Raw genomic sequence first — 62,366 nt, 5'->3', positions numbered from 1 at the left:
TCATTCCTCTTTTGTTTTTTACAGGCAATTTTGTTTTTTCTTTTTCCTTTTTTTTAAATCGTAACATGTGGGAACATGATGGATTTTCTTTAAAGATGATCATACGTCAAATGTTAAAAAGTTTAAGAGAAAATTTAGTGAAAAGAAAAGAAATTTTGAAACATATATTAGTGATTGTATTTTATGTCGCGTCGTGAAAAAAATCAACAAAGATTTGCAAGACTTCACATTAGAGCAAGCATGGCAATCAAATGTGTTCCCACGTTATAAATGAGTGACGTAGTATGCACAACTGAAGGATCCATTGATTTTGATGGTCTTCTAGTATAAGCAATTACTATAGAAAATTCGAGAGATTGAGAACTACGGGAGTTGTGACTGGAAATAAAGATTCAGATTTGTGACGATACCGGAATTGAATATAATCAAACTATAAAAACATTGTGCAACCGAAGCCCTAAGCACCATCTTATTATTTATTTTAATAGTCAAACCACATCTTCTTACAAGTTTACCTATCTTCGTATATTTACTAATTGAAAAATGTTACATTGAAAATATATTTACATATTTACAATTTCAAATGAGTTTGTGCTTTGGGTTGTTGTAATTTGGGCTTCGGAAGTATTTTCTGCATTGTTAGTTGTATATTGTCCGTCAGCTGTTGTGCTTTTTTTTACTGGACCACAAAAATTCCACCTTCACGGCTTCACACCAGGGTCATCTTCATCACTATCTACTCATCTCCAAAAATCTACATTCATTTATATACAAATATGACATAATTTGTAACTCATACCTTGAATTATACATGACACTAGCATCTTACATATCAACACAAACTTGAAGTTAAATGTCTAATCAAAGTCATATTTGGTACCAACGTGTTAACGAGTAGCGATGGACTTTGTGGATCACCGTTATGATGGATGATATAGCAGACTGAGACTGATGTGAACATCGTCCTCCATTGGTATCGTGAAAATTTCGTCCCACCAGGAAATCTTCCCCATCATTTTGTGTTGAATTTGTTCACATGCGTGTTTATTTCCTCTTTACACCGCATGTATCCATTTCTTTTATCATTTATTCAATTTATCGTTACATGGTAATTCAGTAATTTCACAACTCTACAATCAATGTATCCTTAGTTTAAACATAGTCAAACGGAGTCAACTTTAGAACGTCAAAGTATCAATCTTTTCTACAAGATATTGGAGTACAATGCTTAAAATTTCATACTGAAATGCCCTTTTATGAGCAAATTCATGCTATATATTTTCTTTCATACTACTATTTTAAAAAAAAAATTGAAGTCAAATTACAGTCAGTTTGACTTGAAAAAGTTACATAGGGAGACAAAATTCTTAAGATCTAATAGCATTATCTTTTTTTCTTTGCGAATATGAGCGACGCATAGTTAAATCTCAGTGAATCGTGAAAGCAAGTTACTTTGCTACTTACAATACATAGTCACGTATTTAACTTTAATAATTCAGTAAATGTTTTGCAAGATTAATCATGGATTCCATAAGAATACTTTGATTTGTATCACCACACTCCTGTCACGTATTCACAAACAACAAAACTACCCCAATCACGACAAACAAACTCACCCCCAACTCCAGCACCAGCTCAGCTACAGACTACGTCAACCTCCTCTCGTCGCCGGCCCATTCTCCACATTCCTTAAACTCCTCGAACAAACTAAAGTCATCCAAACACTACAAAACCAAGCCAACAAGACTGAAGAAGGCATCACTCTTTCAGTACCCAAAAACAAAGCCTTCACTTTCTTTAAAAAACCATCCCTCTCAAACCTCACCACCGACGCGCTCAAACAATTGTGTCTGTTCCACGCACTGTACATTACTACTCACTATCAGATGATCTTGATACACCAAGTAGCCCAAGACATGTATGAGCTAGGATATGGTGTGTGCAAGAGTAACACTTAACAAATTGCAAGTTAGTGAAAAGTTGAAAACACTCAAGCTTGATATAAATAATGGCAAACCTTCACATAATAGTAATCAAGTTTTAAAAAATAATAATAAAAAAAAACAAACTAGCAAAAACAAAATCATAAATCCTTTTAAATAGAGAACATAATAATAAATATATAACAAAAATACCTCAAATGCTCATACAGAGTTCAATATCAATCAATGAAATACATAAATAGGATATCAAAAGAATGGCTGTTCTTCATCTTACAACACCACCACAAGACCACCGGAAACAACCGCCACCATCAAACACCTCCAAACACTCCAACTAATCCGATTAGAAGCCGAAGGAGCTGACGCCTTCGCAGCCGGGCCTTTACCACCATCAGCATCCGGTGCATCCGCTACAGGAGCCACATCTGGCACCGGTGCAGGCGCTGGCGCCGGCACTGGAGCCGGAATATCAGTCCCGAAAATTGCTTCAGGAAGCAACACTTTATTCACCTGGTAAATCGCTACTGGGTCGGTCGAATGCACGCTGCTGCTGACCACCGTGTTCGTCCAACCGGACCCAATGTGCACGGTGCCGGAGTCGTCAGTGAAGTTCAAAGTGTAGGTACCTCCAGCGAGTGTGTTCACCGGTCCGGCGCTGCTGAGGTTTTTGAAGTCTGAGAGTGAGTAGTAATGTGGGAGCGCGTGGAAGAGACACAATTGTTTGAGTTCGTCGGCGGTGAGGTTTGAAAGAGATGGCTTCTTTAAGGAAGTGAAGGCTTTGTCTTTGGGTACAAAAAGTGTGATGCCTTCTTCAGTGTTGTTGGCTTGGTTTTGTAGTGTTTCGATGACTTTGGTTTGTTCGAGGAGTTTAAGGAAGCTTGAGAATGGGCCGGCGACGGAGAGGAGTTCGGTGAGGTTGACGTAGTCCGGTGCGGGGGCCGGTGCCGGAGTTGGGGGTAAGATGGTTGGTGGTGATTTGGGTGGTGTTGCTGATTGCGAGTATGTGAAGAAGAGTGTGGTGAAACATATGAAAATAATCTTGGTGGAATCCATGGTTAATCCTGCAACAGAATTGTTAAAATTAATTACAAGACGGGGTATTGTAAGTGACAGAGTGGCCTTGCTGTCACAATCCAATGAGATCCAGCTCTGTGCCGCTCAAGTTCGTAAAGTAAAAAAGATAGCACTATTAGATCTCTAAGTCTAACACCCTGTTTGACTTTTTAAAGTCAATTTGACTATTTTGTGACTTCGAAATTGTTCGAAACTAGTTTGAGTTTGAAAGATTAATAAATAGCATGAACTTGTTCATAATAGGAGCATTATAATGTGAGTTTTTTTAGGCAGTAAACTACAAGATCTTGTGGAAAAGATTCATGGTTTGACTTTCTAAAGTTGACTCCGTTTGAGTATGTTTAAACAGGGGATAGATTGTTTGAGAGGTGTGAAATTACTGAATTACCCTGTAACAAAAACAGATTTTACCAAGAAACAAGGAGATAAACCTAGAGATAATGTTATATATATATATATATATATATATAGCACATTAATTAATATAAAGTCAAAGATCTAAGAAAAGAGATCTAAAACACTATCTTGATACAACATATTAATCTTAACTTGAATCCATCATTATTTTAAAGATCAGAGAGTAGGTAAAGTATGCAATGTGTTTCACAAAGGTTAACTAACATACATATACATATACAGATCTAGATCTGTTGTTGAAGAAAAAGCAATAAGTAGTAACAAGAAACAAAACCCATATCAATTATGCAAACAAGAAGGTAATGTAATCATCAAGATTGATATTATTATTGAAATGCAGAGATAAAAGACTAACCTTTGCAGTGAGAGAGAGAAAGAGAGAAGCTTACAATGGAGAGTGGAATGTATGAGAGAGTATATACAAGAGTGTTTAAGTGATAATAATATTTTTAAGAGTGGTGAATGGTGGTATAGAGGGGTGAGATTCAAGTGTTGGTACCAAGTCAAATAGCAACCAACAATAATATTGTGGCTGGCTTGGGTTGAATGTGATATATATAATTTTAATTACAATATATATTAAAAAATCTAATATATGTTACTCAGAATTTAAACTTGATTTGAAAAGATAACGAGTTTTAATATGTCATTCGACGTCGAACAAATATATAAAATCTGATTGTAGTAAGAAACCGAGCTTTGTTACATTTAAAAAAGAACAATTTTTAAAAAATATGATTAAGTAATGATCAAGTTCTGTTACATCTGAATATAAGAAAAAAAAATTTATTATTTTTTTATGTAAAATATAACAGACCCTCAAGTATCATAAATAACATTATTTTATTATATTTAAAAACTTAACTTGTATAATTGTTAAAATAAATTTACAGAGCTGGGCTTTTATTAAGAGACCAAATTCAGTCACCTCTGCTCGTTAAAACTTAAAGCTTATAGTGTGATTTTTTAAAGTGAAAAATAGAGTTCTAGTAAATTAAAATGATGCCAGATGAAATTTTCGAAACTTATAATTAATGTATTTCAACTTAATATATTATTCTTTCTTCATTTTTTTTTCTATAGATACATGTTCATATTTGCAAAAGTTAAGCTATAATTTCTAATATTATCTAATGCCGTTAATGTAAATAATCAACATTAGACACATATATAATTGCTAAAAGTTGAAAAAGAATAACAAACTATCAAGTAAAGGAATCTGATGTTGCACCTCAACGACTCAACGAGTGTGACATTTTTTGTTTTATTTCTCAAAATACTTTGAATCCAGACAAATCAATTCTAACCACCACATGCTAAATCGTCTTAGACCCCATTACGCGAAAGCAAAACCAAGCTTAATCTTGAACATAAGTGATCACTTCCTGTTCAAGCCACATAACCGCCGCCGTGCTTGATTTTGTCTACGTGTGTTTTACGATCCCTTACAACATTGTCGTAACTCTTTTAAGTTTTAAATGAGTAAAACACAAAGAGTAAAACACACATCCTACATGTCATGGTCCAAATTATCGTTCTGTTTGGTACATACAAATAATTAATTTGTACTCGTGATATTTGTGGACATTAAATAGAATTTAATTTTTTATTGTGTTAAAATATTAATGAGGATGTAACATGTATGTATCTTGGATGCTTTCCTCAAGGTGGGCTTTCTCAATCAAACGAAACTACTTATTAAAATGGAAATAAAACAAAGAGTCTTAATTTCAAGTGTCCGATCTTGCACTCTACCCTACCACCGTCACAAACCATATACTAATATTATTGAATATTTTCAAACGTATACAAGTTGAAATAAAACGAACCTAAGATAACTCAAGTTTGCTTTCTAAGATACAACATCTATAGTTTGTGAACGTTATTTTCCATATGGGACATACTTCACTGTATTTTACTATATATGAGTCGCATAGATGACAAAACGTATTAGGAGACGTTGACCAGTAAAACATACGCCTTGTATAGGCTTATACGAGTACACGCTCCTCATACAAATTAATGCACCTATACAAGTGATATAAATCTCTATACGAGTGATATATAGGCCCGAGGCTCTATACGAGACATTGAGGCCGATATGCCTCATATAGTGATAGGTAAAAGAGTGGGTCTGGCACCTAAGTACCTATACACATCATATAAGCTTATAAGAGTCGTATTGGCCCTACAGACTAGTGTCTGAAATATACGACTGGTGTTTGAATCTAACATGCCCGCCATATATATTTTTTTATTCCGTTCCTGAAATTTGCTTTCGAACTTTAAACAAAGCCACATGACTCTGTGTACTATAGTATCTTTTTTCCGGTAAAAAGTTCCGCTACTTGCTTATGACTTTTGAGGTTCAAGTTTAAATCTTATTTGAATAGTTCATATAGATTACGGAGAATATTAATAAAAAATGACAGATAAAATATATTTTTACAAATATTTAAAGGGAATGCATGTTTGACTTCATGTTAATAAAAATTTAAAAGTGTATATGAGGAAAAGAAATCGAGATCTGAGAAGGTAACCATGTGCAAATCATTAAAACCTTGGGGGGTCAAATATTAGTAAAACATAAGTACGATTCAGAATTCGAATTTAATAAAAACATGTGAGTACTTTTATATCTCAACTCTCAAGAACCAAACATGTTGGCGGCAGGGCAGGACTGATGAACCCATTTCCTCGTGAATGATTAAACAACCTTTTTTTCCTTCAATAATAAAAAAGCATCCTAAAATACATATTTTAATAACAATCTATATAAAGAGTTCATAAGTGAAAAATAGTAAGTTTTTAGTAATAAAGGATTGGTGGGAGTTTGGAAAGGTGCAAAACACCCTTTCATGAGCATTGTGATTGTGGTTGATGTGATATTTTTTATGGCGTACTTAGCATTTTGCGCATTGAAAAGATGTCTTATGGACTATAAATAAATACCCCCTATCCACTTCATTTTTTTGCCATCCACTTCATTTCTATGATACATCAAGTCTCTAAATTTGTTAGCAACATGCCAACATTGAACGTTAATTCCTCATCCGTGTCACTAAGATTGACCTCAATGCTTGTATGCGCGTCAGAAGCTGATGCGGTTTAGTCATTCGAAGTTGAAGTCTCCATCCTCTTTAATTGAACCGGTTCTGCCCATTTTGGCTCCTGTCAAACAACATTCGATAAATCTCGTACTTAAAAATGGATACCATCTTTCGTGGCACTCTTTTTTATCCTGGATCATGGCTTAATCGTCAAATAGAAATGAGTATAACATTATTACAAGTTAGAACATTATTATAAGTTAGCAGGTGTGAAGCACACATTTGTACAAATTAAACTATGCTCATCTCTAGCACTTCTAAATTGGTGGCTCAAGGGGGCGAACCCACTTAGCGACCAAGAGAATCGAAAGAGGCAAAATTTTAATGGCTGTACAAGTACGACCTTTGTCTAATTTCCGATATGTTTTTCAGAACATAACTTTCATGCTTGTTCTTGGTTTGTTTTGAGTTACTTTAATTTGAAAGGTATTAATCCACGATTCAAAAGACTTATATAGATAATCCAAATCTACAACACATATAGACTGTTATTGTTATGTAAGGATAAAAAAAAGTGTATAATGGTCAACAGCCTTAAGTCAAATACACAAGTATAGATGCTCAATTACCTAAAGGGCTTTCTTTCTGAGATAAATGATTGTACTTTAAAGTTACTTTAGTTGCATGTTGTTTTCCTTTAGTGATAATAACATTCACTGGTTCTTTCTTTAGTTCTACCAAATAGGAGATACTAAATTATATAGACACAAGTATATATGATAACTATTAGTTTTAACTTTGTTTTGACATAAGCATCTACAACCACTGAGATAAAGCAGTTTTAAGCTTAAACAGGTAGTTAGTTATCTGTCTAATCAAACATCACAATATAAGCTAATCACTTTTTAACCTTTTACTATGCCACTCTTAAGATGTCGATTACCGCAACTCGTGTTTGTCGTTTCGTTTGATTTTTAGTAATTGTTTCTAGAAAGCATTCACTTTAAACATTTGCATCTAAGAAGAAGCATTGGTTTGTCAACTACTCATAACTGCTATGTGTGAACCATGTATATGATTTCTGCTATACATACACATTTGTTATAATAAATGCAAATAAATAAGTGGCTTTATTTCATTTTCAATTTACCTTTAACTTTGAGTGTATTACTTTCACTTTTTAATGAATGTCTACGCTGACAGATTGTACTATCATTTGGTATGCTTTACTAAGATGCAGAATACAACTTCTTACAGTCATGTACTAGGTCTGAATCTAGATCTAATATAGTAATATACTTGATTGAGTTGCATAATACTAACACCATCCCAAAATATATATCCCCCTTTAGACTTTCAAGAGTCAAAAGAAACATGTTTAAATTCAAAACTAGCAACAACCATTTTGGTTTTATACAAACTATAGCAAGATATATATTGTAACACAATATAAATTGATCAAAAAGCTAATAATACATATATATATACATGCTATCATTGATTGATATATGGCTCAACACCAAATTTTTATGTATTGATCACTGTATATTTATCTACTACATGAGATGATGGATAGAAATACAAGAATATACCGACGTAAATATATCTCATAATACCGGTACTAAAGTGATCGATCATCACTACTTAAAACTTCACATCAAGATAGCATAACGCATGCTGTCACTAACCATAAGATGATTCACCTCTGATACGCGTGTGTGATCACCCAAGACCCATACGCCATCAGTGGCACCATTTATATGTGGATGAGAAGATATGTATGACACAAGTGAGAGTGGAGCTTTAACTATACTATGTATAACAGAAAAACCGTTTCGCCCTTGCCTTGTATGGTGAGCAATAATTGGAAACTCAGTTCCATTTTCTTCTCCTAGCATGTTTTCATCAGCCACTTTATGACTTTTCCACATGTTCTCAATGTTCTGCCGCACGGCTGCCAGTATCCGCCTCATCTCCGCCAGCGTAAGGAGTGTTTTTCTTTTTCTTTGACTTTAAAGAAATTACACACTGCCTCTTTTGGTTATGTAGGAATGATTGTAAGAGAAAAGGCTTAAAAAGGAGTCCTTTCTATAATGGCATGTTGATAGTGGTGGAGTTAGTGGCAGTACTTATCACACAAATGTTTATGGTATTTTGTGGGGTCACTTATAAGCTTAGTTAACTAAAACTTTACAACAATATTATCAAAAAAACTAAAATTTCTTGGTTTAAGCAAAAATTCCATAATATTTTATGTTATTATAAAAATTTATGCTTTATTGATCAACAAATTAGATCAGAGGAATATCTACATAAAGAATCAATACTTTTGATAGAATTGTGGCAGACCCATGTTGCTAGTACCACAGGAATTGCAGCACTTTGTTCATATTTTGATTCTTGCTTGCATTAAAGGTATGCACTTTAAAAGGAATTGAAAAATTCCTTACATATTTTTTCCCAGATCTCATGTGACTTTTATGGGCACCTTATCTTGCTACTGATCATATTGTCTTGTGAAAGCATATCAGTCAGTCTTGGTTCATGTGGCCTTCAATTTATTTTACGTAAATCATTTGTTAGTTTATGTGTGCATGTAGTACTTACTAAATAATGATAATTATTTATTTGGCCATCTTTCCTGTTGTAGTAAGTGATATTGGTATCACTAATAGTCCAAATGTATTCAAGACAAAAGTGAAAGAAAACAAAATTAAGTGAAATCTGAACCATTCAGAACTAATTGGCATATATAATTTGTATGCTTTAGGCCAGCTCATCAAAACTCATCTTTATCCTGTTAGAAAGCTTAATTCCTTTTTAGAATTCCATTTATTTATTTGCAACATTTTGCTGCCTTTGAAACTATATATGCAAGGTCTACTAGTGTCACACTTAAAATGTTCATATACGACACATAACACGATAAAAGAACGAATATGTTAAAGAATTTGGTAAATATTTGTGACCGCGGCTTGATGATTCATTGATTTTGGTCTGCAAAATCATGATGGTTTGTGATTACTAAAAAGGTAGTCAAGCACTTATTAACATGGAAAACCATTCATTTCGGGACATGAATCTTGATTGCACTTACTGGGACAGCATCATTATCTTATCGCTTCGTTAATGAATAATATATTTTGTAAAGAAAAAGAGATTAGTGATTAGTGTCAACACCAGGAGAAGTCAAAAAGTCAAATGCAAGTGGTATAATGTTGTCCAAATGGGAGCCAAACAAGTACCAACTTGTACTAAATACTATTTATGATTGTAATATACTTAAACCTTAAGTTTAAATAATTGCTTCCTCCACTAATATTCTTCTTGTGACTCCTCATTTCCATGACTAGATGCCATTATCAGTCTCTTTTTATTGCTATTGGTAGATATTTGATGGTACCGTATGTGCCAAGTAATTATATCTTGTAATCAATGATTCTACTATACTTAAACCTTAGCTAAATTGTCTGTACAATAGAATCATATTCATAACAACTTGTGGTGTTCATATCATCATATGATATTCAATGATTGATATTCGACGAAAGTGATCATAAATAATGATTCATGAGGGTACGTAACTTGGATGTTTATTTCTTGCGCTATCAAGAAAAGAAAGCGTAAGGAACTACAAGGACTGTTTTCACTCAATTTAATACTACAAGGACTAAAGTTTCCCGTAAACTTTTCCAAGAACTGTGGCGTCGCCATCCTAACAACTTGACGTTTTCGATTTAAAGAGAAAAAAAATGCACTAATAGGATGGACAATGACGGATTGAACCAAAGTTGTAACGAGCGTTAGTTAGGTACTACAATAAAGTTTGGTGGATTAAAAGAGAAAAAGAAAAGTAAAGTGATCAAGTTATGAGATTAATGAAATTACATTGGTCAAGGTGGTCCATTCTTCAATCTCCACCACCTCATATCCCATAGTAGATGTAAAAAGAACACACAAGAAGTTGATACTCCAAAGTTCTTTCCATACACAATAAGGTTCATTGAGCTATTTTCATAATATCACACAATTCGAACAAGTTTCCACAAGCAATGTTAATTTTTCATAAAAACACTAAAGATTATGTGACTACTGTTTTACGTATGGTTTCCGTGTGATCATTGTACGTGCTCTTAACACAATTACAAAGGTTAAAGAGATATTCTATTGAGACTGATAATTTGTTACAATTTAGCAGTAGTACGTATATATGAACAAATATGAACCGTATTTCTAATGGCTTGGCCCTAATAACGATTAACTCTGGTATATTCTAAGAAAAATGAACCCGAACAAACATGTGGTTATGAAATGATTTATATTATTAATGATCATTGTCATTTGACGATCTTAGTATGCATGGTTCAGGATTAATTAATATGACACGCAAACACTAAAGATAGACATGACTAGTACGTGCATTGAGTTTAGTTTGCATGTTAATGCACGTTTCATAAGACAATGAACACGAACATACACGTTTTGATGAAAAAAGATTTATAATATTAGGTAATTGCCACTTTACTATTTTAGTATGCAACCTAAGTTAGGTAGACAACTAGACAATAAAGTATAGCTATAATTGAGAAAACATTGTGTTTTGACATGAAAAGGCAATGTAACTTTTTTCTTGAAGATAAGAGTTTTGGGGCCACTTGATGACTTTGATATTTTGTTCATACATCGACACTGGTCATTCCAAGATCATAAAGAGCTGAAGATGATGACTGGCCTCAATGATCCGACTATGAAACTCGCTCTTGGTTTCCTTCATTGTTATTGTCTTTGCTTCGTTGATCAACGTTTACTTTTACGTGTTCAACCTCAATCATATTAGTCTTCATAAAACAACACAAAAGGATAAAACACGTTTATGTACCAAAAGGATACATAGGCATGTGTTCTTGTGACAAAATGGCATTGTTATCTGTCCTTTGGATTCATAACCGAGGAGCATGGTATTAACAGACAATTATATTATTATTGTTGAATTTATTTTGTATATCATCTATCTATTTTTATCACTAGAAACAATACAACCAAAGGAATTAAACTTGAATAATAAACATCATATAACTTGAAGACTTAATTAACAGTTCGCGAAATAAATATATTGAACTCGGAAGAAGCTGACTTTTATTGAACTTCAAAAACATGAATTACCGACTCAAATAAAGAAACCTTATATATATATATATATACAAACTGATGCTGAAGGAAGACTTACACTTGCTGATGCGATGGCGTGCGCCTGTAATCAAGGTGTAGACAAGGAAGACTTACCATGGACTATACCCAATCCAAATTTTGCATTTCAACACAAGCAAGAGAAGATGCGAGACTTATTTTAGCAAGTGACGGTTTGAGGGATGTCCTCACAAATAAAATGTTGGAAAATTGAATAATGTGAATGGAAATTTATTAAATTATTAATATTAAATTCTTTATGTCACTTGTTTGATTTATTAGAATTTATATTAATATTAAATTTTTCATATGGTGAAAAACTCTTGAGATGAGCTCTTTATGAATTTGATTAGTTTTAATTAGACTTTATGTCTAATTAAATTTCTAATTAAGAGAGTTTATTCACATTTCATAACTCTTATACACAATAGGCTATGTGCCTCATTTTTAGGATGCTAGAAAAGATATTAGCTTGAAAATACAAGAAAAAATGTATGTATACATGAAGAGTTTTTGGTGAAGAAGAAAATTTTGAAGACTCATATGTTGGGAACATATAGAGATGAGTTTCTCTAGTTAATTCCTCTACCTTTCTATTCTATTTTTTCCACAAGTTCTAACACTACAAGTTACCCGATGTAGCCTCGGGCCATGGACATCTCCAGTAGTACCAACTGCTTAGGCTGTTGTACCCTGGGAGACAGACGCGTTGCCTTATGTAAAGGGGCAAAATCTGTTTTAAGGGAAGCGTGTTAAACGCGTGCCTCAGCCTCAACCGTCAAATTTAGTTTGTTCATTGTTGCAGCCAAGAGACGACTAGAAGACCTTGTTTTGGCAAAAGTTGAAATTAAGTTCTTGACAAGAAGATTATAAGATGTTGTTGAAAAATAATTTGAAGACTTTATCATATGAAGAAGCTTGGTTGGAATCATTCGCCATAATTGTTATATTCTTTCATTATTTGTTTTAGTTTGTATTATGGTATATGTACTACTTATTTTCATGTTAATAACGAGAGTATCGTTATTATTAGTATTAATTTTAATATAAAAAGTGTTCCATATTCCTACATAAAGAAGTACAAATGTTGCACTTTCAAACAATTTATTTGTTAAGACATCTCACGAACCCTTCACCTGCTCTTTTACTAGGCTTTCATTACTTTCACGTAATTTATATGTAAAGACATCTCTCGAACCCTTCATATGCTCTTTCACTAGGGGTTTGTTGCACAAACTGGGCCAATTCAAGACCGTCATCATGTAGATCTATTGTGTTTCTGCAATATTGTATTAACTCAAATCTATGGAGAGACCGACCATTTATATCGGTCATGTCTATTGTTTTCCAACCCAAGCTGTCACAGGCATCAATTAATTTAAGTATACTTTAAATACTTTCACTGTTCTCTCTTCTTCTGCAAAAACAAAATCAAAGCAAGATAGCCAAAGAATTATGAAAAATAAATTGCATCAATCATCAAAAAGAAAACAATCAAGATAAACATTCCGTAATTCTCAAATTAAATCCAACAAGTTACAAAAGATAATGATATCATCCAAATTCCAATAAACAATATACAAAACACATAAAAAGTGAATTATTTATTAGAGCTAATTAGATTGTTTAATTAATGGGGTTCAAGAAAATATAGAATGGGGGTTAGTAATTATCCGTATAATAGATTACCATGTCATAGTGTTGTTAATGTTGTGTGCTCAGTAGCAAGAGGCCGATGCTAATTATAATGATTTGAGATTTTGTTTTTGATATATATAGATATAAAATTAAAAGTTGGGAATTAGTTGGAATGATTTAATTTGATTTTCAAATCCCAAATTATTTGGTTAAGATTTTGAAAAGTGAAAAGCAATTTAAAAAAAGTTCCTGAAAAAGGTTACCAACTTAGCAAAATTCATATATATATATATATATATATAACCAACCTTTTTGAAATTTGAAATATAAAATATAGACTTCACTTATGAATGTCAAATAATGTAAGGGAAGTGTTATACCAATATGATATATGGTTCATTAATCGCGGTTATTTGTTTTTCAGCTTCGTCTCGAGTCGCTTCTTCTCGGATTAGTGGTAAATTTCTATCGATGATACGGTCCTACATATGATTAAATAACGAATTACGTACCATATCAATGCTCTAGAGAAAACATATGACAACATAACCGATGCTCAACAGCGTACCATGATGGAAAAACCTTGTTCGATCCATGGACTGATGGTTACTTCCATTGCCATCACATGTGAACACTGTATCCATATGGAAATATCATCACTTAGACCGATAATCAATCATCTATGCATTTAATTACACTAACAAAATCTTGATGAATGCTAAATTAAGTGTCCTTACAGTATGACGAATTCTGGGGAGTGTATTGGATGATTCATTGGTAGGAAGTACTACTTTCTCATCCACCTTGTCATCGTCGCGGAAGCATTAATCCGGTCACCGATCATAGTGTGTAGTTTGAAAAATAATTACCCGGGAAATTAAGATTGGACAAACTAGGCACTCTTTTTTACTAGTACATTATAAGTAACAAAGACATGACATGGTTTATATATTAGTTGGTGGGTTTTAGTAAATATATTTCGCTTTTAGTAAAATAATTCAACTTGGCTTGTCAAAAAATATATTAGATCTTCCTAATTAACACTCGGGCATCCTTTTATTTTCGGGTCAAAATGGGTCGACAAGTTTAAAGAAATGGGTCGATGTGGGTTAGTGTCCTAAGGAAATGTGACATGTTTCGGATCGGAACGGGTTTTCGTACAAAACAGGTTTCGGCACGAAACGGATTTCAGATTGGAACGGGTTCGGTTCAGGTTTCAAGCCAACACGAGCTTTCACCCGTGACGTGTTGGGTTTTGGTTTCTTTTGTTTCTTTCTGGTCGATTCTGGACTCGTTTTTGTTCGTTTTTTCAGTTTTGTTTTTTGTTCGGTTTGAATTCTTTTAGTTTCGTTTTGATTGATTCTTTCGATTTCGATTGATGTGGTCCGGTTTTGGCTTTTTGTTTCTTTGTTTCATTTTCGTCGATTCTTTCGGTTTCGGTTCAATTCTAGGTGGGTTTTTTTTTTAATTTTATGGAACGAGGAAAACGTAGGAAACATTTTAGTGTTTTTACTTTTTTTGTTTATGATTTATATTTTGAGTTATAAATTTTTTATTATTATTTTTGAAATTTTTTTTTTTTAGGGTTTTTTATCTTAATAGGAAACCCCTCAAAAAAATTCAAAAAAAATCATAACTTAAAATATAAATAAAAAACGAAAAATCTAAAAAAACTAAATTTTTTCCGCCGTTATTCTCGTTCAAAAAAAAACTCAAAACCCGGTTCGACCATAACCTATTTCGACCCAAACCAAAACAACCATTTTTTAACCCGTTTTGACCCAAACTCATTCTGACTCATACTCGTTTTGACCCATGACTCATTTCAACCCATGACTCGTTCGACCCGACCCAACCCAACCCATTTGCCACCTCTAATTAAAATGCTCCTTGAGCCATTAAGAGGTGTAAACAAACACACTCTACCTCTGACTAATTTAGAGATAACATCTTAACAAAATCATTAAGAGGCTACCATACAACGTCCAAATAAGCACATAAGTTTATTTTATACTTATCTCATCAAACTAGACATTTCTGTACCAAAACACTATCATTCTCTATCTAGCAGTTGATAACTAACTTTGATTGGATGAACATCAACCAACAGTAATTATGTTATTATTCGATTGTACTTGTATTACATTGTGTATTTCTATCAAAACCAATAACTAACCAGTTGACCCAAACAATCTTGATTTACAACAGTGTGTCAAACAGTTCGATTGTCGACAGCCTCCTTGATCTTGCTGATAAAATCACCAACCGCCATCGTTCCCAGCTCTCCACCAAACCTAGATCTAACTGTCACACTCTGTGTCTCTACCTCCTTGGGCCCCACAACAGCCATTAACGGTATCTTCTGCTTCTCTGCATTTCTAATAAGCTTTGGCAGCCGCTCACCCGTGCACAACTCAACGCGTATCCCACTAGCTTTCATCTTCTCAGTAACATCTTTGCAGTATTCAAGCTAAAAAGATAGCAGTACCTTGTTATAATCTTAAATCTAAATGCTAATTTAGACATTTAACAAAAAGTCAAACTTGATTTGACTACCTGTGTGTCAGTGACTGGTAGAATTCGAGCTTGAATTGGAGAAAGCCACAACGGAAAATCACCAGCGTAATGCTCGATAAGTACACCAAAGAACCGCTCTAAAGATCCAAGAACGGCTCCGTGAATCATAATGGGCCTCTTCTTTTCTGAGTTTGAATCAATATATGTGATGTCGAAACGTTGTGGTAAGTTAAAGTCGACCTACAAAAACAAACAATCTTGTTTCATTACCAATTTACCATGATAAAGTTCACAACTTTATTGCAGGGCAGGGTCAAAATGTGTAATTTTCTACGGGTCGGGTTGGGTTGACCTGACACAGTTTTGATCTAATTTTCTATTATTTAGGTTAAAATATTGAACAATATTCTGTGATTACCATGATAAAGTTCATAACTTTATTGCAATGTAGGACAAATTGGGTAACAGGTCAAATTGTGTAACTTTGTACGGGTCAGGTAGACCTGGCACAGTTTTGGTCTAATTTTCTATAATTTGGGTTGAAATATTGAGCATTCTTGTTTGATTACCATGATAAAGTTCACAACTTTATTAACATGTTTGGCTTGTCCAGACTCCAGACACCGTTTTGGTCTAATTTTCAATAATTTGGGTTAAAATCTTGAACATTCTTGTTTCATTACCATGATAAAAGTTCACAACTGTATTGCAGGGTAAGATGAGTTGAGTCACAGGTCAAAATGTGTAATGTGGTATGGGTCAGGCCAGGTTGACCCAACACAAGTTTTGTGTAGTTTTTTTATAATTTTGGGGTAAATCTTGAACAATCTTGTTTGATTACGATGATAACATTCACAACTTTATTCCAGGGTAGTACATGTTGGGAGACGGGTCAAAATGTGTGAATGGGTCGGATTGGCTTGACCCGACACCATTTTGGTCTAATTTTCTATAATTTTAACATTTTTAATCCGTTTGACTCATTTTGACCTGTTACCTTTCTAGCAGGTTTTTCAATTACAAATTAGAGATAAAATAAAACATAAAATGGTCCGCCCATAAGTACCTGTATGGTAGAGCATTGCCACTTCCTACCGAGGGCGTCCTCAATCTTGAGATCAATTTTCGGGCCATAAAAGGCGCCACCGCCTTCATCAACTTCATGAGCCCATCCTTTATCATTCAATGCATCTTTCAAAGCACCCGTTGCTTTGACCCATATATCATCATCACCAACAGCTTTCTCGGGTCTAGTCGAAAGATTGACTTCATACTTGTCAAAGCCAAATTGGAGCAACATTTGCTCGGTAAGATCCAAGACGCCTTTGATTTCATCTTTAATTTGATCCTCTAAGCAAAATATATGTGCATCATCCTATAAATCAACAAAGAGACAAAATAAATGATATATATGTTTACCTGAGTGAAGCCTCTTACAAGAAAAAGCCCGTGTAAGCTTCCAGATAATTCATATCTATAAACCGTGCCTAACTCTGCAACCCGAATTGGGAAATCACGATACGAGTGAGGTTTTCGTTTGTAAATTAAAATATGGTAGGGGCAGTTCATTGGGCGAAGCTGATAAAGTTCTTCTTCTATCTCCATCTGGTCATACATGTTCTCCTTGTAGAAATCCAAATGACCACTAATACTCCAAAGGTCCGCCTTTGCTACGTGGGGAGTATATAAAAGATCATAACCCCGTTCTGTGTGAACTTTTTTCCATAAATCTTCGATTATGTGCCTCACGACAGCTCCTTTTGGATGCCAGAAAACTAACCCTCCACCAGCATCATCCTGTAGATATATAAAAATATAATCTTTTTGGAATATAAAATATTATGGTTCACTTTTTAGGATTTAGGGTGTAAGGTTGACTAAAATAGATCAAGATCATGACCAAGATGCCAGTAAAAATATAGTCTTTTTGAAATATTAAATATTATGCTTCAGGGTTTAGGTTTTAAGGAATTAAGGCTGACTAAAAGAGATCCAGATCTTGGCAAAGACTCCTGTAAAAATATTATCTTTTTGAAAATATACAATGTTATGGTTCAAGGTTCAGGGCTGAAGGTTTCAGGCTGACTAAAAGAGATCAAGTTATTGGCCAAGATGCCTATAAAAATATATTATTTTATAAAATATAGTGTTCAGGGTTTAAGGCTAACTACCTGTATGGAAAAGAGATCAAGATCTTGGCCAAGACGTCTGTGATCGCGACGTTTAGCTTCTTCTTTAAAGTGTAAATATGCTTTTAACTGTTCTTCACTCTCCCACGCGGTGCCATAAATTCTTTGAAGCATAGGTTTATTCACATCTCCTCTCCAATACGCACCCGCAACAGATTCAAGTTGTACGGCTCGCCTATTAATATTTCCAGTAGTTTCAACATGAGGGCCCGCACAAAGATCCCACCATTCATTACCTAAAACAATGATTAGTTCACAATTAAAAGTCAACTACAACGGTTAAAGGTGCTGACTTTTGACCTATGAGCGTCAAATAAGTAAGAAGAGTGTTACCAATATGGTATATGGTTATAGGCTCTTCCTTGATACCATTCAAGATTTCCAGTTAGTACGGTTCATTAATGGCAGTAATTCTTTTTTCAGCTTCGTCTCGAGTCACTTCTTCTCGGATTAGTGGTAAATTTCTACCGATGATACGATCCTGCATATGATTAAATAGTGAATTACGTACCCTGAAATAACAATTTATTAATACTTTCCAAATTTTAACAGCGAAAGAGTAACATATGACAAAATAACTGATGCTCAATGACTTACCATCTCCTTTTTAATCTTCTTGAGGTCTTTATCGGTCAACGGCTCTATATCAAAATCATAGTAAAATCCGTGTTCAATCCATGGACCAATCGTTACTTTAGCATCTGGAAACACTTTTTGAACCGCCATTGCCATCACATGAGCACACTGCATCCATACATAGATATAACAAATTAGACCGAATGACCGATCAATCATCCGTGCATTTACATGAACAAACACATAAAAGAAAGCATAAATGATACACACACTAATTTGCAGTAATTTCCCTTTAGATGTAGTTGACTTAATGTAAGTCAAACTCCAAGCATGATTTTTTTTAACAGCAACTTTCATTATAAAGAAAAATTACGCCATTCACTCCATTTTAAGCTATGAAACGAAGATCTATTTTTAATCCATAAAAACGACAAGGATTTGGTGTCTTCCAACAACTTTGAAACTGACGGCGCCTTGTCTTCAAAAACTGCATCATTTCTTGCCTTCTAGATACTCCACCACAGTGCCATGATAACGCCTTGAAGAATTTTTTTTCTTTTTAGAGCACAAAGGAGCAATTTTGTGAATGGATAAAAGGTCACGAACCAAGAAAGCATGAATGACTGGAGTTTTACACCAAGAACTAATCGCCTGCCAAACCCGAACTGAAACTTGACAAGTTGTGAAAAGATGGGCTGCATTTTCAGTGTAATCCTCACAAAGTTGACAAGAAATTGAGTCAACAGGAATGCTCCAAAATGTGAGGCCTTCACGGGTAGCAATACGATCCATCTCCGCCAGCCAAACGAAGATGTTAACCTTTTTTGGGACCCAATTGTTCCAAGCCATAACGAACGGAGCATTGTGATCAAATGCGGCGAAACTTATAGATGATATAATGGTTCCAAGCATGATTAATTTCAAACTTATAGATTCTGATTGTTACACTAATTAATATTATAATTTCTAGATTGCTAAATGTTCTTACAAAATCTAACAAAACCCATGTCAAATTTTGTAACTTTGACTTCCAAAAGTCAAAATCCATCTTTATTAACCTAAATTAACACTAATAATAATTATAAAGGAAGTGACTTTACAGTATGACGAATCCTGAGGAGTGTATTGGACGATTCATTAGTAGGAAGCACTACTTTCTCAGCCTCCTTTATAACCTCGTCGGAGACACTCCGGTCATCGGCTGCGACGGCGGTAGCAGGGTCAGTGGCGACGGCGGCCGGCGAAAAGAAGCGGTAATGGGGTTTCTTGAAAAGATAAAAAGATTGAAACTTTGGGCGATTGGAGATGGGTTTGAATAGGAAAGATGAATAAGGTGAAGAATGGGTTGTTGAGAATCTGAGAGATGAGATGAAGAGTGGGTGGCAGGATGATGATGAAGCCATTTTGTGCAGGACAAACATGGCTGTTTGTTTCTGAACTGGTTCTTGATGTTTAGATTTGTTGTTCTTGGTTGAGGATTTGTGGACCAGGTTGTTCCTGGTATGAATGTTAACTAGAAAACATGTTAAGGTTAGATTTGTGAGAAAATACAACTTATTATGTTAAAAATTTGCATTAAAAATGTATAAAATATTTAAATCGAGTAACTTTATTGTAACTTTATAGTTATGCAAAAGATAAGATGGAATCCAAATTAGGGTTGATTAGTTTTATAGACAACCAAGTTTAAGTATTTAGGATCATTTGTTCAAGACTCCAGAATAACAGAGACTTAGACAATGATGTAGTATGCCTTGTTCAAGCGGGCTGGTGTAAGTGGAAAATAACCATATAAATATCGTGTGAAAGGGCTCAAAAAGGTTTCTAGCAAAATTAAATGAGAAAATTTTGAGGGTTGTACTTCAACGCCACGATTTTGACCGACTGTGTTATATAATACTAATTGTTTGGTCATTAAGAAGACGCACATATGAACTTGAGGTGGCAAAGATAGTGATGCCAAGGTGGATTTGTGGGCACATGTGGATGGACCGAAAAGAAATGAAGTCTTACGGGAAGATTAAGGATGACTTGTATCTCTGATAACATAAGGGATGGAAATTGAGATGATTTGACATATAAAGTGGATACAGATGATAACTTTGGTAAGAAGAGTGAAAAAACTCACATTGGATGGGAAGGGATGATGCAAATTTAACTTTAATGAGTGGACTAGACATGATTTACTAGACTTGCACATTATCTATGAGAAAATGACATGAGATTGGAGTTCCTAAAATTGTAGAATTAAAGTGAATATAACGATTGAAAGCAATAAATTTATTAACATTGCATTGTTACGAATAAGATATGATCATGTTTAACGATAACGCTTAATTGCCAACTTTTACTATTCCTAAGCAAATTTCAAGTTGGACAAATATGTCTGGTTATCCTAATTATCAAAGAAATATTAAAAGTTATAAAAGGCAAGTTTTCAAGGGTGTATATCAAATTAGATTATTGGTGAAAATGTTACGTATGACAGTTTTTATTGCTATTCTAATGTTATACTTTGTTTGTAGAAAATCAAACTCGAGAGCAATGTTTGTTGTTGTTGGAGGGGTGTATTTGTTATTTTTAACTTTGTTTTAGTATGAAACAACTTTGTTGAACCCTTGGATAAGTTATGATATTTGCAAGTAAACAAATAAAGAAACAAGTGATTACACCTCTCATGTATAGTAGTTTAAGTACTTGTTGACATATGTCTTATATAAACTTCACATTTTCCAATCAAGAGTTTGCATTCACTAAAATCGTATCTCTAAGCCTATAGAGATCGTTGTTACAACGTCTCATTAATAAAATAGTGGTTATCGTTACAACGCCTTAGTGTCTCACTAAAAAGATAATGATCATCATTTTATGTGTCATTAATCTTCACAATGCTTAGTACTTTAAGTTTCTTAATAACGTTGTTAGTGCCTATATTCTTACAAATGCTCACGAAAATCGCCCATATTACAAGGTTTACAATGATGCGCACCACACTTCCTTTGGATTTTTAAATCTTCCATTGAATATAGAAACAAAGGAGGTTAAAGATCACACTTTTATTCATGTGTAATCCAGATTCCTTTATTTATTTATTTATTTTTTTTGTAAAAGACGAGTTAGTTGTTAAATTGTTATACAAAGATATCACTTAAAATAAATGTGAGGCAAACAGATAGACTCAAAAATCCGTCGAAACGTTAGTGGTTGTATAATTAATGCGCGGTGCGGACGTATCACCCACCTTGACCGAATCATAACTCATAAGTAAATATAATCGGCTTCAACTTAAAAAAACAAAAAAAAAACTAGTTTAATTTGTAAAACGCCATTCCTAACATTGAAACAGTGATTATCTTCTTATAAATTCTTAATTAATTTTTTTCATCACGTTAATTAAATAACAAATTAATAATAAACAAAAGGTCACGTGGAAACTAGGTAGTTAGTTAGTTAGTTCGTTAGTTCCCGCTAAATCTGGGATATATTATTATCAACAAACTCATTTCACCTGCTACTGCTACTACTATCAGATCATTTAAACATCAAATTCATGCATATCCAAACCCTAATTTCACTCACAAATCCTCAATTGTCAGATCACATGCGATAACAATCATCAGTTTAATCCAACACTGGTCCTATATATATTCACCATCCAATTCCAAAATCCTAATCCTAATCATCCGCACCAATGAATTTGGGGATTTTCAAATCGAAGCCTCGCACCCCGGCGGAGCTCGTGGTTGATCTCCGTCGCCTCCTGCCGTATGCCGCCCCGAATCCTACTGTTCGTGAATCCAAACGCCGTCAGAAGGTTTAATTCTGTCCAGAACTGTTAAGTTTTGTAATTAGGGATTATGTCTAGAGTTATTATATTCTTTTTTTTTTTTTTTGGGGGGGGGGGGGGGGGTACTGTTCGGTTAGTAGCCTCAACCGAATTAATCAATTGGGTTACTGTTAATTGGGTCGGGTTGGGGGATTAGTGGGTTGAGTAATATGATTTGTTTTATTTTTAAAAAAATAATTAGAATTAGAGGTGCAAACGAGCCAAGATGCTCGCGAGCTACTCAAGATCGGCTCATTAAAAAGCTCGATAGAGCCAAGCCCGATCTCACGCCTAAAAGTAAGCTCGTTTAACCGCGAGCCTAAACGAGCCTGTCATTTATATAATTTTTTAAAATATATGTTTAATATTTATTAATTAATATATATATAATGTTATTAAAAAATAAATAAAAATAACTAAATAATACATATTATTTTATACATAATATTATAATAGAAAAAAATATATAAAAATAATTATAATTATAAACGAGCCGAGTCCGAGTCGAGCTCGAGCTTCAAAATCTACTAATAAAGCTCGAAACGAGCCGAGCTCGGGCTCGAGCCAGCTCGTTTGCACCCATTTAAAATCATGAAATTTGGCTGGAACTTGCAAGAGTATATTCGGAAAATGTAATAAACAAAAACAAAAATATAATTAATTTTAGTTACTTAAACGGGTTAACGACTTAACAGGTCAACCTAAACCCGACACGATGTTAGCCAACCCGAAAACAACCTGTTTTTAAACGGGTTGTTTTTAAGCGGGCTGTGTTAGTCAACTCAGAACCTTTTTTTTCATGTCAAGTTCGGTCATGTTTCTGGTCGTGTCAACAGCTGCCACCCCTGTTTTCGGCTAATCAGTTCGGTTTATTCGGTTATTTTTTTTCAGTCTTCAGTTTGATTAAGTTAATTTCAGTTTATAACCAAAATCAAATTTGGGCAATCAAATTTTGGCTAAAGTTTCTTACTTGGTAATACATATGATATAAATACATGAAATGGTGGTATAAATACATGAAATGGTGGCATAGAACATGTGAAATACATGACATGGAGGTATAAAAGCTAGATATAGATGAAAATATGAATAGTTCTGTTCGGTTAATTTCGGTTTACCGAGTGTACAAAAAATAACCGATAACCGCCTTTTGGTTAATTTCAGTTCGGTTTCATTGGTTTTCGGTTTGGTTAACGGCTCGGTTATTGCTCACTCATATATTTTGTTATTAGCATAAATTTGAAAATCAGTATCCTCATATATGATCTATGGTTAATATTTATGACTTCTTTTGAAATACACATTTGTGGTGCAGATTTGTGAAGTAAGGAAAGTGATTCTTGAAATGAGGACGGTTCTTTATGGAGACGAACGGGTAGAACCCGTAGAAGAGGCTTGTGTGAAGTTGACACAGGAGTTCTTCAAAGAAGACACGTGTCATATGCTAATTTCATTCTTTCCTCATTTGGACCCTGGGGTATGGGATGATTTAATTGTTATTTCAATATGTGTTTTGGTGTTCATAATGTTAAAATATTGAGCCTGGTATGATGCAGACGCGTCAAGACATCACGCATGTGATTGCAAATATGCAGAGGCAACTGGTGAATGGACATTATCTGCCTCTAAAAATTTGGAGGGCAATACAGCCCTTCTGACTATGCTGCTACCAGGGTGAGCTATTTGCTACAGTAGTATGTTTCTTGTTATCTGGTGTGAGTTAATCTAAATATGTTCAGTTTTCAGATGTGATGAGCCGGAGCTTGCGATATCATATGGTGCAATTTTAAGAGAATGTATCCGCCATCAAGTAGCTGCAAAGTACGTATCGTTATTCAAAACCAGTATTTTTCTATAGTTTTCTTGCTATAATTTTGTTAGCTAACTTCTGAATTGTTTCACAGGTATTTTCTGGAGATAGATCACGTTAAACTGTTCTTTCGATACATGCAAGATCCAAATTTTGAGATTGCATCAGATGCAACAACAACATTTAGAGTTAAGTATAAGTGTGAAATTTACATATTATGTTTGTAATAGTGTTGTGGACTGCATGGTGACCGTCTTTTCATCCTTGTTTCAGGAGCTATTGACCAGGCATAAGACAACTGCTTGTGACTTTCTTTTCAAAAATTTTGACTGGGTGAGTGGTTGACCCACCAGAAACTCATACAGAAGTTTCATCTCAAACTTTAATATCGGCAACTCTTTTATGCAATCATTATACATATTGACCCTTGGTTTCATGATTTCTTAACTATATTTTTTGTGCAGTTCTTTCAAGAATACAACTTATTGCTACAATCTCCCAACTATATCAGCAGAAGGAATGCTGTCATGGTATAATTTACAACTTACGAGTACCATTTTTTCTATATTCTGTCAGATATGTTAGTGTTATTTTCTTTTGAATAGCCTTTATTAAATCTAGTATTGTGATTATGACCGAGTCTGCAATTCTTTTCAGCTGTTGGGAGCATTGTTATTGGATCGTTCATAAACCTCGGTGATGATTCGATACGTGTGCTCATTGGACAACATGAGAATTCTCATGAATCTTCTTAGGGTATTTATTATTCGTTAATGTTCATTTTCATATTTTTTCTACAATGCATGCTGACAGTTGACTATATTCATCCTCTAGGATTCAAACAAGACCATACAGCTAGAAGCTTTCCAGGTGTTCAAGGTAATAATGGATATTATTATTGTTTGATTGTATTTGGATTTATGTTTTCTTTAATGGGTTCTATTGACCTTTGGAATAGCTTTTTCCTGCTAACCAGAGAAAGCCTCGAGAGATTGTGAAAGTGTTGATTGCAAACAGAGACAAGCTGCTTCAGTTTTTTAGCGAATTCAATTTTGAAAAAGGTACAAAAAGGATTTTTATTTCAGTTTATGCTACTGTAACAAGATGCTTAAAATTATAATCCCTTTGCAGCTGGTGAACATTTTGAATCAGACAAAGCTGAGGTGGTGAAGGAAATTGCCACCCTTGAGCTAAAAGATCCACAATGCTCGACTTCAAAGCAATGCGAAGAAATCGCTTGTTAAGACTAACCTCTTGGTAACCTTTTATATTTGTTGGGACCAAGTAGAATTGAAGCTTGCATATTTACGTTTTCCATGATATGAAGGCATAGTTGTTAAAGACTACAATTTAGATGCTTTGCTGTTTTCCATGGTCTAAATTTGCACTTTAGTCTTTGATTCATATCATCAAATGTTGATACATGTATATACCACCAAAAGAATTACAACTCATCCAAAACACAAAATTACAAATCACGAAAACAAAGAACATAAGATTATCTAGCTGCTGATCTCACCTCTAAGCTGACTGGTTGTAGCCATTGCCTGCATATTCGCTTTTCTCTTCCTGTTTCCTCTTTAACACAATAAACCATGTATAAGCCTCTAACATAACTGTATTAACTGCCAAGAAGATAAGTATGCCGATATAAGCCTTCTTCCATTTCTTCTCGGGGTCCAAAATATCAAACCCTTTGAACACATTGATAATGCTTAAGAGGATCACGGTGTACCCTATACTGTGGTGGTAAATGTTCCAGTAAAATCTGTATTTGTTGTCAGGTTTCGGCCTCAGTAGCAGAGCAAATGCCTAAGTGCAAACCAAGTTTATTAAGTTTAAATTGTGGTTTTTAATTTTGATTTTAAGATAGAACGAAACAAGATGGTGATTTGTGAGAATAATACCTGAATGGTTCCAAGGGTAAATAAGGCAATCCCAATGTCTCGGTGCGTGTTGTATTGGATACCGGTTGAGTCACTGCCTAGCTTGAGCCCGGTGGCCCAACCGGCTACACCGACTATATAGGCGGAGGCTTGACACACAACATGGATGTAGAACCAGGCTGGGTTAGCCGCCTTGAACACCTTTAAATATCTCGCAGCCATGGCTCCCATTGGCATCATTACTCCCCAACTCATAGCATTCAACACTCCATGTGTCTGTAATTAAATTATTTTTTTATACCAGATTAGTTGGGGCATTTTGACTTTCAAATTTCATTAAAGATTTTGAATCTTGAAATAATATCTTACATTTTTCCGGTGCCTCCGTGAACCGTCAACATTGCCACCATCAGCGATCTGACCCGAAGCAAAATCCACCGTCCCGACCGAATTTCTATTAGCAGAATCCATCTGATGAGCCGCAGGCGCTCCGCTGGTGACCGGGCCCACCTGCCACACCTGATTAAAACTCATCCTGCCAGCAGGCAACACCAAAGTTGCATAGATCACCACATCACCATTAACCATCTCCGCCCTGATCCTAGGCACATCAAAACTCAACCCGGACGGTTGCAGCCCGGTTGCATAACCCGTAACCGACGACGTGTAAGCTTGAACTGACCCATTTGAGCTGACCAAGCCCACAAGAGCTTGTGCTCCAACCATACCTGACCCACCAATATTAATTGCCCAAGCCACCCATTGGGGGTTTGTGACTCCGGTTTGCCGGTATGCCAAGTCAACGGTGGCATTGGTGGGGTGGTAGTTCCAGTGAAGGTGTGAGTTTAGACCAGGTAAGGTGACACATGCTGCATACACATTGTTGTTTGAGAATGTGTATGCGTTGCAATCTTGAGCATAAGAAATGGTACTCAAGATTGAAATTAAAATGCACAAGATTGGATGAAATGATTTACCCATTTGATGGATCTTTATGGGTATTGTAAATCAATAAAAAATAACAAATAAAAATGGAGTCTTTAAGAGATGGGATTAATGTTGTTTTGTGTGTAAATGGTGTTGATGCAAGTGATCAAGTATTCAAATAGATTCATAGAACATATGTGTGTGTGTGTGTGTGTGTATATATATATATATTGAAAGAGAGAGTGGAGAAAAGAGTTGAATTGACCTGTTCTTGATCTGAAGAAGAAATATACATAAGAAAAGACGAAAGATTATTGTAAGTTGGAAGTTGAAACACAAGCATGTGTGTATAAAATAGTAAAATACAAATGATTTAGTTATTAAATATGTAATAATTAAATAATGAACGTTACCTTTTCTTAATGTTGAAAATAGATTAAATAATTAATAAAATAACAAGTGGATCGTGGATTACGGGTGCTTGTCTAGGCCATCATTCGTGACTGATTAATGCTACCACCCACCAATACCATCACGCATATGGGCTATGACCTAACTTGTCCAATATAAATATAAACCCTTTTATTCATTTTCACGTGTTTGTTTTTAATACAAAAAATGTAGTCTTCTATGTTAATTGAGTTTAGAAACCTATTAAAAATAATAGAGCAAACCATTATTTATATTTGGGTTAAGTTGCAACGAGAAGTGTACGAAAAATTAAAAGTATGAAAAGTCATCATTGATTTTTATCTTAAATGTTATATAAAAAAAACTATGAACGTTTTATAATGAATGAGGAACTGTCATATATGAAATTGAAAAGTCTAAAAAATATATATGGATTATTCTCTTTTAACCTTCTTTTCCCATAAACTATTAGTAAGTAACCTTTCAAGTCCAAAGTCAATAAACTAGATTGTTTTTCATACCTAACCCTCATACCAACACTCACAAAATTTTGTTAACAAAGAAAGTTGAAAAATAAATTTAATATAACGAGATGTATATCTGTAATGTGTGTTGTGTTTATATTATACTAAAAGAATCCACTCATATGTAAGATGACATAATATTCATTAAAAGATGGGGGCAACAATTTACATGTTCATTGTTCAATCGAAATTATACTTTACATACTCAAGCTTGTCTTCTATGCTAAACATAGTCTTCTATGTCTTTTAAGTAGAGAAAACAACAACTTAGATTCATTAAATATTCATAAGTTACTAAATTTAAAATAAAACAAAGGAATTATGACAAGATCTCAAGAAGTCCATCTACCAAAAATTTGAATGCCTTTCTATTAGAAGAAAAACATGACAAGAAAGCATATTTCTATTTATGCATCTTTCATTTGAGTGCACGAGCACGAAAGAAAATATGTTTAAAAAGAATTTGTTTGTGTATGTAATATATCAAATGTTCAAATATAGCTTAAAAAGAATAGTTGTATTAAAAAATGAAATGATTTGAGTGTTTATATATTGATGTTATTAAGTTGTGGAGATTGTAAGGGCGCGTTCGCTTCACGGACTTTTTTTAAAGGATTTGGAATTGGAATTGGAATTGGAATGGAATGGAATGGAATGTTTGGGAATCTCTATCATGTGTTTGGTTGGTTAATATGTATTGAAATTGGAATCTTCTTCATTCTTGGTTTTTTTTTAAGAACGAGGGCAAAGGCGGAAACGTTTTAGTTTTTTTACATTTTTCGTTTTTGATTTATATTTTGAGTTATGAATTTTTTATTAATTTTTTTGAATTTTTTTTGAAGGGGTTTTTATTGTTAATAAGAAAATCCTTAACAATCCTTTCAAATAGGTGGGATTTTAAAATCCCATGAAATATGGGATTTGATGGGATTTAGTTTTCATTCTCATTCTTTCATTTAATGAAACGAACATATCAATTCATGGGATTTAAAATTCCATTCCTTAGAATTCCTTACAAATCCTTGAAACGAACAGACCCTAAGTGTTTTAAAATTTAAAGATGGTCAAAGTAACTCCAAATTAGTTAGTTAAAATGCACACATCAAAGTGGCATAAAATGGTGATTGGTTAAATACCTATTTAAGTTTATGAGTAAAAGGGTCATTTCTCTAATGAGTTTGTTAGGGTTAGGCTGTATTGAAAACGGAAATAAGCAAATTTGCTAAAAATGAGATAACGTGTTTAGAGAATCAGCACGTGTATTCATTTTGCTTTTGATACATTTGGTTTTCTAGCCTAGGAGGCGGTGGAGATCCTGAATAGGATTCAACTGGTCGTGCATAGTAATGTTTCGTCCCCTAGGATCCAAATCTTCGTTTTTAATAGAAACATTTTTGCTATTCAAAAACTGCGACGTACCTTGTTGCCCATTTTCATGAAACTTTAAAGTAAATTACATACTTTAAAACATATTATATGTTTTAAAGTATGTAATTTACTTTAAAGTATGTTACATGTATATAATAGTTCACCAGCTATACCCCTATTCATAAATACAAATAAATAAAAATAATAATTGATTGATTAAATCTGAAGAAAATAGAAAAGTTGCGTATGCTTTTCATCTTTACGTTTTCTAAGAGACAAATGAAAGGTGTCGTCCTCATATTCGAACCGTAATTTTCTCAAATTAATTGACAGATGCCACATGCGTGTGATTGTTAATTAATTAACAAAGGCGTGTTAGCAAGTTAATTAAACCAATATTTTAATTTTTAATCCTAGTAACATGTAATGAATAAGGTTTTTTAATACTCAATTTGTCACAAATACCGGTCAAGCAACCACATTCAATCTTTTTTTTGAAAGGTCAATATATATAAAAAACCGAAACAAGGACTCACAAGAAGCAAGAATCCCAATAAGTATATTTTAGCAAAATAAAACAAAGAAACAAAAGCAGCAAATGTTCTACAATGGAAAATTAACAAAGTTAAAACTGCACCATTTCTTCCAATCTAGTGAAGATTTTTTGCTCCTATGCTTTACCCAAAAGAATGAAGTTATTTTGATGTCGTTTATCACCTTGGCTAGCGAGAAATCTTTGCCATTGAATGTCTTCTCGTTCCTTGCATTCCAAATCACCCAACAAGTAATTGCCGAAACCTCTTGTACCGCATGACATTCCTCCTTATTTATTTTGTGTTTGATTGGATACTCAAGAATTTCTCGTATCGAATCAAAACCATATTGTTTTGGTACCTTTACCCAATCATGTATAATAGACCAAATTTCCTTAACCGCCGGGCATTTTACCATCAAATATGAGGCAGTCTCTGGATGTAAACTGCATAACGTGCAACAAATTCCACCAACATCAACTCCTCTATATGACAGTGCCAGTTTAGTAGCAATACAATCCAAAATTAATCTCCAAACAAAGCAATTAACCTTTATCGGTACCCACTTTAACCAACACTGAAACTCCACAACTTGATGTCCAAGATTATCCAGTTGCCATCTCAATGCTTTAACAGTAAAGAAGGACTTTGAACCGACAGGCTCGACCCAAGCCCAAACATCAGGTTGACTGTTGAGACGCAGGCTAGCCAACAGGTCGTCGCAGGCCTGTTTCTCTCGTTTTTGATGGGCTGACCTAGGATATCGACTCCATCTCCAGATCGATTTATATTCTTTATTCACCATACTGTAACAATCGTGGACCTTCACATCTTTTTTACTCTCCAAGGAAAATAACAGAGGAAATTTATACTTCAAAGGTTCCTCACAAGCCCACATATCTATCCAAAACAAAGTTTTGTCCCCCAAGCCCAACTGTACCTGCAACCTGTCCTCCAAAATCATTCTTTCATTAGTACCCTCAAGCTCAAGCTTCCCAATCTGTTTCCAAGTACCGGAAATTGATTTTTTAACCGGGATAATCGCCCACGAATTATGACCCAAGTGTACTGAGGCTACAACTTTAACCCAGAGAGCCGTCGAATAATTTTTATAATTGGACCACCATTTTGCGAGCAAAGCGATGTTGGCAGCCTTTAGACTACCGACACCCAATCCCCCTCTATCTTTATCTAAAACTATCCTCTGCCATGCAACCCAACATATCTTGTCTTTTTCTTCGTTTCCGCCCCAAAGAAATCTTCTCCGTTTACTCTCTAAATTATTTAATACTTTAGTAGGAACTTTGAACAATGCAAAATAATATGACCCCAAACTTCCTAAAACCGATTTTACAAGTGTAAGACGACCACCAAAAGATAGCGACTTAGCTTTCCACTTGGACAACTTCGAATCAAATTTATCCAAAATAGGTTTCCAATTAGCACTTAAACTCATGTTTGCACCAACCGGTAATCCGACATTCAAAAATGGAAGCTTAGCTGACTTGCAGTTCAAAACCTTTGCCAATTCTTCCACCATGGTCATATCCACCTTTACCCCATACAACGTGCTTTTTTTCAAGTTTATCTTTAAACCATAGGACACATAAAAACACCTCAAAATACGATTAAGGTTTTTGATGTTGGAGGAACACCATTCTCCTATAAAAACAACATCGTCTGCATAGAATAGATGTGAAATAAGCGGGCCTCCTCTCGGTGTCTGAATACCTTTGAATAAGCCTTCCACACACGCGGTTTTCATTGAAACGTTTAGGGCTTCCATTGCGATGATAAAGAGAAATGGCGAAAGTGCATCACCTTGTCGTACACCTCTAAGAGTATCAAACTCCGAAGTTGGAGAACCGTTAACCATTACTGAAGAACGAGCCGATTGAAGTGTACCTTTAACCCAACGACGCCATTTATCCGGAAACCTCATTTGTGAAAGAATGGAATCTAGAAATCTCCAATTTACCGAGTCGAAGGCCTTATCGATATCAACTTTGAAAATCATTGCTTTCTTCTTTGCTTTTTTACACCAGGATTTAAAATAAGGGCCCCTTCTGTAATCTTTCTCCCTACTACATAAACCAACTGTTCCTCACTTATAATTGAACCCAAAACCATCTTCAATCTATTCGTCAAAACCTTAGAAATCAACTTCGGAATACAACCAATTAGATTAATAGGTCGGTAGTCCTCAACTTTTTGCCACCTTGGGAATAAGCGTAATAAAGCTCGAATTACATCCATTACTTATCTTTAAAGTCATGTTCAAGCGAACCCCAAAACCGTTTAATGAATTTAAAGGTGAAACCATCAGGACCTGGAGCCTTTTCACCACCACAGTCTCAAACCGCCCTTTTAATTTCTTCACTTGAAAACGGCTCGATGAGCATTTCAGCCTCGCTTTCGGATAACTTGGGTATCTTCGTGTTGAAAAAGATAGGCCTATCTCGAACTGGTTCCGATTATTTCTTTTCGAAGAAGCTTTTGATTCCCGCTTTTAGTTCACTGGGATCCGATACCCATTTGTCTTCAAACCATAGCCCATGTATTTTATTTGTTTTATTATGATAATTAATAACACCGTGAAAGAATGCCGAGTTTTCATCACCTTCGACAGCCCAATTTATTCTTGCTTTCTGTCTTAGATCCATGAGTTTACCAATTTTGACTTTACACTGCAGTTTCTCTTGGATTTCTAATTCACTAATTCTATAATTATTTTACCTTAATAAAAAGTATAAATGCGATTGGACTATACATATTCAGTTAATAATCGTCGTCTGTTTTGCATTCGTCTTCTATATTAGAATTATAATTTTTGTTTTATTTCTTCTTTTTACATTTGTTTCAATCGATATTCATTAACATGGGTATCGGTTTATTGAATGCAACACAAAATTAAAACATTCATATGAGATCGTTGGTAAAAACATGGGTTTCGATAAATTAATTATACCCTTTTGGTTCTTTGCTTAAATCCAATTTATGAAATGAGACTTCTCCAATTCTATTATTTTGGTTTGAAATTAAAGAGATCTATTCAAATTTCTATATAACTTTATACATCATGGCCTATATATATATATATATACACTAGTTTTTATCCCCTGTATTACGGTGGTTGTATTATATTATTTGTTCTAATACTTATTTATTTTTTGCATTTATATTTTTTTTATTGTATGAAAGTTAATAATATACTTATGGCTTGATGATAAATTGTTTAACAAATAAATGAGATGTTATAACCCGATTTAAAAACTATATGGTTTTAATGAGACCCAAGACCCGTTTATTTCTTTTACTATAAAATTGGTTTTTTAATTATATATAATATTTATAAAAGTTAATAATATACTTATGTTTTGATGAGACCCAAGACCCGTTTATTTTTTTTTTACTATCAGATTGGTTTTTTAATTTAAATAATATATATATATATATATATATATATATATATATATATCTTTTTTAAAATAAATAAGATATTAATTTTTAGTATATCCTATTTTATAGGATTTTTACCTCAATAATTTGGTAAGAATAAATTTTAATTTAATGAGATGTTATAACCCATTTAAGGAATACCTGGGTTTGGTAAAACCCATACCCATGAATTCGGGTCAAATGCATGAGAAGCCTCCATTTAAAAATCAAGCAAATCTGATGACTCCAAAAAAGGGGAAGCGACCACATCGCGACACATATGATTTTTTGGTTTTCGTTTATATATATTATAGATAGTCTCCATGCATGAAAGCTTACCAATAGAAAACTTTAAAGTTTTGTAACGTTTGTTAACTACTGCAAAACACTAATATCTATTACGTGTATGTTATTGGTAATTTTATGATATTAATAAAAAATGTTTGTAATTGTTTATATTATCATTTATTTATCGTTTTTGTTTTATCATTACAATGTATACTACATATGTTTTTTTATTATATATTTTTTATTAATCCGTGTATCACGCTAGTTCTAACCTAGTATAATAATATATCTATCTTATCTTATCACATTTACAAAATATTTGGAGATACAATTATAATATTTCTTGTTTTTGTTTAACTATGTAAGGACATTAAGGCGATATATTACAAGTTACAACATACTCTACTTTTAACATGTCTGTGATGTAATGCAAAGTAATATATTACAAAATCAGTAAGGGAAAGTTAAAATACAAAGGACAACAAAAATGAAAATAGTGAGAAGGAATCCAGTCTATTGATCTTATATTTGAATGGTTGATATTAATTTAATAGATAAAAATTGACAGAAATGGCATGAAGGTAATAACCCACATTTGTTGACTTTCTCTCTCCACGTGCAAGACACATGTCAATTCCCCCATCATTTTAAAATGTCCACAACTTTTTCATACTATATAATTTTTTTAAAAAAAAATCACCATAAAAATAAAAAAAATTAATGGGTTTTTTTAATTGTGTTTTTTTGTTGTTCATGGTGTCTTTTAATTGAGTTTTCGTATGAATTCTATTATAGATTTTGATCATTATATTTTTCAATTGGTACTCATATCAAAGATAAAAATTAAAACAAAGGTTACGTCATTGTGTCGTTTTGTTCGTCATTAACTTTTAGTCATTGTGTAATACGTTCATTGTCTTTTATTCGGATTGACATATGACAAATTCTTTTAATTTGAGAAAAAATTGTATTGCGTTCATTGTATATTACGTTCAAGTCATTGTGTAATATGTTGTTCCCTTTGTGTTTACGTTTCAAGTCATTGTGTTATATATATTCACCATTGTGTCCTACGTTTTAGGTCATTGTGTTATATATATTCACCATTGTGTCTTACGTTTTAAGTCATTGTGTTATACGTATTCACCATTGTGTTTTACGTTTTAGGTCATTGTGTTATACGTATTCACCATTGTGTTTTACGTTTCAAGTTATTGTGTAACATGTATTAATCATTGTGTTTTATGTATCAGATAATTTGTTGTTATTTTATCATTATTTTTACATATTATTATTACACAACGGTGTTATTAGTATTTAAAAAAACATAATGATGAGTTGAAAGACACAATGATGAAAAAACACAATGACGAAAAAAGACACAATGAAAAGCGAAAAGACACAATGGTGTGCGAAAATACAAAATGATGAAAAAAGACACAATGATAAGCGAAAAGACACAATGGTGTGCGAAAAGACACAATGGTGTGCGAAAAGACATAATGACGTGATTTTTGTTTTAAACTTTATATAACAAAAATCATACTCATATTAAAGATAAAAAAACGCTTGTTATTATGATGAATTTTTAAAAAAAAAATATTATACGAAAAAGTTATAAACGTTCTAAAATGATACGGGTATTAACATGTGTTTTGCATGTGGAGAGAGAAAATGTGTATAATTACCTCTATACCCTTTTTATTTTGGTCCTCACTTGACACATGTCAATTATTTATGACTTCTCACACTTCTCATTTTTGTTACCATTTATAGAATAACTTGACTCTGTAACGCAATGCACCTCTGCATAATGTAAAGTTATGACGCGATGTAATATTAGGTAACGTCGTACACGGAACCTCTTCAGCTTCTAGGTCCCAAAGCTTCGTTTTTAGCAGGATTGGCTTTGCTGTTCAAAAGGGGGTTGCGGCGCAGCTTGTTGCCCGTTTGCCTGCCACTTTATTGTAATCGTTTTATAGTAAATTATATAAAACTTCGATTTGATTTAAAAAAATGTGATATAATAAAATATATGAACCTTTTTAACATAATGTGATATAGATGACAATAAATATCATATGATATTAGTGTATTGTAAGTGTAACGTAATACTAAGAAACAATATTATGTAGGAACTAAAAACACTATATAAGTCAGATCAAATCTAGTTTTATTTAAATGCATAGTTTAAGCAAATCAAATTTTCTCATGGGAAAACTATTATTTTTCTTCATCGCGTTACTAAATCTTTTTGTGACTATGCGAATGTTTTAAGCGGCTATGGCGACATGAAATGCATTACTTTAAAGGTGTTGTTCATATCCAGACCGATGTAAACAATCTTCGATTTCACTGTCACTCAGATGACGATCTAGGGGATGTTGTTAAGCGGCTGGGAATCAAAGCAAGTTTTATGTCTATAAATAAGCGCCGATTGGATAAACTCAACCTTATTGTGCTCATTTACAACCCCACATGGAGTGTTAACGGAGAGTACGAGAAGATGGATTTTATATTCTTCAGACGTTCGAACCCCAACTTGATGATTGGGTCAAACACATTGATTGGAATTGATATCGTTAAGTTCTATACCTTTTTAATAATATCCCTGTGTTTTATTTATCGTGTCTTTATAAGAAATCTATTTAGGATGTATTTACACAAAATACTGATGTTTACATGATTATGTAGCTTTTGTGATACTTACAAAAGATCACTTGTTTGGTTTTGGCTTTGTTACAAATGGATGCCTTCGAGTTTTTTAGTTGCCATTCTTATAAAAGATTGACCTACTTATATAACAGTGCAAGCATAGTTACAAAAGAGTGATTGTTCTAAAAGGGTGATCTGACACTATGTCAAATAACCTAAGAAAGAATGATGGCAACAAAATGGTGAATTCTAGACATTGTACGAACCAGAGAAACGAAAGATATAGGCTAAACCATAAACATACATGTAGCAATAGCCTAAACACCCGACACTAAATCAGATAAACATACTAAAGTAAGCAATGTACATACATTAGAACCCAAGTTACAACACCTGCTGTACAGACCTAGACAAAATTAAATGTTAACAAAATAAGTGAATAATTTTTTAAGAAAAGTCAAAGTATTTATGGCATATCAATTGTAAAATTTTATCACCTTCCCTTAAGTAACTGCATATAAAAACTTCAATAATCAGAGCAATAGGATACAGATAACTTCATTTTATGCAATCAAAGAACGTAATAATGGAATCATCAATCCACCAATTATGATGATTATCAATCCCACGCACCGGGAGTGGAGGCTGAGGTGACACAACCCGGTGGTGGGTACCGATGAATGAAGAATGAAGAGAGAGAGACATGGTGGAGAGGGAGGTCCAATCAAACTGAGTTGGAGATGTACAACCACCACACAAAAATGTGAAAGAAACAGTGAATACGTGAGTAACACCGACTTTGCAAATTATAATATATATTAAGAAGCACAAACAACTCTTGAAGCCTGGTGTACAATCACCTGAAGCACAAAACCAGTGAATAGTAAATATAAGAGAGAAACCAAATCTTCAAATTGTAATATATATAATATATAAATATATTGAATTTTTTTATAACAAACAGTTGTTGTATTATATTAAGGGGTTTCAAATTTCATTTTTGTCTCATTGATACCGTCACTATTCATTTCGATATTGCCATATTGGTACTCGGTATCATTTGTCCATTCCTTATTTAGTATATGTTTCATGTAAATTAAAACATTGTACGTTTTCTAAGTTTTCCTTTCAAATTTCCAAGTAACAATTACTATAACATATTAATAATCTTATTTATATGATTTAAAAGATATAATATTATTAATTGTCACTACAAGAAAACTGTTATGACAGGACCACCCCTATACCGACCACAATTGTGGTCGCTATAGAACACCTGTACCGACCACATGTGGTCGGTATAGGGTTTGACCAGATTTCACTTATGACCAACAATTTACCGATCACATGTGGTCGGGATAGATTTAGCGGGAATATTGGCGCCATGTGAAAATTCATCCCAACCGCATGTGGTCGGAAAAAAGTAAATAATTTTATTTTTGATTTTTTTTAAATCCTTGACCATGTGAAAATGTTTTCGCAACACCTTTACCGACCACATGTGGTCGGTATAGGGTTGGTAATATTTTTTTTTTAATTTTATTAGCTATGAAGGGTTTGGGTAACCCTATACCGACCACATGTGGTCGGGATAGATTGATTTTTTTATTTTAATTTTCGTTCATTTTAAGTTAGCGGGAACACTAAATAATTGGGCGCGATCTAAAAAACTTTTCCCGGCCACATGTGGCGGGATAGGTTTTCTATTTTAGTTTTATTTATTTTAAGTTAGCCGGATCACCAAACTTTTTGCGGCCATTTGAAAACTTTTTTCCGACCACATGTGGTCGGGATAGGTTGCTTGTTATTTTAATTTTGATTTTATTTTATCTTGAACTATTGTAAGCAGGAAACGAGATTGTTTTGATAACTGTAGGTCCTTATTCACGGATCAAATAACAACTAATGTACTTTGATCAATCTAGACCACCTAGCTAGCGGAAATCACTAGTGGTTAACCGGTATTTTGGAACTTGTGGTTTTGTTATTGTCGGATGTAGAAAGGGTGAGAAGAGGGAGTATAGAGAGTTAGATGGTTTTTTTTATTATATTCTGTATATACATTATATAAACTGACATCATTTTGGTTACCTGTTTCCCCAACGACATATTGTCGGGACAAGTTCCTTTTATATATCTTATATTTCTTTATAGCAGTTAAACGAAACGACAATGTGCTCTTCATTGAGTATTATATATATATATTATGAATGTTTTGTTTTATTTTTTCCTTTTCATTTTTCATACGACATCGTATGTGTTTAAAGGTGGATAAACAAATAACCGCCTTTTTTTTCATGTTACAGGTCATTTATGTGTGTGTGTTGGGATATATTTATGGTTTATGCTTTTGTGTTTGGGTTTACGATTTTGTTATGATAACCATCCCTATTAGGGATTTTGGTGGGCTTTTGGGCATTGGGTTTTGTATGATTTGGCCTTATGTGACTTTTAAACACCATATATATAGATATGTTTAATATTGATTAGGGTTCGACATAATAAGTATCATTCAGTGTAACCGGTTCTCATCAAGGGATTTAAGTACCCGACATAATATACGTGTGCTTTGAAGTCGTATTATCGTGTTTTATCATTCTTATTTTCATTCATGTTCTTGAATCACCACATAGTTAGTTTCCGCTACTGAAATACCCATCTTCGGGACTTACAATGTGTATGCATATGAATGTATATGATACCTATGTATTTTGTATAACTATGTATATTTATGTGTACCCATACATGTATTGATACATGTATGCATGTATGTCGATGTATGTGTGTATATGCATATGAATGTATATGTATGTATATTGTGTATAATTATGTCATGTGTATGAATACATGTCTTGATACACATATGTGTGATGTCTATATGCATGAGTATATTCATATGTTTGTGCATTATTTATAACTATGTATTTGTATGTGTATGGATACACATACGTATTTGATATAGTACGTGTGTATATGAATGTGTATGTATGAGTATACGCGTATGTGCATGTATGTGTGCATATGCATATGAGTATGTATGTATGAGTATACGTGTATGTGCATGTACGTGTGCATATGCATATGAATGCGTATGTATGAGTATACGCGTATGTGCATGTATGTGTGCATATGCATATGAATGTGTATGTATGAGTATACGCGTATGGCATGTATGTGTGCATATGCATATGAATGTGTATGTATAAGTATATGCATATGTATGTGTATTATGTATATGTGTACATGTATATGTATTATGTATAATACCATGCCATTGCACACACTTATACGTATACAAATACATTCTTATGCATATACACATGTTTATGTATATGTGTATATGCATTCTTATGAGTGTACATACGTATGTGCGTGCAATTGGCAATCTGGTCAAATGACATGGGGTGATGGTTAAGGCTTAAGATTTTTTAGGTCTTGGGTTCAAAACATAACTCGGGGGGGGGGGGGTGTGCTTCACAATGGATGGTTTTCCTCTTTGATGGTGCTTTTGAGTGAGTCAGACATATGTCGTTAAAATCAATAAGGATACTTGACATTTCGTTTTAGAAAAACTCACTCAGGTTTGAACGGTTAATATTATGTCTTAAGAAGGCTCACCTATACCGATCACTTGTGGTTTGGATAACGTAAGTTATTTTAATTTTTGAAATATTTTATTATCCGATTTAGTTTGGGAATAGGGATGGCAGTTAAATCCGGACCCGAAGGGGATGCCCGAAACCTGACATAATTGACATAATTGGGACGAGTATTACCCGTCCCATTAGGGTTTGGGACAGGTTTGGGATTAGTTTCGAAATTTTTCGCGGGTCTGGGACTGGTTTGGGATTTATAAAATACCCGGTTACCCGAACTGATTACCCGATAACATTGACCCATTTACCCGATATACCATGCATAATTTTTTATATATTTGTTATATATATGTTTAGTATATAATAATATTAAATATATATATATATATATATATATATATATATATATATATATATATATATATATATATATATATATAAAAGCTTGCTTTTGTTAGTTCCGATAACTGGTCATCGTAACATTTGAAAATTTAATATTATTCTATTCTATTACATATATATATATATATATTGTCAAAACCCGATAGAAACCCGATGGGTTTAATTTGGGTGTGCCCGACGGGTAATTACCCGATGGGTAAACCCGCGGGTTTACCCGATACCCAATGGGTAATTACCCGATAAAAACCAGACGGGTCTGGGACGAGTTTTTATAATCGGGTTCGGGTCTGGGAATACCCAGACCCGACCCGTTGCCATCCGTGTTTCGGAATAGGTTGATTTTTATTATAATTTTGATTTCATAAATTTTAACTTAGGCGGGAGTGTTGAAATTTTGAGCGCCATGTGAAAACCCTCTCTCTCTCTAAACAATGCCGTCAGTCACCCCCTTTCTTCCTCTTTTCACATCTCTCACTGATTGCAGCACCCCTCCGACCAATTTTTGATTTTAGCCACCACCAGCCACCGTTTTCCACTGCCACAAGCCGCATCCCCTGTATTTAGTCGCCTTCATAATCTTTGTATCTCTCTCCCATCTTGCTGCAACTAACCCCGTTGTCACCGCCATCCACCGTATTGTGTCGTGCCATCATCACTATCGATTAGGTATATGCTATCATCTTTGTTCCTAAGTAATCGATTAATTTCTGTTTCTTTGGGATTTTGTGTTCGAATTGGTTCTTTCGTAGGTTCGTGATTCATGTGCAAATTTGGAGTTGCTACACTCAAGTTCTCTACATGGTTTGCTCAACCGGAGGTTAATTAAGTCTGCTAATTTAACTGTATTTACCTGCCTATTTTGTTAAGAAAACATTTGTGCTCTTTGTGTTTTGCTAATAGTTGGACTTTATGGGTAGGTTAATTGTTTGATGTATGTTTACACTAGGCAATGGTTTGATTTACACACACACACACACACACACACACACACACACATATATATATATATCGCATATTAGAGTTCACAAAGCAATCTATTTGTGGTGGTTATATTTTGTGACTAACATATGTAGTATGAACTGTGTTTTTTTTCGTTAAATATGAAACCTGTGCTTTAATTAAGGTTCTCAACTTAGAGGATGTCTAAATTTAAAGCATATGTTTAAGAATATACCTCTGTTACATTGTATTCACTAAATGACATTGTGTTGTGGGTCAATTTTGAATAGATTTATACCTTACAATAGTTATGTATTTCATGTATTAACCTCTTTTATTTAATAATGTCACTTTTTTCATCCGTGTTGCTGTTAATGATTATAAGCTTATTTCTGGTTGAGACTCTAAGACGGTCCAGGTCATATTTGTTGCAGGTGGGGATGTCATTTGGTGCTGCAGCTGCAATAGAAATAGTCCCGAGTACTCCAAAACAAATGTGAATCCTATTACTTGATCAAATAGAAAAGAAAGGAAACCTCCAACAGTTGCTAACAGAGGGGCAGAACTGAAAATAACATCACATATGGAGCATGAAAACGGGCTTTCAATAAAAAATATAACACCTATACCTGCCATTTCTTTTACAACTTATATTTACAGGAGGTAATTGTTATACATGTTGATTTTACTTTATCATTGTCTATTGTATATATTCTTTCATTTTGAATTTTGGTTTTGTGGCTTTCATAAGAGTTTTAACGAAGTAGGTTTGACTCATAATATTAAACTTCACACTTAGTGTGATGCGAGGGGCTTAGGCTAAGCTCATTTATTAACAAGCTGATCCGAGCCCACATTTTGAACTCGTTAAGATAAATGAGCCAGTTGCTTGAATCAGGTTTTAAAGGAGACGAGCCTGAACTCACCCTGGCTCAGCTCATTTACAACTCTAACAATTAGGCATTTTTATTCGTAACTATGTTAAAAGTGTTAGGTTTTGTCTTGAAAGTCATAACAAAATAATGTAGTCATCATGAATGAATAAAGATATGTGTAAATATGTGTGTGTGTAATAGATAACCTGCTATAGAGAGTTGATTTATGTTTTTTATTTGCTGTTCAATAATGCAGGCTGTTTTTACATATCGATCTTCTGTTTAAATCCCCGTCCTATGTTCTTATCCATCGGAGGTATGAATGGTCCCTCGCTCAGAGTTCATCTATAATTCATCTATGCATATTTATGTTAATATTATGAACACGGCCCATTTGACCTGACATGTTTTTTTGTGTCTTTAATGTAACACCCCGACCAAAGGCGGATTATACATCGGGGCGCCACATATTGTTTCATTACTCGTGACACTATTGGGTGTCAATATTTAATAAATACATTCATTCGCGCACGCGCAAAGTAAAAGTAAGATAACATAAATCATCATAAATCAATATATTATAAATCATAATATTCGAACAGCAATAACTTGTCTTGATACATTTTAATCTAGGTCAAAAATAAAGAAAACTTCCTACGTGTCCACAAGCTCCAAAACAGCTACTGCAAACCTGAACATGTGTTAAAATAAAACGTCAAACACTTGCGTGTTGGTGAGAAATCAAGTTTAATACAATACATAGATAACAATAAATCTGCGCGCAACATGTGTATGTCTGGTTTTCAACAAGGGTGTAATCTGATCGGGACCAACTCTAAGATTCATAAGACTGCCAGTGCTCACAATTGAGCTCACAAACAAAACAAACTGTGCATGTGTAAACAAAAGAGAAAATCATAAACGATAGTTCTCCCGTGTTCATCTAATGGTACCATGAAAACTGCGGAATAGACCGACAAGACGGTTAATGATCCACACATACAAATAAACAGCCAAGTCTACGTCCTTAACACATGGGATACTGCGCGACTAAAGTTCATAAACAAGTTTAAGACTCTAAGTTTGTATGAACACATGAACATCCCAAAACATTAAAAGCAAAAAGGGATTAGGTACGAGATTACTCACTTGATAAACGATGCGGTGTAAGATAAAGCAAGAACCAACTTTAAACAAGCACAAGTTAACCTATAATTAAAGATTATTGTTTTAACGATCTGTTTTAAGTCTTGATTACAAGTTAGCATAATTAATAAGTAAATTATTATATATATATATATATATATTACCGGAAAAGCAGGGCAGAACAGGGAGGAAGACGGAGGCAGGGAGGGAGGCGGCAGAGAGCAAGGAAAACAGGAAGGATTAAGTGTTTGTGTGTGTAGTGTTAAGAAAAATAATACTATTATTTATAGGAAAACCCTAGGAGACATAATCCCTAGAAAAGGGGAAAGGATCTTAACAGGATCAAGCAAAAGATATCAAAAAGCATAAGAATCCAAAAGCAAAAGATATGGAAAGATATGGCAGCTGCAGAGGCAAGATAAAGCTGTCAGGGAACAGTAAAAAGGCTATGGGCGGTTCAGAAAAAGGTACTGGTCAAGCATGGCAAAAGCAGATTCTCAAAAGATTATGTCAGTCACTTTATCTGTCAACCAATGGGGTTGGTGCGCATGCTGCGCCGAAAGTAACTTTTCAGACATAAAGCAGATTAGGTCAACGGCTCAAAAGATAAGATAACACAAAAGCAAACGGCTAGATTAAACAGAAGAAAACTCAAAAGGGTTCAGCGCGAGAAGGCTAAGGCGCGAAGGCATACACAGAAGGTCAAGAGAGCGCGAGCGCGAAGGCAGACAGAAACAACCTTAACGCGTCGCGGAAAGAACTACATTTCTAAGCGCGCCGCGGGAAGAATCACATTTCTTAGCGCGCCGCGGGAGGAACTAAAATTCCTAGCGCGCCGCGGGAAGAACTATAATTCTTCGCGCGTCGAGGGATGAACTACGATTCTTAGCGCGCTGCGAGAAGAACTACAAATCCTTAGCGCGTCGCGGGAAGAACTACCGTCCTTCGCGCGCTGCGAGAAGAATTACAATTCTTAGCGCGCTGCGAGAAGAGTTCATCTCGCGTCTCGCTGAAACAGGTGGTCTTCACGCAGGATTCCTTGTAAGGGGTCTGGCGCGTGGAGCTGCGCAGACAACCTTAGGCGGGAAGGAACAAAGGACAGCAAAGAGTAAGGAGAGAGAAACAAGGCTTAAGGGCGGGACGGCGACAAGAGAGAAAAGAAGGCGGAAAGAGAGGAGAGGGACGGGACGGCGGAAAGAAAGAGAGAGAAAGAGGCGGGAAGGAAAATATATATTATTATTAAAAGTAAAATATAAGTATAAATAAATATTAAATCATAAAAGAAAGAGATCGGATAAGGGAAACGGGTACCTGGGTCGGGTCGGATCGGGGCAGATGTTACATTTAATATAGGGATGCAATTCAAGACGAGCTCACCCGGATGCAATGTGAAACGGGTGATTTGTCGGTTGATGTGGTTGGGTGTCTTAGACGTTCACTCGTCTAGCTTGCTTAACGCATCCGCAGATTTGTTTTCGCTTCGCTTGATGTGCATAACTTTGCAATCGTTAAAATCGCGCATAAGGGTTTTTGCTTGTGCGAGGTACAGGGCCATTGTGTCGTTCACGGCTGTGTACGTCCCGTTTATCTGGTTGGCTACTAACATGGAATCCACGTGGGCTTCCAAGTTTTTCACCCCCATCTTACGCGCAATTCTTAATCCGGCCAAGAATGCTTCATACTCCGCTTCATTATTCGTACTTGGGAAATCCAGCCGAATAGCGTAAGTGTACTCTTGGCCTGTTGGGTTAGTTAGTTTCAACCCTGCGCCTGAACCCTCGTTGTTGGCTGCTCCATCAGTATAGAGTCGCCAGACATCATCAATCACCTGTGCTGGAGAGGGTTGAGCCTCTTCCTGGCAATCTTTTTCTCGCGAAGCGGGGACTTCTGCAATAAAGTCGGCCAAGACCTGGCCTTTTATGGCTGGTCTTGGCTTATACTTTATCGCGTATTCTCCCAATTCAATTGCCCATTTGGCTAGGCGCCCTGACAACTCGAGTTTTCCTAGAACGTTTGCAAGTTTGAAGTTGGTGAGAATGGTGATTGGGTGGCCTTGGAAATATCGTCTTAGGCTGCGTGAAGCCTGTACAAGCGCTAAGACTAATTTTTCCAGGGTAGAGTACCGGGTTTCCACGTCCGTTAAGACGCGGCTTACATAGTAGATGGGCATCTGAATGCCTTTTCGTTCTACTAGTAAGACTGCCCCGGTTGCTCTGTATGTGGCGGAGAGGTAGAGAATTAATTCCTCTCCCGCTTCTGGTGCTGTGAGCGTTGGGAGTTCGATCAAGCGTGACCGAATCTCCTGAAAAGCTGCTTCCGCTTCTGGTGTCCAGCGGAAGTGCGTTTTCTTCAAGCAATTTCTCAATGTTGACACGAATGGGAACGACCTATCCGCATGGTTTGCTAAAAAGCGGTTAAGTGCGACTACTCGTCCATTCAGTGTCTGAGCCTGTTTGATGGTAGTAGGTGATTCCATTTTTATAATGGCTTCGACCTTTTCAGGGTTCGCTCTGAAGCCATCTTTAGTAACGATGACTCCTAAGAACTTCCCTTCTTCCATCCCAAAGGAACACTTGCTCGGGTTGAGCTTCATGTTTATTTTTCTGAGCGTGTTGAAAGTTTCTTCGATGTCTTTCAACATCGCTTCTGGCTCTAGACTTTTGATGACCAAGTCATCCATGTAAACTTCCAAGTTCCTCCCAATTTGGACATGAAACTCTTTGTCCATCAGGCGTTGGTATGTGGACCCGGCATTTTTAAGTCCGAATGGCATCATTTGGTAACAAAATGTGCCATCGGGCGTCCGGAATGCGGTTTTGTCCTGATCGTCAACAACCATGTGGATTTGATGGTATCCTTTATACGCATCAAGGAAGCATTTAAGGCGAAACGGTGCTAATGAATCTACCTTAAGGTCAATTTCGGTTAACGGGTAACAATCTTTGGGGCATGCTTTGTTTAGGTCTTTAAAGTCTATGCACGTGCGCCATTGTTTGTTTGACTTCGGTACCATGACGGGATTTGCAACCCATGTTTGATATTTACTAACGCGTACGATGCCTGCGTCAAGGAGTTCCTTGACTTGGGTTTTACACGCGTTAGCCTGCTCAGTCCCCATCACGCGACGCTTTTGTATGACCGGCGTAAACGCCGGGTCACACTTGAGCTTATGCTCAGCCTTACTTCGGGGTACACCAGTCATGTCGGCTGGTGTCCACGCGAAGATGTCAGCATTTTTTTGCAACAAGCGTTTGAGCAGGGTGCGTGTGGGATGAGTGATCGTTGGGCCAATGGTAACAGCCTGGTCAGGGTATTTGCCATTGAAGGCCCATTCTTCTGGCTCAGAGGTTGTTGGTTTAGCCATCTTTGGTTTAGGTTTAGATGAGACAGATGCGATGCATACCTGGGGAATGCCCGTGATCATAGCAACGCCCTCAGCTGTTGGCCATCCCATCATACCATGGACCGACGACACCACAGCATTGAACCTTGCCATCCCGTCTCTCCCGAAGAGAATGTCGTACGTGTGGTGTGGCTTCCTCATTACGACGAAGTCCACGTCTTCTGTGCGGGAGTACTTCCCGTCTGTGAGAGTGACGGGGAAGGATAGGATCCCCAAGTGGGTGTTTGTGCTGCCGTCAAACCCTTCCATTTAGGCGTAAACCGTTTCTAGGCGTTCTTTGTCTTCGTCATCTAGTTTGTCGAAGAACTGCCTATACATGAAAGTTGACGAAGCGCCATTATCAGCAAGAGTGCGGGAAGTGATGTAGTGCCCCAGCTGGCTTTTGATGACTATGGGGCCTTCTTTGTTGGGTCCTCCTGGCACACGCGGGAAGCGCACTTCAGCTTCCTTCCACGCACTTGGCTCTGTTGTTCGTCGTTTTCTTCCTCTGACGTTGCCATGAACCATGTGGATGCTGATGTCGACGGGCTTTCGTCCATTGCCATTGTACCGATTGTCGTTCCTCCCTCCGTTCTTGATTGACGCCACAAGGTGTATGAGTTTCCCATCTTTGACGAATGTTTCGACGATATCCTTCAAAGATGTGCATTCCTCAGTGGTGTGGCCTTTGGTCCCGTGGAAGTCACAGGATTTGCTCTGATCAGCGTTATGACGCTGTCGGATTATTGGAGCCTTTGGCCATGGGAGTTTCTCGGTGGCAAATATCTCGGTGACGATTTTGGTGAGTGGCATCCATCTGGGATTCCTGTTTGATGAGTGCGTGTTGTCCCTTCCGCCTAAGAGAGGGCGAGAGCTGGATGAGGTGTCAAAGTTTATCCTTGACTGCCAAATACCAAGCTTCCTCTTCTTATTTTGTCGGGCGGTACGGACGTTATTTTCTCTGGTCTTCTGCGTGTAGAGATTTGTGCTCTGGGGAAGATTTCTACCCAGTTGCTTCTCCGTCTCGGCAAAGCGTTTAGCTGCCGTCATGATGGCATCCCACGTGGATGGCATGCCATCTTTACCCGTCAACGTGCGGATAAGCTCTGGGTACTCAGCGCCCTGGATGAAAGCGGCTGCGAACAAGATCTTCACTGATGGTGCCCAGACTTAGCTTCTTTGAGTTGAAGCGAGTGATGAAGTCTAGCAAAGATTCGTCTTCCTCTCTGACGCAGTTGAAGATCGTCCACTGCTCTTTAGTATATTTTCTTTGTTGACTGAAGTGCTGGCTGAACTTGTGCTGGAAGTCTGCCCAATCATAGATGTGGTGGACCGGTAGACGATCAAACCACGCTCTGGCTGCCCCGACGAGCGTCATATGGAACATGTAGCACCATGTGGGTTCCGTCCAATTGCTGACGGTTGCCCCCGCTATAAATCTGTTCAAGTGATCGTCCGGGTCAGATACGCCATCGTAAGTGCCTATGTTGGACATCTGTTTGGCACTCTTTGGAGCGATTGCTTCCGCAATGTCTCTTGCAAACTTGGACGTTCCCGCGTTTGCAACAGTCGGTCTGAAAGTTTTGGATAAGTCACGTGGGTTTTCCCCCGCGCTCTTTGGCTTGAAAGTTTCTCCAAAACTTCTTTTCGAGCGGAAGTCTGCTTCTTTACGCTTCCCTTTCGCTTTATGACGAGGGTTTGCGTCACTGTCAGATTCTTCCCACTCATCATCCGAATACTCGCAATCATTGCTCATGTTGAGCTGTTGTCGAGTGCTTCCGAATTCGTCATTAGCCTGTTGGAGTGAACTTAAAGGTTCATCCAACTCAGCTTGGAATTCTTTCCGTGCTTCCGCCCAAGCTTTAACTTGATCCAGTGTTTGGCGGGGAAGCCTCGTCTGTTGCTTCTCTACCTGGGTATCAGTGAATCCTAGGGGAGGGTTGTTTACTGCACTTGCCCCGGCTTGGGTAACCGGGGTAGTGTTCGTAAAAATTGTGTATTCACCGGTGTTCCCCCCAGTAGCTGGGGTTGCGGTTACCGGAGTTTCTTGGTCACTCGGTGGCCTTGGCATCGGAGTAACCTTAACCATCTTTCCAGAAGTTTTGAAAAAACTGAGAAAAAGAATTAGTTCTAGCTTAATGCACGGATGGCGCCAATGAAGAAACACTAAATGACCCCGGCAGATTACGGATAATCTTAGGGTTAAGTAGATGCTTCCCACGAGGGTTAGGTCCGGCAAAGATGGTTATTCTTCTCGACCTGCAAAACAGACACCATGAGCTCGTCACTGAGAAGGGGGGGTTCCTCCTTGTGACCACCCTCCGGCGTGAGAATCAGCCTAGATTGCTCTGAATATAAGTGTATATTGAGAGAAATAGCTAGGGAGAAGATAAGATGATGATACCGTTCCAAGGTGTTGGAGTATTTATAGCCGAAGGTAGGTTTCTAAGCAGGTACGGCCAGCTGTATATAATATTCCTTTTCCACCAACTACAGGCTACGTACGTGCCACGATGGGAGTTGGTGGGTAGGCAGCGGCTGATAGTGACATTTTGTACTGGAGCGTGCTCCTCCTCGTACTATTGTCGGTGAGCTGTCACCCTGTGATTGGTTCATGGGCTGCTTTTGTCAGATCTTGTCTATTTTGTCCATACCTTGGCATGTATAGTACAAAAGATCTTCCAGAAGCGTACAGACTGGCTCTTTTGGGCGGGAATATTCCCGCCTTGCTCATTCTTTCCTCAGGTGACATTGCTGAAGTATGAGTTAGTGCCTTATGCGTGTAGCCTTACTGTTAGTGCGGGTAGCCTTCCTTCTTGGCTTGTACCCACAGCTGCGGGAACAGGTAGGGTACTGTACCAAGGGAGGCTTTCCTGCGGGAACAGCTGGCTTACTGCGTGTAAGGTCTTCATCTCTGAGCATGGTGGGTCCTGCGGAACCAGCTGGTCTTTGCGCAGACGTACCTCTTCAAGGTGTGTCTTGCGGGTCCAACTGGGATTTGCGGGGACCTACCTCTTCAAGTGGAATCAGAAAATTTCAGTTAGATGGTTCAAAATAAAAGAAATATACATATACGATAATGCAATATCTTAAAAAATATCTCATCGTCGCATTGTTTATGTTCGTGTGTCAACGTTTGATACCTAGCTCGCCTTTAAAATATTTTTTTTGGATTATTAATTTATGTTTACGAATTTGTGTTGATACCGCTAATACGAACCAAATTTGTGTTGGTACCGCTGATACGAACCGAATTTGTGTTGGTTCGCAACAGTAACATGCCGGTCTTTTGGTTCCACATATGAAGATTTGTTGTATTTTGATATTGACGGGTTTATTTATTTTTTTTAGTTTCGATGTCGTAACTTGATACAGGCTGACTTCGCATCGACTTGCAGCGAGTTTATGGTTTAACATTTTTACTTATGTTTGTTTTTTTAGTTTTTAGATTTAACGGTCCCTTCACGAAGCGCGGATCCTATATCCTAGTTTGGGGTTAAAAGCTTGCCGGGAAACATGGAACAGTGGCCGGAATTCATCGCCGACAAATGGTGATAGTACAAGGTGGGTTTATTATTTATTAATCAACTTTCTCAATTTGACAAAATTACCCTCCAACTTTTTTTATTCTTGGAATGTATGAAAAGTTTATATGTATGAGTTTTAAATCCATTTTTTAAAAAATATAATAAGAAATATATGGTTTAACTTACGGGTAATATAATTAATCTGACACGATGTAAGGTGATGCACTACAAGTTATAACGTACTTGTAAGGCCCCGAACCCGGTAGCCATACTTTAGCGTCGGATTTACTCATAAACACAGTTCTTACAAATCAGAGTTAATTAAAACATTCGCGGAATATAAAAACTTTCATAAAACATTACAGCAATCCAAAAATTGCCTTAATAAAACATTCTTGTCTTTCAAAATAGACAAAATTACAAATTTTGTTATTTAAAAAAAGCCAAATTACGGTTCGTGTCCTTTTCTAAGTTTCCTTGCAGGCGGTGTACTTTAAACTTTTTTTTTCTACACGTTATGTCCTTTACGCTAACTGGGTTAGAAAAACTCAGTTAAATGCCCTCACGTGAGGCGCATGTGAGGGCATTTTTGTCTTTTCGTCTCTACCTGCAACCAGTCACCTACATCACCACCGCCGTCCGTCCGGTAACATCACCACTGTTGTCCCCTTCATCACCACCTTCGTCCGTCCCCTACATGACCACCGCCGTCCGTCACCTTCCTCACCGTTAATCACCATCGTCGTCGCCAGGTTACACCACCGCCGTCACCGTTCTTCACCACCCACATCGTTAAAAGGTACGTTTTTCCGGCCAGATCTGCAACATCGCATTCCGGCCAGATCTGCAACATCGCATTCCAGCCAGATCTGCGAAATCCTCGGATGACGGCCGCATCTCCCACCATCGGCTTTACACAACCTGATTTAGGGTTTTGTTGTGGTGCAAGGTTGGTTGTGTAGAGGCTATTGGAATGGTGTCGATCTGGAAAACCCTAGGGGTGTGCTGATGGCGGGGGGGGGGGGGGCGATGGTTGTTTAACCCTAGGGAGGATGATTACGGTGGGGATATAAGGAAGCCCCATGATTGTTTTACTAGCTGTGTGAGAAATTGAAGGAAATGGGAGGTATGTATTATATTAATGGTGGTATCGGTCGGAGCGATCTGGCCAGAAAAGACATCACCAATGTTGCAGATCTGGCCGGAAAAATTTGTAATTCTGTCCGGTAACATCACCACTGTTGCAGATCTGGTGATGTAGGTGACTGGTTGCAGGTAGAGACGAGATTAAGGGGACAACAGTGGTGATGTAGGTGACTGGTTGCAGATCCGGTGATGTAGGTGACTGTTTTTCCGGCCAAATTTTGTCCTTAATCTCGACTATTGCAGATCCGGCCAGACTTTCCAACAGTGGTGATGTTACCGGACGGACGGTGGTGATGAAGGGGACAACAGTGGTGATGTTACCGGACGGACGGCGGTGGTGATGTAGGTGACTGGTTGCAGGTAGAGACGAAAAGACAAAAATGCCCTCACATGTGCCTCACGTGAGGGCATTTAACTGAGTTTTTCTAACCCAGTTAGCGTAAAGGACATAACATGTAGAAAAAAAAAGTTTAAAGTACACCGCCTGCAAGGAAACTTAGAAAAGGACACGAACCGTAATTTGGCTTTTTTTAAAGGACAAAATTTGTAATTCTGTCTTCAAAATAAACGTCAATTAACATTAAAACATCTTGAGTCTTCAGATGCCAGTCTCCTATTCGCCCACCATGTGCCCGCTCAAGCTAGCTGTCTCATTCTACTCACATGCGTGCATACTAAAAGTCAGCTACGCTGAGTGAGTTCTAGTTAATCGGACGCCATACAATACATACACATACATACATATCCGAAGATACATATCCATACTTAATCTGTTACCCTACTACCATACATACATACATACATATCTACAATCACTAACCTCAGTTTACCGGGAGTACGTTCATAGTCCGCCGTCTATACCTGTACAAAAGATCGTGAACACGTAAAAGGTCAGCAGTCCTTACCTATGTTCACCAGTTATGATACGTGCAAGGTCCGCAGTCCTTCCCTATACCATCCTATATTGATAACACGTACAAGGTCCTCAGTCCTTCCCTATGTTGCAACCTAACCCATAGCACGTGCGAAGTCCGCAGTCCTCCCCTATGCTAACACAAATATAGCACGTATAAGGTCCACAGTCCTTTCCTGTGCTGTCGCCTATCTACAATACGTATAAGGTCCGCAGTCCTTATCTACGTTGGCGTCTATCACCTATAACCATAGCATGTACGAAGTCCGCAGTCTTCCTCTATGCTACCACAACACAAATATAGCACGTATAAGGTCCACAGTCCTTTCCTGTGCTGACGCCTATCTACATTACGTATAAGGTCCGCAGTCCTTATCTACGTTGGCGTCTATCTCCTATAACACGTATAAGGTCCACCGTCCCTATCTACGTTTACATCTATCATCTACATTACGTATAAGGCCCGCAGTCCTTAACTACGCCATCACCTGCCAAGTCTATGTCCAACAGAAGTTAGAGGGATTCGCCATCCTAACTTACTATGTCGAACGTAGGACTCACATACCATTAGTGTACCTGTACACACATACTTCACATATACAATAATTACGTTATAGCATAAGAACACTCTAGGCGTTCTTTACATTATTCATTTAACAACCATACCCCTTGTCGATACGTGCAATATCCGAAGATCGTTCACGCCCCGACAAGTGTTCATTTGTAATGTTCATACATCTTCGATATATAATATTCGTACCTTTATTTTTAACCTGACAGTACGCGCAATATCCGAAGATCGTTCGCGTACCGACAAGCAATCATTCATATCCATCACATATATCACATATGGCATACAATTATCACTTAGGATAAATGTATTAACAACACATCGAGTATGCACACAGCCCCGAAAGCATAACACGGAATGGGTTGTGCGCGTCTGGTTATTCCTTCTCGAACTTGGTTGCTTCTTCTGCTACTGGTTATTCCTTCTCGAGCTGTGCGCGTCTGACTATTTAATAATTGAATATCAAATACTACTCTAGCCATTCTCATTACTACTTAATTAGTCTTACGTGTCTAAGCTGATTTTACTTCATTGAATCATTACCCGGTTAGTAAATCGTTACTCGTTAATCCTTTAAGGGAATCTTTCATAAATTATCAAAGTCCAAGGGCTGTTATGTAATTATATAATTCTTTTCTAAGTCCAGGGACCATTCTGTCTTTATATTAAACTCCTAGTTCGTTACTTTGCCCTTAACGAATTGGGTAAAGAATCATCCTCTGATTCGCTAAGCTCCCATAACGAACTAGCTAACGAATCACCCTCTGATTCGCTAAGCTCCCATAACGAACTAGCTAACGAATCACCCTCTGATTCGCTAAGCTCCCATAACGAACTAGCTAACAAATCACCCTCTAGTTCTCTAAGTTTCCTTAGCGAACTAGGGTTAGGTCAGGGAACATTTCCTGGCACCTTTATCTTTTCTGGCGCAGTCATCGCCGGAAAACCGCGTTTTTGCCAGAAAAACGAGATCTCACTCGTTCCTCCACCGTTTTCATCGTTTTTCGTCCCGTTTGATCCAGATTTGAGCTAGGGTGATCCCTAAACTCATCTTAGGTCCGGTTTATACCCGATTCCACCCGGATCTTGTGATTTAAATGGTTTAACGGTGTCGGCTCGTCGTTACGCGACTATAACTAACGTTTTAGGCTCGTACAATATTAAACTATCATTACCTCGGGTCGAAAATCGATTATCCTTCTTCTTCCTCTTGATTTCGGCTAGAGAGAGAGATAGAGTAAGATGAGAGAGAGCTAAGTGTGTGTTTTGGTGGTGTATGGAATATGTGTGAAATGAATGGAAAATGGGGATTAAGGTTTATATAATTATGGATCATGGGCTTAAGCCCATGGTCTCTTCCTTCTTTCCCAAGTCCATAACCCATATCCATTACCCAACACTAGCCCAGCCCATACTAGCTTCTACTCTATTAATTATTTCCCGACTAACCCGAGTAAACTTTCCCACTAATATTAATTAATTTAATTATAATATTCTTAGAAATTTCGGGATGTTACAGTACTTAAAAGTACTCTACTTTTAACGTAATGGTATGTAATACAATCTACCTCTACATAAAGTAAGTTAATGACACGATGCAATATTTTAGGTAATATATAATGTGATATAATAAAAATAAGTAATATATAATGTGATATAATAAAAATAAATGAACTTTTACATGACGAATCATAATGTGATATAAATGACAACAAATATCATACCATACTAGTGTATTGTAACCGTAACCTAACATTAAGAAACAATATCATGTAAGAACTAAAAACTCTATATAAGTCATAGATATAGATTTATTCAAATGCATATTTTGAGCAAATCAATTTGTCTCATGGGAAAACTATTATTTGTCTTCGTCGCACTACTTAATCTTCTTGTGACACCATATGCGAGTGTTGTTAGCTACGATATCGGGTTGAACTGCATTACTTTTAAAGCTGTTGTTCATATCCAGACTGATGTAAACATGCTTCTAGTTCGCTGCCACTCAAAAGATAACGATCTAGGGAATATGGTTAGGAATGGCGGAGAGGAATTGCAAATTAGGTTTTGTTTAGACATAATTGGGCGTTCATACTTCTATTGTCAATTTCATTGGGAATCAAAGCATGCAGACTTTTATGTTTATAAAGAGGCACCGTTGGGTGAAACTCAACCCTATTGTGCTCGTTTACATCCCAACATGGAGTGTTATTGGAGGGTATGGGACGATGGATTTTATATTCCCCTGAACTTTCAACCCCAACCACCCGTTGATTGGATCAAACATTTTGATTGGAAATGATATCGTTAGTTTTTATACCTTATAATATCTATGCTTTCGTTTATCATGTCTTCATAATATCAATATATTGTAAAAACAGATAAGGTGGTATCATATTAGTAAGGGGTTTCAAATTTCCTTTTTTTTTTCTCTCTCCCTCTATGTTTTAGTTTTAACTATATATAAACACACAAACATAAACATGCTCGTTATAAACCAAACCAAACCAAACCTTGTTAACAAACACGAAATGACGAAATGACAGCTTTACACCCAAAGTTTACCTTCAAATTCAATGAAAAAGCACCCACCCTCCCACCAAATAAGCAAATCTGATTGGTTTTGATCTCTTACAAAGTAAACTGTTGTAATTACTTTACTTGGTTGCTCTTTGATCTCATACAAACTAAACTCTATGTTGTTCCAGATCAATCAACACCGTCCAAAGCATTCATGTAAGGTATAAAAAAGGGTGCAAACGAGCTCAAGATCGGCTTGTTAAAAAGCTTGATCAAGCCGAACTTAATCAAGCCCGAGCCTAAAAGTTACCTAGTTTATTAAGCGAGCCCGGGTTTCACTTATCAAGCTCAATCCGGCTCGGGAGTCTAAACTAGCCTAACGTTTGTGAAATTTTTTAAAATATATATTTAATAATTATTAATTAATACATTTAATGTTATGAGAAATAAGTAAAATAACTAAATAATATATATTATTTTATACATAAACTTCTAATTGAAAATATATATATATAAAAATAATTATAGTTATATAAAAATAATTAATAAATAGTGAACGAGTCCAGCTCGAGCTTGAAAATCTACTCACGAGCCGAGCTCGAGCTTTGGAATAGAGCTCAAAACGAGCCGAGCTTGAGCTCCGTGCAAGTAAAATAAGTCGAGCTTGGGCTGAGCTTGACTCGTTTGCACCCCTAGTTATAATACATGCACGCACTTAACTGCTTCCTAACCATCCTTATTACACAAGTTCACAGCCTACACTGGGCCCTAAGAGTTCCTAAACTTATTTCCTTAATCTTCACATAATATAATAGCTTTTTCCCTAAAACCCTACCCTGTGTCCATGTTATGTTATTCACACCTCTTCCACTGCAATATTACCTATTAATGGACTATTAAATGACTTTGGTGACATTTTTGCATAAAAGATGATTTTGGTGAAATAACCAAACCAAACCAAACCAAACCAAACCAAAGAGCTTTTCATATATGATAAAATCTTAAGTTTCAATATTATTTAAGTTATAATAAAAGATACTTCCTTCATATGAATTTGATGATAAAGGTCTAAAAGACTTAAATTCATTTCAAAACCGAATAATAAGACGTTAAAACCCAAGACCAACCCTAATCATATCATTTTCGTTTCCACATTTTTATATAACTTTGTTTGATGAATATAACCGAAACGTAATTTTATAAGTCATCCAGATAGCTATTTAATTTTCATTAAAATTTTTAACAATAAAAATGATTTGTGATGGAAAAGGTGGAAAACCCATATTTAATGTAATGGCGCTGTTTAAACTAATAGTTAATGGTTAATCACAATCTTTCAAATCCAAGATCAATTGACCAGGATTGTTTTTCGTAATTCTAACTTTTTATACTTTTCATTTGAACCTGACTGTCAGACCACCACTCACAAAATTTTGTTAACAAAGAAAGTCAAAAATATAATTTAATATAACGAGATTATATATATGTAATGCGATGTAATACAATATAGTTGAACATAAAGTAATATAATGTAGATATAATACAATGACAATAAGTATAATAATATTTTGTATATCATAATCATATGATGAAAGACGACATTTAAGAAAACATAGTAGATAGGAACTAATTAAGCGTTATATAAGGTAGATCATATCAAAAATTTATTCAAATGCTTTGTTCAAGCAAATCGCTTTGTCTAATGAGAAAACTATTATTTCTCTTCATCTTATCTATTAATCTTCTTATGCATCTCATGGGAAGAACGTTAGCAACCGTGACGACATTAACCGCCTTACGTTAAAATTTATTTTTCATATGTCGTCTGAGGTAAACATTACAATGCGATAGCAATTGAAAAGTGACAATCAAGGAATGAGTTGCAAAGATGCGTTTAGTGACAACGTCAAAATTAATGTTATATTATGTTCATTATATTAAATTAAGATGCGTTTAGACTTGGATTAAATAAATTAACTAAATTCTGATATGTAAGACGATGATAGGGTGTGTTTGGGATTCCTTATTTTGCCTCCTTAAAACTTTTCATTAAGTTAATAAGTTACAAAAGTGTAACTTATGAAACTTTTCCTCTCACAATTAGGGGTGTCCAAAATACCCGAACCCGATTAACCCGACCCGAACCCGAATAAGCAAATTCGGGTCGGGTTAAATCGGGTCAAAAAATATTAATCGGGTTATTCGGGTCAACCCGAATAACCCGAATTGTTAATAGGGTCGGGTTTCGGGTTTATTTTTGGGAAAAAGTCGGGTTTCGGGTTAACCCGAATAACTCGATTAGTGGCGATACTTAACTTTATATACAATGATAAAAGGTGAAATAAGCACTATAAAGGCAATAATGTTTCATTTACGTTGTGTTCATTTAAATAAACGAATGAGCATGAACACATATTTCACTCGTTCATCTATGTTTGTGAATGTTTTTTTATGAACGTTCATTTAAGTTTGTTTACGTTCGTTCATGTTTGTTTACATATTAATAGAAAATTATTAAATATTATTTGCATTTAGTAATTATATCACACTAATATGTTTTATATTTGTTTGTTTGTTTGTGTTTATTTAAATGCGTTCATTTATATTTGTGTTCGTTAATGTATGTACATATATGTTCCTTCATGTTCGTTTATCTTTGTTTAATTATGTTCATTTATGTTCGTGAATTCTTCGTTTATATTTTAAATGAATGATCATGAACACAAATATTTGTTCGATTAAGTGTTCGTGTCGTGTTCGTTAAAAGTTAAATGAAAGAATACGGCGCCTTTGTTCATGTTCGTTCGGTTCGTTTATAGGTTTATATGTGAAATTATAAGATAATTACTTGTAAAAAAAATTGAAAATTAAATGGAATGAGAAATTTTGCAACCTAAAATTTACAAACGCATAAAACAACTTAAAATTATAAATTAACATGGTTAACCCGACCCGACTAACCCGACCCAACAAACCCAAAACCCGAATAACCCAAACCCGACTAACCCGAACCTTAATAGGGTCGTGTTGCGGGTTAGATATTTTTTTAAGGAAAACCAGACTAACCCGACCCGATTAACCCGAAACCCGATCGGGTTGACCCGATTAACACCCCTACTCACAATGTAAGCAATCTCAAACACCTTATTACTTCTCAAAAAATTTATAAGTTATAAGTTGGTGAAAATAAGCAATCCCAAACACCCCCATAATATGTAGGATAATTTGCAATGAGAAATTATTCATTTTGCGTACATATCAAGTATGTTTTAAATGTGCAAATATTCATACGTGCAATTTTTGTGTAAACGCATATATTTATGTAAGACTCGGTTTAAATACTTCCTTGATGAATAAAATATTCGATTCTACCTGACCTACTCATTTTCAAATGATATTCAGTTCACAAATATTCATATTTTAAAAAATTTCTTATATTTAATCCTATAAAATTCGCATCGAAAGTATGTCTTATCCAAACATTTGATTGGTTTATCCGATTTCGAGTTTTCCGAGCATTAGTTATAAAAGTAATTGTATTTTGTTATAAGAACTTACTAAGAGCACCTAATACTAGTTAATACAATAATACATGTTTAACTATTAATATATATATTTTTTATTGTTTTAATTAATTAAACGTTATTATAATGATTCGGAAGAAATGAATATTATTACTTCTTAAATTGATTTGGAGTTCGAATTATTTTATGCCGAACTATTTCAAGCCATTTAGTTTGGATATTAAAATGTGTTTATAATTGGGTTCCTGATAAGGTGGGTTTGCTTGCATGGAGAGCGGAGTTGGATAAGCTCCCGGTATTAGCTTCATTAGCTAGACGGAATGTTGGGGTGGGATCGTTAGATTGTCTGGCTTGTGGTGAAGTGGAAGAGACGACCGGACATATTTTTGTTTCATGTGGATTGGCACAGTCAGTATGGCAAGCTATTTCCATTTGGTGTAATGTACCTCAAGTGTTTGCATACCGTGATCTCCTTGAATTATATAAATTTACTAAGTTTCCGAAGAGGAAGGCAAAGACATTTCACGCGGTATGTATGGTTACCTTATGGTGTTTTAGAGAATTAATACGTGTTTATCCCTGTTGTTTTTGTTACTTTTGGTTTTCTAGCCCAGGAGGCGGTGGAGTTCCTAAATAAGGTTCGGCGGGTCGTGTATAGTAATGTTTCGTCCCCTAGGATCCAAATCTTCGTTTTTAATAGAAACATTTTTACTATTGAAAACGAAATTGCGATGCATATTGTTGCCTATTTTCATGCAACTTTAAAGTAAGTTACATACTTTAAAACATATATAATAGATCACCAGCTAACGCCTATTCATAAATAAATAAAAAATTATAATAATTAATTGATTAAATCTGAAGAAAATAGAAAAGTTGTGTATGGTTTTCATCTTTACGTTTTGTAAGAGAAAAACGAAAGGTGTCGTTCTCATATTTGAACCGTAATTTTTTCTAATTAATTAAAAGAGGCCACATGCGTATGATTGTTAATTAATTAACAAAGGCGTGTTAGCAAATTAATTAAACCAATATTTTAATCCTAGTAACATGTAATGAATAGTTTTAAGGTTTTACAATATTTGATTTGTCACAAATACCGGTCAAGCAATCACATTTTTTTTTGAACGACCAACTAAGTAACGCCGGGTACCCTGTACGCGGTCCCTAATGGCTAAAGATAGCCCGAGCCGGCCACTACTTCGGACGGACGGAGCCCATAGCGGTCCACCTGTTGAGGGATTCACCGAATAAAACCCGACCTCTATGCCCGCCAAACGGCACGACAGCGAGGAGCCGGTAAAACCGGGTGAGATCAGGACTCGAACCCTGGCAAGCCAGAGTAATTCCTCATATCTCTCATATAAGTTGGTAGTAGTGAGGTTTAATCCCCATGCCTCTTACTTGCAAGTAAGTGCTATATCATTGAGTAGCAACCACGTTCAATCAACCTGGACAAAGTGAAAGCATTCATGACATCATAAATTTTATATTATCACCAACTTTTTATGGATGTCATATAATAATATATCTTGATATATATGTTATCGCATTTACAAAATATTTGGATATACAATTTTAATATTTCTTGTTTTATTTAACTATGTACGGTGATATATTACAAGTTACAACGAACTCTTAAAAGTACTCTCCTTTTAACATACTGTGATGTAACAAAGTAATACCCATCCGTTCCACTAAAAATTTTTACATTTCCTTTTTTATTTGTTCCATTACAAATTATCACACCCGACAAAAACGACGAAACATGTCGAGGGTGCAACGGATTGCTCAAAAACACAATGACACTAATAAAGTGAAAGTATTTACTCAACTTATTTATTTCATTGGATAACTCAAATACAATTTGTTCCAACAGTAAATACAACCAATTACAACAATATCTAGTTCATTAAAGTATCCTAAAGATATAATCTAAGTGATCATAAGAAACCTAAAAGTAAATATGTATCATTCATAAAAATAAATTTGATCAACACGAATGTTGGTGAGCAATACACTAGTTTTTGTGTATATATAATAATGCAACAACCATTGTAAATGCAAAGTAAATAACCGAGTATATTTCTAATTGGTAACAACCAACATACTCGGATAATGAGGCTCTATTCTACTAGCACAAGGCTAAAGTAGTTATGAGTGCATATGATCATATTTATTGATGCTCAGCAACATTAAAATAAACACTTGTGCACGTAATCGATTTGAGGCATAAACAAAGATTGAGCAATATTCGTATAAACACATAATGTTGAATTGTGGATTTAATAATGAGGTCATAAAACATGTAAGTTTGAATATGATACGCATGCCACCCCCAAAAGTATAAAAGCGTAAAAAGGGGTAGTGTGATTACTCAATTGGAAATAGTGACTTTGATAAAGAATTGGTTCAAGAGAAAGCTTCGGGAAAACGAGCTCAAACTGGTTAACGAGCGAGTCCTACTTAGGTTAGTAGGATATCTGAGAAAATTTAAAGTAAAAATAATATGACAAACGAAAATAAGTAAACAAAGTTTTAGGTTTAAAGTGTAAAACTTAAGTAATTTAAGTGACGGATTGAAAAGTAAGTTAACCTGAAATCGAGTCTTGGTGTTTTTATTAGGGCTGTGCAACGGTTCGGAACCGCGAGAACCGAACATGAACTGAAAATGACTAAAAATTAGAACCGGTAAAGTCGGTTCTCACTAATCGGTTCTGGCCAGAATCGTTTCCGTTGTATATTTATCAAATATGTTGTGCAAACTTTGCAAACTACAAAGCAAGTTTAGCAATGATAGATTAAATGAAGATCATATCATTTTATATTAAATTACCATGATAGCTTAAATCAAAATTGATCATGGTTGTTAGGTCTTGAACATAAAGAAAGAATATTTGAATTAAATATTGATTGAATAGATGTGGGTTAATAAGTTACTCTATACAAATGGGTATTGGTAAATTTAGTTAAAACATTTTTAATATTCCGGTTATTCGGTTCTAAGTCTAGAACCGCCAGTTTTACTCGGAACCGAACCGCGAACTGTTTAATGCAAATTATGAGAACCGTAATGTAACACAGGTTAGCGGTTCTGAGGCACTGGTTCGGTTCCGGCTCCGCGGTTCTGGCGGCTCCGAACCGTTTTTTGCTCACCTCTAGTTTTTATCCATAAGTTTTACTTAACCTTTGTCTTGTTAAGTAAATATGCGGGGATTAGCTTAATGCAATAATGCACGACCCCTTATTTAGATAAATACCAAAACGGGATTTTAACGGTTGTTCGGTTTAGTCGGTTCGGGTCTTGATAAATTGACAAGTCCGAACCTGACATTCCAAAGTGACATATTTTATGAGATAACTCATTAAAAGCAGAAACTTAACTAACTTAGGAGTTCTATGAGGAAGAGACTCCAAATGTCAATGTTAAGTGGGTGTTCGGTTTTGTCGGTTCAAGCTTGTTATAAGATCAAGTTGGTTCTGACATACCAAGTATTTTGAGAAAACATTTATAATCAGTTTATAAAAAGAAAATATGAGATTCGATAGCCCGAAACACAACTAGTGT

General features: G+C 35.7%; 2 protein-coding genes and 3 pseudogenes across 5 annotated transcripts; 1 reads left to right on the top strand and 4 right to left on the bottom strand.

The window, feature by feature from the left end:
• Positions 1–2,076: 2,076 nt before the first annotated feature.
• On the bottom strand, positions 2,077–3,880 carry LOC143587348 (fasciclin-like arabinogalactan protein 7 pseudogene; annotated as a pseudogene). Its single transcript, XR_013144876.1, has 2 exons — positions 3,790–3,880; positions 2,077–3,004 (listed from the first exon to the last, which is right to left on the bottom strand). The product of XR_013144876.1 is annotated as a fasciclin-like arabinogalactan protein 7 pseudogene (transcript).
• Positions 3,881–8,136: 4,256 nt separating this feature from the next.
• Positions 8,137–8,457, bottom strand: LOC143585021 (uncharacterized). Its single transcript, XM_077066919.1, has one exon. The coding sequence runs from the start codon at positions 8,455–8,457 to the stop codon at positions 8,137–8,139; it is 321 nt and encodes a 106-aa protein (XP_076923034.1).
• Positions 8,458–15,335: 6,878 nt separating this feature from the next.
• Positions 15,336–20,135, bottom strand: LOC143587337 (threonine--tRNA ligase, chloroplastic/mitochondrial 2-like; annotated as a pseudogene). Its single transcript, XR_013144873.1, has 8 exons — positions 19,692–20,135; positions 18,613–18,759; positions 18,349–18,496; positions 17,998–18,251; positions 17,246–17,623; positions 16,893–17,201; positions 15,866–16,066; positions 15,336–15,779 (listed from the first exon to the last, which is right to left on the bottom strand). The product of XR_013144873.1 is annotated as a threonine--tRNA ligase, chloroplastic/mitochondrial 2-like (transcript).
• A 2,147-nt stretch (positions 20,136–22,282) lies between these two features.
• On the top strand, positions 22,283–25,651 carry LOC143587325 (putative MO25-like protein At5g47540; annotated as a pseudogene). The gene is made up of 11 exons (XR_013144868.1): positions 22,283–22,405; positions 23,733–23,894; positions 23,974–24,091; positions 24,164–24,238; positions 24,322–24,415; positions 24,501–24,560; positions 24,692–24,757; positions 24,885–24,983; positions 25,062–25,106; positions 25,186–25,288; positions 25,359–25,651. The product of XR_013144868.1 is annotated as a putative MO25-like protein At5g47540 (transcript).
• A 65-nt stretch (positions 25,652–25,716) lies between these two features.
• On the bottom strand, positions 25,717–27,225 carry LOC143587319 (cytochrome b561 and DOMON domain-containing protein At5g35735-like). The gene is made up of 3 exons (XM_077068639.1): positions 26,483–27,225; positions 26,135–26,389; positions 25,717–26,039 (listed from the first exon to the last, which is right to left on the bottom strand). Exons 1-3 carry the CDS (start codon positions 27,092–27,094, stop codon positions 25,749–25,751), a joined length of 1,158 nt encoding a protein of 385 aa, XP_076924754.1. The 5' UTR covers positions 27,095–27,225; the 3' UTR covers positions 25,717–25,748.
• Positions 27,226–62,366: the final 35,141 nt, after the last annotated feature.

Source organism: Bidens hawaiensis, unplaced genomic scaffold, assembly GCF_021521415.1.
Source record: "Bidens hawaiensis isolate Kalapana, Puna unplaced genomic scaffold, B.hawaiensis_p1.1 tig00001575_1, whole genome shotgun sequence".
Classification (NCBI taxonomy): Eukaryota; Viridiplantae; Streptophyta; class Magnoliopsida; order Asterales; family Asteraceae; genus Bidens; species Bidens hawaiensis.
This window is presented reverse-complemented; position numbering and strand designations above follow the sequence as displayed.

Bases quoted from the DNA above. Each gene is read 5' to 3' on its own strand.
- LOC143585021 (XM_077066919.1), bottom strand. From the start codon at position 8,457: ATGAGGCGGATACTGGCAGCCGTGCGGCAGAACATTGAGAACATGTGG.
- LOC143587319 (XM_077068639.1), bottom strand. From the start codon at position 27,094: ATGGGTAAATCATTTCATCCAATCTTGTGCATTTTAATTTCAATCTTG. The intron at 26,390-26,482 runs GTAAGATATTAT...ATTTAATTACAG, and splicing joins CACGGAGGCACCGGAAAAAT to ACACATGGAGTGTTGAATGC. The intron at 26,040-26,134 runs GTATTATTCTCA...GTTTGCACTTAG, and splicing joins TTACCCTTGGAACCATTCAG to GCATTTGCTCTGCTACTGAG.